Source organism: Sesamum indicum, linkage group LG9, assembly GCF_026168435.1.
Source record: "Sesamum indicum cultivar Baizhima isolate 11 linkage group LG9, ASM2616843v1, whole genome shotgun sequence".
Lineage (NCBI taxonomy): Eukaryota > Viridiplantae > Streptophyta > Magnoliopsida > Lamiales > Pedaliaceae > Sesamum > Sesamum indicum.
Genome location: NC_142665.1, coordinates 23,610,281 through 23,679,665, shown reverse-complemented (window position 1 = coordinate 23,679,665; position 69,385 = coordinate 23,610,281). Strand labels below are relative to the sequence as shown.

The window sequence follows — 69,385 nt, the reverse complement described above, 5'->3', positions numbered from 1 at the left end:
ATGGCAGCCATGTTACAAATATATTGAACCAAAAGGCTGTGGTGATAAAGATGGAAAACACTTAGTATTTTCACTTGTTGGCGTAATTCAAAAGGCTAAGGTACTCACGAACATGAGAATGTTGCCATCACAAGGAAATACCTATTCAGTAAGACAGCCATAAATCTCAGTCATATACACTATGTTGTATGATTGTCATATACCTTAACCCCGGAATCGCGATTGCTGAAATTACCAGGAGGGCTAAGTTCCATAGCCGGAATTTTTGGTTCCACAATATCGTTGTAGCATAGTTGACTGTTGTATGATGCAGTTGCCTCCTCTGGCATCTTAATCATCAATGAACTTGATGCAAATAATGTTTTTAACTTGTTAGATATATCTCTAATTCTTTCACTCAGTGGCAGGGATGCATTGCTTTTCTTGTGTACATGATTGTTTGCTTCACATATTGCATCTGAATTAGCACCAAGAGTAGATCCTAGGTGGTAGATCCCACTTTGAGAAAAATCCTCCTGAGGGGGAAAAAAAAGTGCTCTTGGTCACAGAAGCTAATTGATATCCAGACATACAAAATTACAATTCTCTATTAAAAGTAATATTTAAGCATCTCGTTTTCAGGCCAGATATGTACATATAGAAAACAGAAATATGGAGGATAAAATAGAATAATATGCATTTGATAAATTGGATGATTTTAGAAAGGATAATAATAATAATAATAATAATGATGATGATGATGATGATGATGATGATGATGGTGGTGGTGGTGGTGGTTGAACAATTCTAATTATTATTTTATTATATATATAATGAGATTAAAAGGTTTAATCAACAATTACGATATCTTAAAATTCGGGCACCTGATGCATACGAAATTTAAATATATTCAAGATTATGTCCATTAGATCATATCCTACGGTATGATTTAAAATCACATGGCCTGATTCAACAATACACCGTCTTTAATGATTACTCTTATGTTTCGAGTACTATATCCCAATATCCATATATCCAATAAATCTAAAACTTACCGAACGTATTTTTTTTGTAAGTTTTATCATACCTAACGGTCAGATCTGAATTTTGATGGCCGATTAACCCATGTTGTTCAACAATATAAGATGATAGTTACATCAATGTTATACTAACATTTATAAATATATAAATTTTATAAATTGTGAACATATATTAATTTCAACTATATCTATGTAAAAATTTGATGTTTCGATTTCATTATTTAAAAATAATAATAATAATAATAATGATGATGATGATGTGGATGATGATATCATGAACTTATACATGGTATTGGAGAGAAGAGAGTATGTCAATCTGTATAAGTGCATGATATGAGATGACATTGTGTTGAAGAAATGCCAGCACTATGTGACATGAAAAGATTGATATACCTTCAGCCTTTTCAACTCTTCTCTCAAAAAATAAAAACAAAAAAAATATTTAATAACTTGTACTATATCAAAGAAACATCCTAGATATACAATGACAAAAAATTGAGCTCATATTCCGAAGAAACTAGTAGTCAAATTTTCATAAGTTAAAGTATAGGCTGTGTATATTTTCAATTGCAGACTATTCTTCTTATTCGTAGTTTTCCCAAACTAATGCTAAAAGTAAATGGCAGCCATGTTACAAATATATTGAACCAAAAAGCTGTGGTGATAAAGATGGAAAACACTTAGTATTTTCACTTGTTGGCGTAATTCAAAAGGCTAAGGTACTCACGAACATGAGAATGTTGCCATCACAAGGACATACTTATTCAGTAAGACAGCCATAAATCTCAGTTATATACACTATGTTGTAGGATTGTCATATACCTTAACCCCGGAATCGCGATTGCTGAAATTACCAGGAGGGCTAAGTTCCATAGCCGGAATTTTTGGTTCCACAATATCGTTGTAGCATAGTTGACTGTTGTATGATGCAGTTGCCTCCTCTGGCATCTTAATCATCAATGAACTTGATGCAAATAATGTTTTTAACTTGTTAGATATTTGTCTAATTCTTTCACTCAGTGGCAGGGATGCATTGCTTTTCTTGTGTACATGATTGTTTGCTTCACATATTGCATCTGAATTAGCACCAAGAGTAGATCCTAGGTGGTAGATCCCACTTTGAGAAAAATCCTCCTGAGGGGGAAAAAAAAGTGCTCTTGGTCACAGAAGCTAATTGATATCCAGACATACAAAATTACAATTCTCTATTAAAAGTAATATTTAAGCATCTCGTTTTCAGGCCAGATATGTACATATAGAAAACAGAAATATGGAGGATAAAATAGAATAATATGCATTTGATAAATTGGATGATTTTAGAAAGGATAATAATAATAATAATAATGATGATGATGATGATGATGATGATGATGATGGTGGTGGTGGTGGTGGTTGAACAATTCTAATTATTATTTTATTATATATATAATGAGATTAAAAGGTTTAATCAACAATTACGATATCTTAAAATTCGGGCACCTGATGCATACGAAATTTAAATATATTCAAGATTATGTCCATTAGATCATATCCTACGGTATGATTTAAAATCACATGGCCTGATTCAACGATACACCGTCTTTAATGATTACTCTTATGTTTCGAGTACTATATCCCAATATCCATATATCCAATAAATCTAAAACTTACCGAACGTATTTTTTTTGTAAGTTTTATCATACCTAACGGTCAGATCTGAATTTTGATGGCCCGATTAACCCATGTTGTTCAACAATATAAGATGATAGTTACATCAATGTTATACTAACATTTATAAATATATAAATTTTGCAAATTATGAACATATATTAATTTCAACTATATCTATGTAAAAATTTGATGATTCGATTTTATTAATTAACATAATAACAATAATAATAATAATAATAATAATGATGATGATGATGAGGATGATGATATCATGAACTTATACATGGTATTTGAGAGAAGAGAGTATGTCAATCTGTATAAGTGCATGATATGAGATGACATTGTGTTGAAGAAATGCCAGCACTATGTGACATGAAAAGATTGATATACCTTCAGCCTTTTCAACTCTTCTCTCAAAAAATAAAAACAAAAAAAATATTTAATAACTTGTACTATATCAAAGAAACATCCTAGATATACAGTGACAAAAAATTGAGCTCATATTCCAAAGAAACTAGTAGTCAAATTTTCATAAGTTAAAGTTATAGGCTGTGTATATTTTCAATTGCAGACTATTCTTCTTATTCGTAGTTTTCCCAAACTAATGCTAAAAGTAAATGGCAGCCATGTTACAAATATATTGAACCAAAAGGCTGTGGTGATAAAGATGGAAAACACTTAGTATTTTCACTTGTTGGCGTAATTCAAAAGGCTAAGGTACTCACGAACATGAGAATGTTGCCATCACAAGGAAATACCTATTCAGTAAGACAGCCATAAATCTCAGTCATATACACTATGTTGTAGGATTGTCATATACCTTAACCCCGGAATCGCGATTGCTGAAATTACCAGGAGGGCTAAGTTCCATAGCCGGAATTTTTGGTTCCACAATATCGTTGTAGCATAGTTGACTGTTGTATGATGCAGTTGCCTCCTCTGGCATCTTAATCATCAATGAACTTGATGCAAATAATGTTTTTAACTTGTTAGATATATCTCTAATTCTTTCACTCAGTGGCAGGGATGCATTGCTTTTCTTGTGTACATGATTGTTTGCTTCACATATTGCATCTGAATTAGCACCAAGAGTAGATCCTAGGTGGTAGATCCCACTTTGAGAAAAATCCTCCTGAGGGGGAAAAAAAAGTGCTCTTGGTCACAGAAGCTAATTGATATCCAGACATACAAAATTACAATTCTCTATTAAAAGTAATATTTAAGCATCTCGTTTTCAGGCCAGATATGTACATATAGAAAACAGAAATATGGAGGATAAAATGGAATAATATGCATTTGATAAATTGGATGATTTTAGAAAGGATAATAATAATAATAATAATGATGATGATGATGATGATGATGGTGGTGGTGGTGGTTGAACAATTCTAATTATTATTTTATTATATATATATAATGAGATTAAAAGGTTTAATCAGCAATTACGATATCTTAAAATTCGGGCACCTGATGCATACGAAATTTAAATATATTCAAGATTATGTCCATTAGATCATATCCTACGGTATGATGTAAAATCACATGGCCTGATTTAACGATACACCGTCTTTAATGATTACTCTTATGTTTCGAGTACTATATCCCAATATCCATATATCCAATAAATCTAAAACTTACCGAACGTATTTTTTTTGTAAGTTTTATCATACCTAACGGTCAGATCTGAATTTTGATGGCCCGATTAACCCATGTTGTTCAACAATATAAGATGATAGTTACATCAATGTTATACTAACATTTATAAATATATAAATTTTGCAAATTATGAACATATATTAATTTCAACTATATCTATGTAAAAATTTGATGATTCGATTTCATTATTTAACATAATAACAATAATAATAATAATAATAATAATAATAATAATAATAATAATGATGATGATGATGATGATGATGATGATATCATGAACTTATACAGGGTATTGGAGAGAAGAGAGTATGTCAATCTGTATAAGTGCATGATATGAGATGACATTGTGTTGAAGAAATGCCAGTACTATGTGACATGAAAAGATTGATATACCTTCAGCCTTTTCAACTCTTCTCTCAAAAAATAAAAACAAAAAAAATATTTAATAACTTGTACTATATCAAAGAAACATCCTAGATATACAATGACAAAAAATTGAGCTCATATTCCGAAGAAACTAGTAGTCAAATTTTCATAAGTTAAAGTTATAGGCTGTGTATATTTTCAATTGCAGACTATTCTTCTTATTCGTAGTTTTCCTAAACTAATGCTAAAAGTAAATGGCAGCCATGTTACAAATATATTGAACCAAAAGGCCGTGGTGATAAAGATGGAAAACACTTAGTATTTTCACTTGTTGGCGTAATTCAAAAGGCTAAGGTACTCACGAACATGAGAATGTTGCCATCACAAGGAAATACTTATTCAGTAAGACAGCCATAAATCTCAGTCATATACACTATGTTGTAGGATTGTCATATACCTTAACCCCGGAATCGCGATTGCTGAAATTACCAGGAGGGCTAAGTTCCATAGCCGGAATTTTTGGTTCCACAATATCGTTGTAGCATAGTTGACTGTTGTATGATGCAGTTGCCTCCTCTGGCATCTTAATCATCAATGAACTTGATGCAAATAATGTTTTTAACTTGTTAGATATTTCTCTAATTCTTTCACTCAGTGGCAGGGATGCATTGCTTTTCTTGTGTACATGATTGTTTGCTTCACATATTGCATCTGAATTAGCACCAAGAGTAGATCCTAGGTGGTAGATCCCACTTTGAGAAAAATCCTCCTGAGGGGGAAAAAAAAGTGCTCTTGGTCACAGAAGCTAATTGATATCCAGACATACAAAATTACAATTCTCTATTAAAAGTAATATTTAAGCATCTCGTTTTCAGGCCAGATATGTACATATAGAAAACAGAAATATGGAGGATAAAATAGAATAATATGCATTTGATAAATTGGATGATTTTAGAAAGGATAATAATAATAATAATAATGATGATGATGATGATGATGATGATGATGATGGTGGTGGTGGTGGTGGTTGAACAATTCTAATTATTATTTTATTATATATATAATGAGATTAAAAGGTTTAATCAACAATTACGATATCTTAAAATTCGGGCACCTGATGCATACGAAATTTAAATATATTCAAGATTATGTCCATTAGATCATATCCTACGGTATGATTTAAAATCACATGGCCTGATTCAACGATACACCGTCTTTAATGATTACTCTTATGTTTCGAGTACTATATCCCAATATCCATATATCCAATAAATCTAAAACTTACCGAACGTATTTTTTTTGTAAGTTTTATCATACCTAACGGTCAGATCTGAATTTTGATGGCCCGATTAACCCATGTTGTTCAACAATATAAGATGATAGTTACATCAATGTTATACTAACATTTATAAATATATAAATTTTGCAAATTATGAACATATATTAATTTCAACTATATCTATGTAAAAATTTGATGATTCGATTTTATTAATTAACATAATAACAATAATAATAATAATAATAATAATGATGATGATGATGAGGATGATGATATCATGAACTTATACATGGTATTTGAGAGAAGAGAGTATGTCAATCTGTATAAGTGCATGATATGAGATGACATTGTGTTGAAGAAATGCCAGCACTATGTGACATGAAAAGATTGATATACCTTCAGCCTTTTCAACTCTTCTCTCAAAAAATAAAAACAAAAAAAATATTTAATAACTTGTACTATATCAAAGAAACATCCTAGATATACAATGACAAAAAATTGAGCTCATATTCCGAAGAAACTAGTAGTCAAATTTTCATAAGTTAAAGTTATAGGCTGTGTATATTTTCAATTGCAGACTATTCTTCTTATTCGTAGTTTTCCCAAACTAATGCTAAAAGTAAATGGCAGCCATGTTACAAATATATTGATCCAAAAGGCCGTGGTGATAAAGATGGAAAACACTTAGTATTTTCACTTGTTGGCGTAATTCAAAAGGCTAAGGTACTCACGAACATGAGAATGTTGCCATCACAAGGAAATACTTATTCAGTAAGACAGCCATAAATCTCAGTCATATACACTATGTTGTAGGATTGTCATATACCTTAACCCCGGAATCGCGATTGCTGAAATTACCAGGAGGGCTAAGTTCCATAGCCGGAATTTTTGGTTCCACAATATCGTTGTAGCATAGTTGACTGTTGTATGATGCAGTTGCCTCCTCTGGCATCTTAATCATCAATGAACTTGATGCAAATAATGTTTTTAACTTGTTAGATATTTCTCTAATTCTTTCACTCAGTGGCAGGGATGCATTGCTTTTCTTGTGTACATGATTGTTTGCTTCACATATTGCATCTGAATTAGCACCAAGAGTAGATCCTAGGTGGTAGATCCCACTTTGAGAAAAATCCTCCTGAGGGGGAAAAAAAAGTGCTCTTGGTCACAGAAGCTAATTGATATCCAGACATACAAAATTACAATTCTCTATTAAAAGTAATATTTAAGCATCTCGTTTTCAGGCCAGATATGTACATATAGAAAACAGAAATATGGAGGATAAAATGGAATAATATGCATTTGATAAATTGGATGATTTTAGAAAGGATAATAATAATAATAATAATGATGATGATGATGATGATGATGATGATGATGGTGGTGGTGGTGGTGGTTGAACAATTCTAATTATTATTTTATTATATATATAATGAGATTAAAAGGTTTAATCAACAATTACGATATCTTAAAATTCGGGCACCTGATGCATACGAAATTTAAATATATTCAAGATTATGTCCATTAGATCATATCCTACGGTATGATTTAAAATCACATGGCCTGATTTAACGATACACCATCTTTAATGATTACTCTTATGTTTCGAGTACTATATCCCAATATCCATATATCCAATAAATCTAAAACTTACCGAACGTATTTTTTTGTAAGTTTTATCATACCTAACAGTCAGATCTGAATTTTGATGGCCCGATTAACCCATGTTATTCAACAATATAAGATGATAGTTACATCAATGTTATACTAACATTTATAAATATATAAATTTTGCAAATTATGAACATATATTAATTTCAACTATATCTATGTAAAAATTTGATGATTCGATTTCATTATTTAACATAATAACAATAATAATAATAATAATAATAATAATAATGATGATGATGATGATGATGATGATGATATCATGAACTTATACAGGGTATTGGAGAGAAGAGAGTATGTCAATTTGTATAAGTGCATGATATTAGATGACATTGTGTTGAAGAAATGCCAGCACTATGTGACATGAAAAGATTGATATACCTTCAGCCTTTTCAACTATTCTCTCAAAAAATAAAATCAAAAAAAATATTTAATGACTTGTACTATATCAAAGAAACATCCTAGATATACAATGACAAAAAATTGAGCTCATATTCCAAAGAAACTAGTAGTCAAATTTTCATAAGTTAAAGTTATAGGCTGTGTATATTTTCAATTGCAGACTATTCGTCTTATTCGCAGTTTTTCCCAAACTAATGCTAAAAGTAAATGGCAGCCATGTTACAAATACATTGAACCAAAAGGCTGTGGTGATGAAGATGGAAAACACTTAGTATTTTCACTTGTTGGCGGAATTCAAAAGGCTAAGGTACTCACGAAAATGAGAATGTTGCCATCAGAAGGAAATACTTATTCAGTAATACAACCATAAATCTCAGTTATATACACTATGTTGTAGGATTGTCATATACCTTAACCCCGGAATCGCGATTGCTGAAATTACCAGGAGGGCTAAGTTCCATAGCCGGAATTTTTGGTTCCACAATATCGTTGTAGCATAGTTGACTGTTGTATGATGCAGTTGCCTCCTCTGGCATCTTAATCATCAATGAACTTGATGCAAATAATGTTTTTAACTTGTTAGATATTTTTTTAATTCTTTCACTTAGTGGCAGGGATGCATTGCTTTTCTTGTGTACAGGATTGTTTGCTTCACATATTGCATCTGAATTAGCACCAAGAGTAGATCCTAGGTGGTAGATCCCACTTTGAGAAGAAGCCTCCTGAGGGGAAAAAAAAAGTGCTCTTGGTCCCAAAAACTAATTGATATCCAAACATACAAAATTACAATTCTCTATTAAAAGTAATATTTAAGCATCTCATTTTCAGGCCAGATATGTACATATAGAAAACAGAAATAAGGAGGATAAAATGGAATAATATGAATTTGATAAATTGGATGATTTTAGAAAGGATAATAATCATAATAATAATAATAATGATGATGATGATGATGATGATGACGGTGGTGGTGGTGGTGGTTGAACAATTCTAATTATTATTTAGATCCACTTTTTGAATAACAATAATGATTCAAATTGAACATTTCAAAAGAATAGAATAGCTTTTATGGTTACATGTAGAGAAGCTAGTTGTTATGATTGTATTTCTTTTCTTGCCTTTTAATCATCAAAGGGATTTTCTCGACGCTTTATTAACTTGTAAAACGTGAAATTTTAAGTATTTCAAACCTTATTGTTTGTGTAATAATATGACACACGGATATGACTAACAAAAACACGGATTACATAGGTTTAGTGTAGTTTGCGTTGCGTTGCAATGACATATTAGTTTGAGGAACCATGTTGTACATGTCTAGGTCTAAGATGTTCTGCTTTCAACGTCAAATAAAAATATGAAGTAGAAGACTTGTGTTGTGTTGACATACATTCCAGAGATATTATTCATTTATGCATTAAATTTTTATGACATGAATTCAAATTATTCCCTGAAATATTGAAAAAGGGCAAAAAAAATCCTTAAAGAAAGGGACAATGAGTCTTCCCAACCTTTTAATAAAGAAACATATTACCCCCTCCACTGTTCAGTATAGTTCATTCACCCATTTTGCCACTGAATTAACTATTTTCATTTGAAACTGGTCGTTTTTATTCCTAATCTTGATTAAGTAAAGCTGTTTAATTCAAAAGAACGTGCAAGGAGCACAGTAGCCAAGGGAATGGATTTAGATAATTTGGAATCTGGGACGGAGCAGATTTTGAATCAATTAAATGGATCTTAAAATGGGTTTGTAATATAATTTTATAAACGGAATGAGTCGCAATTTTACATTGTGAATTTGTTTGAACCCGAATTGTATTATTGACAATGAAAATAAATATTATTAAATGGAGAAAGAAATATTGTGTTGAGAATGAAACGATGATGGGAGGGGGCTGATTCACAGCACACTATGGGCTTTGTGGTCGTAAAATGGTGTCATTCTCCACTAAAGTCCGAAGAGTCCATATATTACCATTAATCCTCCAATCCAATGCACACAAATTTGTGTGGAGAATAGTATTTCAGTAGAGACTCATCCTTCAATTCATTATATTTTGAGTTTATGAGAGTTGGTGATTTGATGTTTCCAGTGCTTCACATTCCCATCACGATGCGGTAATATGTGGCTTGCAATTTATTGAAGTCTATTTATGTGAGTATTGTCCGTTTTGATCTCATAGGAGTCCCACAATTTTATTGTAAAAAGACATACGGCTAGAAAGATGAGTCGTTTAAACTTCTCATTTACACCAATATGGACCACTTGCCTAAATCATTATCACCCACGTATATATACATAATAAGATAAGCAAGCCATGTATGTTCATGGATTAGGCCGAGCGAGAAATGTGGGCTTTAATTATCAAAATTGGAGACTTGTTCTACCCAATGAAGTGGGTTTGCTTCTTACATTCTCTTTTTTAGAGTCCAATATATAGCCCATCTGAATGGCCTCATAAAAAACTTCAACAACCTCTCATTTGGGGTTGGTGTCTTCTTTTGCCTATACAAGTTCCAGTGGAAGTTGGGAATCAGCTTTCATTCTCTATCAATAAAAAATGATACTAAAGTCTTTTGGTTGTACAAATGAGAGAGAGAGAGAGAGAGAGAGTTACATATGAATGTACATAGAATTTAGCAAGTAAGGTTTTATTGTAATGAAAGCAATATCTGATAATAGAAAGGATAAAAGTGAAGAAATTACAAGGATTTGAGATGTGTTTTGGTTTGGGGGAGAGAATGATGATGAGTCAAGCCAATTATATTGATGGATTAAGTGGTTTGATGTATATGTGGTGAAGGGTAGGGGGCATGCATTTGATTTGAGATTAGTCATCATTTACCTTACCCACCTATGTACCTGCTAACTCTAAAGTGAAAAAGGACGCTGCTACTGCCTAAAGTTGGTGGCAAAAGAATTTCCTGCTGATGCTGTTGTTGTTGTACATAACAACAGCAATAGCAATAGCAATAGGGTAGCAGCAGCTGTAAATTGTAAAATACCCAATTCTCTTTGACCCTTCAAGTTCAAGCTGGTGCGCCTTTGCTTTTTTGGGCAAAAAGAGGATAGTAGTGGTAGTGGTAGTACTAAATAGTGATCTTCTCATCCTTCACTACCACCATCACTCTATAACTCACACATCTCCAATTCATCCATCAAAATACCCAACTCCATATTTGTCTTTTTAATTAAGATTAAATTGTATCCGCATATTCTTGAAAATTTGTAAATCCTTTCGCCTGTTGTATAAGTGCAAAAACACCCTCAAGTTTTTTTAACATAGAAAAATAACGAAAAGGTATACTTTTGAAAAGACAAAAAAGTGCATATTGAATTATCAACAACTGACGCTCTCAAATATAGACCATCATACTGTTACTCTCTTAAACAAGCCAGCATTCTCATTTCTCTCCTCTCTTTTCATCAGTTCCTCACTCAACTCATCACTATCGGCTACTTACATTGAGGTCATTTTGACCCCATCACGTTACTCTTCTCTATCAATTCAGTGTTATTTTTCTTTTTCAGTTCGCTCTTGTCTCTTTATTTCTCTATAAGTTTAGTCTCATTCATTTTTTCTTTTTAATGGATGATCATACCCTAAGATCAGAACCCTGTCAGATGGGATTACATAGAAAACAGACAATCTCATGTGAAGTAATTATAATTTTCAATTTAATAAAGATATATTTGTAATTAGAACAAATATAAAGAGATGCAAATGCAACTTATCCTTTGATTAATAAAATCAATAATATGTAGTAGTACAAGACCACCATAATTTCAACATTATAAATCATATGATAAGATAATAATATATGTAATTTCGTTCTTCGATCAATTTTCTATTCCTTCGTGGACGATTTTATGATTTGATCGTTACACAAAGGTTCCAATCAAGAACATTCTAAGTCTGACAACATCGTCATTTGTAGTCGATTCAGTTTATTACACTAAAATATATACGAAAGAAAAAATTAATTTCTCCGATAAATTTCAATTATAAGAATGACCAATACGATTGACTGAATTACTAAATAGACCGTCAATAAGGTTTAGCTCAGTCGGCGAAACTGAGGCTCCATGATTTTAGAGGTTGTAGATTCGAATCTAGCCATGTGCATGGGATGTTGTCTATTGTAATAAATATGGATGTCGGCAGGAATGATTGTAATTCTAATCGAATTATTTTAATTAATAAAAAAATAATTAATGGAGGAAAAGTTTAGAAAAAGTGACTAGTATATCACATTTGTACTGCAATTTATTTGGTTGGATAGAATCTAATTTGAGTAAAAACTTTCTGTTAACGTAGATTGCAGTGAGTGTTTGTGGGTGTGTAATGTACAAACTACAAACAGACCCTGCGGTGGGCTGCATGCAAACATGAGGAATTGACCAAGAAAAGATGAGAGGAGTGTGTGGTGTTTTCTCTTTTACGCTGGGGGCCGGGCCGGGGCTGGGGCTGCAGCAGCAACTCAGTAGTCTTTCTCTCTTTATCGTGGTGCACAACGCAATAAAGACCAATACCACTGCGCACCTTGTCTTACCTACACTCTGAAAATGATAGATGAGGATGCCTTTTTATTTCATGTCAGATTTTATGGACTCATTTCCTCCCTCGCGCCCTACTATTTATTATTTTTTTGGCTTCCATTTGTAACTGGGCAATCTTAAGGCAGCCAGCTAAGCTACGCAGTAAAGCCCTGAAAAGGAGACACTGATGGCTCACTTAAAATACCAACATTTCTACTCCCGACGTTGAGAAAATGTCGTAATACAATATGTATAAGAAAGTGTGTGTTTTTACCCAGGTTGGGATCGAATTTGAATCATATATACACAATCCCGTTATACTACAAGTTATATTAATTTAAGAGTACTATAAGTAAATGACTACTATATAACGTGTTTTATTAGGCATATGTTTGATTCTTGTTCTACAATTTCTGCTCGAAACGATTATAATAACTTGATTGTTGGAGTACTGTTCAATATATTTGGATAAATTCTTCCGGGGTCATGCATACGTGTCTTATTCTCATCCAACAATTTTCCGATATACGGTAAAACAAACAAGTTAAAACTTTGGTTTCAACCAAAGTAAGGTAGGAAAAAGTGTAGTACTATGATAATTAGTTCAACATGGTAATCAAGAAATACGAATATGATGAGTGCATGATGATGGGATTTCAGATGAAGCAACGGACTCATCATTGTTTGTTCTCTTCCCACTACTGTCCATGCATGGACATTATTAACATCTTTATGTAGCCATAAATGGACAGATGATCATCATTATGTTGTACTCTGGACATTATTATTTGTGCCGACGACGTAAATTAAGTTCTCCAGGCTTTTGCCCAATTCTTCCTGCAAATTTTTTCACAATTTTTTTTTTATAATACTCGTCTCTCTTTGTACTTTGACAACCTCTTTTCTGCATTATTCAAGAACTTTTGTTGTGAGTTTCGTGTTGGGGTGTGGCGAAATTCTTAATTACAACAATAATAAAAAAGGTACAACCGTCTAAAGCGTGTGTCTCTATGCAGCTCGGAGAAATATACATACTGGCTGTCGCGATATTGATTGAAAGGGGCTAGAATAGGCACAATAATTAACATTAACTTTTGGTAATAATTATAGCTTGATCATATAAATCACATTGATTCAAGTCCATAATCTCCAGTTGGATAATAGTATGTATTTGCCTTACTTTATGTGCATCTATTATAATCGAATTAGTTATTTTTAGTCATATTGATGTATCGATTGAATAGATATTATATTTCTGAATCTAGTAAGATGTCAATGTACTCATTTAATTCAGAAAAGAAAAGGAAACAAAAGAAAGGGAGATAAGAAAAAGAGAAGGGAAAGGAGAAAATGAGCTCCATTAACAGTAGAAAATTAGGGTTTGGTTCTTTGTACGCTCTTCCCTTTTTCTTTCTTTCCTCCATTCCTTTTGCTTTTTTCTTTCTTTGGTAATTGAATTGCACGCTTGTTTAGCTCATGATCTACAATACAATCATAATCCGAAACATCTAGGGCATGCGTATATCCATATTAGAACGAACAGACACATCAAATACGTGCCCGACATACTTCAATATATATATACATATCCGATACATTTTGATAGTGTGTTCGGACATATTTTTCAAACACGATGAAATTATTTATTAATAAATTGTAAAAAGAAGTATAGATAATAATTATGTATATATAAATATATAGTTACGTCCCGTTATATTGTATCTTAAAGGTCTATCATATTTTATGCACGTTCATGCCGAAAAAAAAATTATATATATATATATATATATATATGTATTCTAGCATTATAGGTGGCGACATATTTTGTTAGCTAGAATTGCTCAATAATTTACATGCACGGTCGACCTTTTAATGACAAGGTCTATGTCCTTGTTTCTGCTGTAGCTCCTATACATACACAAGCAATTGCCAAGACCTATGTCCCGATTATAATTAATGCCAATTAAATTACATTGTTATTATTGGTATATATGAATGAAATGCTTCTTAATTGATTATACATAATTACATATATCAATATGTAAAATAAATTATTATCTACGCTAAACCAATAAGCTATTATCTTTTAATTAAATTATAATTGAAAAATAGCAATTTCACACTACATGCACAAACAAACATAATTTTTAAAATTAATAAAATACCATAAATCACGGCGATAATTAATTAAATCCTCAAATGTAAAAAAAATAAAAATAAAAAATAAAGCACATATATATATGTATGTTACCCCCCACCCCACCCAAGGGAATAGGTAGGCTGCCCCTACTCAGCTATTAATATAGGATGAATGAATGGGAAAGACAAGAAACATATTAGTAGAAGAATTGTACGTGGGAAGGTGTAGTGAGGCAGACAATGGAATGGACCACAATTATATTATCCCATAGACAAACTCACAGCTCCGATATCGCTGCTCTGCTCATTACCCCAATTAGTTTTAATTAATTTCATTTTTATTGAGGCTGAGTTCCTACTAAAAATATAAATAAAAATTACAAGTTATGAATTCGAGTCATATCAAATGTGTAAATATTTGTCTCATTTTATGTGAATTGTAATTTATTTTATAATGTTGAGTTATATTATGTATTATTTAATTACTCAATTTATTAAAATATTGATATAACCATATAATTATCGATTCTTTAAAAGAAATAAAAATTTATGGATATTAAAATTTGCCTTTTCATCCAAAATATGTGACTCAATTTTTTAATTTCTTCTAATTTGTTTGATAATTCTGATATAACAAACTCTTAATATTATATATAAAAAAATAAGATTAGCAAAAAAAAAATAATTTTAGTATTATCATTGATTATATATATAGCGACAATAATTTTTATTTTGTCATATTTTAATAGTGCTTATAATTTAATCTGTAAAAGATTTTATTAACAAAAAATTAGTGACACAAAATTATTGCTAAAGACAATTAATGAACCTAATAGTGATAAATAATTAGTATCATTATAAACGTATCATTAATTATAACAATTTTTTGTCACTTATATAATATATAATTTCAATTTAATGCAATACCCAAAATTGAATGATCAACTATGTAAAACAGTGAAGTTTTCAAGCGTGGGTTGGAAGAGTTAGGTATAAACTTGAAGAAAAATAAATTAAAATTGCAATGCCTATAATATTATAAGTAGGTAGGGTATATATATTGAAATTAGTGTAATTATTATGATATAATTTATGTATATAAGTTGTTGGAGACAATATCAATATTCATATTAATTGATAATAATAATAATAATAGAATTAATTCCATAGAGTAGTGCATGCATGCTATTGCTATTCCTCCTCAAAAACTTGCACCATTCATTCTTATGAGTTGTCACCTTTTAAAGCTCTGCTATAATCGAGAGCATAAATGATAAATCCCCCCGTGGAACATACGTTACCAGTTTTCTGTCCCAATGTACACATTATTTTTCTAATTCTTTTTTTTCTTTTCCCAAGTGTGTTGGTGGATTCTTGTTTACTCCCATTACAGTCGCTATAAATTACTTGCAATAGTGATTCATGATATGATTATAATAAATTATTTTAGTTTCTTTTTGTATTTTTTGGTGGGATCGCGCTGTTAAATTCGTTCCTTTAGTAGTAGTTATGGCTCAAATTGTACGTTACATACCAAAAATTTTGAGGGTTAATTATTATTGTAATGACTAATATTATATTAGAAGTAAAAATTAAGGTTAATAATACTTACGATTGCTACATTATGATAATTGATTATTTTCAAGACACGAGAACAAAACATTAATCATAAATAAGAAGCAGGGTCCAGATTGAACGCTTTAGTCATAACTAAAATTAGGTCAAATATTAATGAACTGTGTTGAAAACTCAAGTTTTATTTTGTTCGTTTGGTTATAGTAGGGAATAAACAGTTTTCTACTTTTGAACTATTTAAATTTAAGTTGATTTAAATCGAAAGTTATAAGTAGGGCTCCTTGCCAACATCTACAACTTATTAGTTTAATTGTAAATATTAAGTTCATTTTTCTTTTCAAAAATTTCAACTTCAATTCTTTTTCTTTTTTAATTTTTATTTTCAAACAGTACTCCCGATCTTATTATTGTTTAATTTACAATTTATTTTCACAAGAAAAAGTAGAAACTTCGTGTCATTGATCTACTATAATTTTTAAATTATACTCGTTTATCTAAAATATTTGTAATACTGTCCTCCTCCTCCTATTTGTTTAATCATTGAAAATAAAATTGAATAATAAAACTATAAAAATAAATAAAAAAAAAATGTTGAAACTACTGAATCCTCACGGCATTGACCAGTAGCACCAGCACCAGCCAGAGCTCGGAAACTGGGAATTGGGAGATGGCGGGGGATTGGTTAAACTATTTGAAATTGTTTGGTAAAAAGAAATGAGAATTGACAATTGACAAGAAACTGATAGAATCAATAAGTCAATTCAAATTCAATCATCTCTTCTTTCTATGTCTCACATTTTTGTATTCTTTTTGTTTTTGCTACCGATCGATGTATCGTGTTTTTCGTCTCCATATATATTTTTGATTGCCATATCTTATTTTAGTGTCTCACTTTGTCTACACAAAAATTAAACATTATTTGTTTTAATAATTCATTTCGCAGTTCATAATATAATAATTAAATTGATTATTAATACTCTGAATTTATTGACTAATCATATGGTAAATATGAAGTATATAAAATTGAAAGTAATAACTCCTTAAGTAGAGGAGTATTTAAATTGAAGGGGGCAGCAAAATTAACCGCAATTACAGGAGTAAACATGTGCTAACAAGTGCATGAATGCGAGACAAGTGGTGTTTTTTTTCTTCTTCTTTTTTTTTTTATAAAAAACAAAAAAGAAATACTTTCATTCTGCAGAAAAATAAATTGAATGGTATATCATAGAATAAAAGATTTAAATTGTCATAAAATAATAGATGAAAAAGTCACTGAAGGACCAAGATGTCTTTTCAGCAAAAAAATGATTAAAGAAGTGCTATATATTTTATATAACATCGCCAAATTATCGAATTATCCATTAATGGAGCGCCCTACTACCCTATACATATGTATCCAATTAATCAAGGGGCAACATGGATTCAACACATGTTTATGTGTGATTGGTAATAATTTTTGTTACATTTTGAACCGTTTTATTTACACTACATTGAATCAAATGATAATCATCCTTAAGACTAGCAATGAACATAGTTTAATAATTGTTGAACCAATAGAAGGGAGTGGTAAAATAGGTAGTAGTACAAAAGAATTAGGGATTTAATTGATGGAAATTAAGATAATGTTGAGGTGAATGGTATTTAGGATTATAAGGAGTAGTACCCTCTTTCTCTTCAGATGTATGTATATGTACTGCACAAATAGCAGGGACATGGCCATGGGCGCCAAAATATATACTTTTCACCAAAATTAAATTAAAATCGCATCATGAGAAAAAAAAAATAAAGGAAAAGAAAGGGAAAAATAGCAGGGAAAAGAGGACAGGCGTGAAAGGTCTCTGAGGTAAAACCCCTCTCCTTCTTAACTCCTTTGGTTAGAGCCCCCCCCACAACCCCCAACCCCAACTCCTTTCCTTCCTCACTCTTCACTCTCTCTTCCCACCTCTCTTTCTCTCTCTTCTCTCTCTTTAGTACCACAGAGAGGGGGAAAACAAAAAAGGGCAAAGAAAGGGTAAAAACAAACACAAGAAGATATGATACTGAGCGCAAGATTCAATCTTTTGAGCTTTTGGTTCTTGTCTTAAAGATAATGAGCAGAGGCCCTGGTGTCTTCTTCTCCGAAGAAGAAGATGGTTTCGCATTTCTATGAACAGGAATCACTTCACCACAATCCAATCTTTGATGCCCTTTACTGTGAGGAAGAGCGTTTTGATGAATGTGCCGGGGGTGGGTTTGGCTTGAAAGAGCCGGAAATCGAGGATTTTAATGAGATTCAACAAAAGCCCTTTGCTTTTTTGTTTGAGCATGACCTTTTCTGGGAGGATGACGAGCTTGCTACGCTCTTGTCTAAGGAGAAGAAGCAAGCCCGTTTGACGGATGATGTAATAATCTCAGATGGGTCTTTGAAGATGGTGAGAAATGAGGCCATTAAGTGGATGCTGAAGGTGATTGGCTGCTATGGGTTCAATGCCATGACTGCTCTTTTGGCTGTTAACTATTATGATAGATTCGTCACAAGCCGTTGCTTTCAGAAAGATAAGCCATGGATGAGTCAATTGGCTGCTGTAGCCTGTCTATCTATAGCTGCCAAGGTGGAGGAGACGCAAGTGCCTCTTTTATTAGACCTACAAGTATGTTATTCTGTCACCATTGATTCTTGTTTCTTTCCCGCATTTGCAATGTAGGTGTTTGTTCTAATGCCTGTGGACCGATTGGTGTGGGGAATTTCTGGGGATGTTCTTGTGTCATTGATTTGGGTTTTACTTGGATGTTGTTTTAGGTAGAAGAATCTAAGTACTTGTTTGAAGCAAAGACCATCCAGAGAATGGAGCTTTTGGTGCTTTCTACCCTCCAATGGAAAATGAATCCTGTGACGCCCGTCTCATTCTTTGACCATATTGCAAGGAGATTTGAGTTGATATCCAACCTACACTGGGAGTTTTTGAGGAGATGTGAGAGAGTAATTCTCTCAATTATCACTGGTATGTACATCAGTTAAATTTGACATGACCATATCTTTGTTTGAGTTGGATGGACTAAGTTGTCAATGATTTAACATGAACTGATTCCTATTGCTGTCAATTATATATTGTTTTTTCAGTAATTTGGTTCTGTAGATTTCTAATATCAAGGCAAATTTATACAAAAATGCAGATTGTAGGCTTGTGCATTATCTTCCTTCTGTTATTGCTGCTGCCACAATGATGTATGTGATCAGAGAGATAGAAAATTGTGATGCTGTGGAATATCAGAATCAACTCATGAGTGTGCTCAGAACTAGCAAGGTTAGATTAATTGGTTGCTTGTGTATCTATATTTCGATCCAATCTACTTACCTTTTGTCCTCAGCTCCTGAAAATTGAATACAAAGTTTTCTATATTGACATCAACTAAGACAGATTGTTGATCCCAAATTATTACAGGAAAAGGTTGATGGTTGCCACAAACTTATTGTGGAGGCAATGGACGATCTTAACCGTAATTCTTTCTGCAAGCGCAAACATGAATCCATACCGAGCAGCCCAAGTGGTGTAATTGATGCCTATTTCAGCTCTGATAACTCTGTTGATTCATGGGCTGTTGCATCATCAGTTTCTTCATCACCCGAGCCTCTGTTTAAGAGAAGCAGAGCTCAGGATCAGCACATGAGATTGGCTCCACTAAGCAGTGTCTCTGTTGGTCTGGCTAATCGTCCTCATTGAACTCGCATTTTCTTATTTATATGATATTGGCAATGCTACTTCATAATCACTCTTTCTCGCTATGTTTTCTATCATAATTTAGTACGATCCACAATGTTTCTACTATTATCTCACTGTATTTTCTGGCCAATCCCATGTGATGGATCAGACATGTTTAGACTCTATCACCTCTTTGATTGGGGATGGAGGGTGAGATTGGAGAGAGAGGTTATTGGAGTTATTTTTCATCGGTGGACCATTATCGTTGACAATGAGTATGAATTCAAGACATCATTTTTATCTTTAAACTACACTGCTTCCTTGCATATATAATGCATAAATAATACCTGTACCTAGGTTTGATCAAGAATCAGAGACAGGAATGGGCGTCCCAAGTCTTTGGTTGTTTGCTTAAAGGAGGAATTCATGAATTAAGAAAGCTTTTCAATGTAGGACAGCTTGCTAATGGACTATGTTCCTCTTAACATATTCACCCTCTTGCTTAATTTATATCCCCAAGAGACGTCTCGATGGCAGCAATATATTGTCCTCCTATGGGGGACTGAAGTTGCGGTTTGATCGACACTTCTTGCTCTGTTTTGACCTAAATAACCCCAAATTCTGTGATAGTATTTGGGAATATAGGAGAAGTAGATGGTGTTGTTGGTGATAGTGTGGGGAGGGGGGGGGGGGGGGGTTGAGACTTGAGATTGATTGAATGAGTAGTGGTTGAGTTATCCTGCTGCAGCTGATACCACATGGTTAATATGTTTGTTGAAGGGGTTGGGACAAATAGGACCATTGGAAGTACGTACTTCTTATGCACTTGGGACCAATCATAAAAGCAGTGTTCACAAGTTCAATTCTGAAAGGTGAGAAATAGTTATTGACATTAATTAGGGTAAAAAATAAAATTTTACCTTAATTTCAATCTAGTAAAGATTTGAAATTTGGAATGAGGGGGTTATAAGTTCATAATTACTCTCATGTCCCCACATTTATTTTCCTCATTTCTTGTGGATATCCTAAAATAATCTTTTTGAGTTGTTTGAATAAATTAATGTTTTTTTCAACTTCATATCGAATTAAAATAGTATTACAATAAATAAAAGGCGTGTCTGGTGTATGTAGCTAACGAACACTATTAAATATATTAATCCCATGCGTTGGTGGGACTCGAGTCTACGCCATTCAGTTCATGGCAACTCAACTTTGTTAATTAATTTTATTAGTGTCGGTTAATTTTCTGGAAGTGTATTAGCGAATCCAATTTTAATTTGTCGTAGTGAATTAAAGTATATTTTTAAATTTTCAAAAAATAATATAAATTATTTATAAATACAATTCTCATAGAGGAAGGACAAATATTTAGTGATGTTGGGGTTGGAGTGAGGGTTAAAAAGCATTGATAGTGTGGGGATGGATTTTGGGTTGAGATTTGGTGAGAAAAGAGGTACAATGATTCGTGAGGGAGGGGTTCACTTCTCAACGGCAGGGCTGTAATCCAGTGGACCCCGCCCAATAATTCTGGAATCATATGATGACTGCATGTTGACCAAATCACATCCCTTCCCACTCACTGAATCTTGCTGTACTGTTCAACCCAAGTAAAAACACCTACTAATTTGGTCTCAATTATTTACCAATAAAACTAATTCATTCTTTTCTTTTTTCCTTTTGGTAAAAAATCGAATATATCTGAAAATAAACAAAAAAACTCCTAAGATTATTGCTGTCTTGTAATAATAATTTGTGTAAATTCAAGAATTATGACCGAGTTTAATAATTTATAACAATTATTATTTTACTTTAATAATAATTATTAGTTAATTATATGTATTTGATATTTATAATTAGTATATTGATTATTGATGAATGAAATTAATAATATAATTAAAATTAATTTACGCAAAAAAAAAAATCATAACAATCAGAAACAACACAAGCATGACAATAACTGAAGTCACCGTAATTTATTCTGTAATATAATACTTGAAAGAAATTATTATTGCGACAAAATAAAAACTTTATCAATTTTGATAGAATTACTTGGGACTTTATTTTTATCAACCTTCTTACTTGAAACAAATTCTGGATTAAATATAACTTTACAATATTGTACATTCCTTTAATTCGACTAGTACAAATCAACTTAAATTATATACTTATATATATATTATAATTACTTTAAAATTAAATAGTTATAAATTAGAGTATACAATAATTTGTGTGCTATACATGAAATGATTTGAGCACACAACCACAAATTCCTCTTACTTATTGCAGCAGTGAATTGGAGGCATGGGGAGGTTTCTTTCCTCATAGTATTTTCTAATTATGAGGACAGCTAATGTTGTTCAAGACATAGAAATTCAGACACAACGTTAATATAATTAAAGAAGTTTAGGTAGATTTTGAAACTTCCAACTGTTTTCAACTTAATTAATGTTTAGGAAAAGAAAAGTTTAATGTTCTAGATATGAATCAAACGATCAACGACACTGTGTGTTTCAAGTTTTCCAACTCTCCATTAATGTAAGAACTGTGGATTTTTCGAACTCAACTCAATCTTATCGGACCAAGAGTTGCTAGTATTGGAGTGTGGAATCTGACCCAACATTTACTACATTCAGGTCCATCGACTGTATAAGATTTTTGCTAGGTGTAAAAATTGTAACTTCATAATATTTTGCACAAAAATATATATGCTAACAAAAAGTCGATCTTGAACAGTCATGGACATAATAAAAAAATTTGTGTTGCGTTTATTTTATTTTATTTTTTTGCACATTTACGATCTGTAAAAAATGATCTCCTAACAATCAGAACATTTAGAGACATGTAGTAGCTAGGTTATTACATTAGTGTAACTTAGCTATGAAAAAATTGACTTTTTGGTGCAATGATGAAAATGAAAATGGGTACAAAGAAATGTTTGTGTGTCATGAATTTTACTTACATTGATATAACTTTTTGAAGAATGGTTTTTAACTGGAAAAGTGATGGTTCATGGAAATGGAAACGGTACAATGATGAAAAACAAAAACAGCATCGTACTCATGTGAAGACAGCAGAGGTAAAATGGTTGGCAACAGCTACACCATTTTGTTGCCTATCTCATTTTTGTTACAGCATTTATTTTTTTGGGATAATTTACATTTTCATTCATAATTTATGGTATGTTTATATGAATTATTAATATTTTTTGGATAATTACATGGGTAAATTATAACGACATTTCCTAAAGTTTGACATAATTACAAATACTTCTCATATTTGATGAAATTATGTAATTTTGGATGGAGTGATATATGTAATTATGCAAAAGGCACGGAGAGTTTGTACAATTTTGGATGGTATATATATATGAAAAAAGGGCATAATTTTTTTTATATAAAAAATGGATTGTTTTCGATTCTGATCATCATCATAGACCAAATCAAGCCACAAAGACCAAATGTCGCTCACATGAGTATTACAATTCACTCAGTAATAAAGCAACCTTTACATCTATCTTTTAAAAATAAGTGGCTCGTTCTTATGAATTAAACCAACATGCATTAGCTCAGTAACATATACTTATATTCTTTATTTCGAATATTTGTCGAACCATATTTTATCCAAAAAAAGCGAGGATTAATAATGAGGCTATCTACCAATGAATTTATGTTACATGGGACCTTATATATCTACCTTTCTGCATCATAAAATATGTTTGAAGTGTCTCATCAGATGTCTGTAGAGGCCCTTTTCTTTATTAAATACACAACTTCAACTGGTCTCCGTTGCTGGAATGTTTTAATCACACACATACATGAAAAGGTACCAATCAAAGTCAAAGACGAACAACCACCAACTCTAAAATTTTTTCATGCATATGTCAGCAGAAAAACTTCATAAAAATCCACAATTATGAGGACTTATTACATAAACTGAATCCTTTTAATGTGCTACCAAATTTCCCAAATGCAACTGACATATTTATTTAATTTGGCAGACCAGTGTGGTGGTATGTAGGACAATGTGAGTTCCTACAACATAAATGCAAGCTAGTTTCAGGAACGTCATCCATGCTTTAACTAGTTGGGATAGTTCTTGATAACGTATAGAATTTTTTTCAAAATTATACTTTGACGAGTATTTTAACTTAAAAAATATCGACATCTGATTGCCTATCAATCCAAGAATGATGATTTCTTGCTTATGCATGCGGGAAGTAGTCCAATTTAAGTATGAAATCGGTTGAGCATATGTGACGGTCTCACCAGCAACCAACTTAAGGGGTGTGAATTGTTACGTGATGGCATCACCATGTGTGATCCTATGGTCTCGAAACGATGACAACATTTGATTTCCCAAAATTCAGAGTTTATGAGTTGAATAATTAGAAATTAAGGATGGCCAAGAATCCAAGAACCTCTTGGTAATATTTTCGTGTGGTTAGAATGCAGCCTTCGTTTCTCATAAATTGCAATAGCTGTAATGTAAGATGCGACATTAATTTAGCATTTGCTGGTTTTGGTTTCTGCAGGAATAATGTGTGTGTCTGTCTGTCCAAATGTAAGGAACTGTGACTACATATGGGCTTTGAAACTCACAGCCTTTTTATGGTACATATATAATTCTGATTCTGATTCTGCCCCCAGTAATTAACTCATTATGCGCCTTTACCATTTGGAGTTGGCTCCAAAACACGATTGTCAAACCTCTGCAGGTTTTACAGCTGGTTTTGCTGAAATCAATAATGTCAATAATGAGTTTTTACAGCGTTTGAGGTTGTTATTAAATTCAACATCTGTCTCCATTTTATCTTTTCTCATTTTCACACTCACATATGTTACCATAAGATTCTCATGTCAAATGTAAGAAACCCCAAATTTCATACCAGAATTTGGTATCAACATCTAAATGAAAACATAGTACAAGAACTGCACCTTTTGGAGAGGACTTGGGACTTTAATCTGCACTGCAGGCTTAAACCTGCAAGAACATATAGATGTAATAATATTAATGATGTTTGTGGTTGGGACTATAATAATGATACCTCCTGATATTTAAATATATTATAAAAATAACCTCTTGATTTTAAAAAAATTACATTTTCAACCCCTGCAAAACATGTTTATGTACCTTAGTGGAAATATTGCTTGATAGCCAATCAAGGCCTTCGTAGAGTCCCTGGCCAGAGGTAGCACAAGTGCTCTGTATATACCTGCATCAAATTCATTTTTCTCCGGTTCATCATATCAGTTAGATAAAAACATTTATGTTTAGACGAATGATATAAGTGATGATGATAAAGATATAATATGTTAGAAAATTTATGTATTTACATACCAACGACGCAGGCGTAAAGAGTGGAGACCGAGCTTATCAGTGACCTCAGGAACAGTCATTGCATTAGGAAGATCTTGTTTATTTGCGAAAACAAGAACTGTTGCGTCCCGTAGATCCTCCTGTAATAAAAGAAGGCAAAGGCAAAATCAGACCATCTCACTCAGGCCATAATAAGACACCTATTAAAGGAAAAGTTGGTGCAACTTCTACTGAAAATAGATGTAACGAAATTTAATAACCTCGTTAAGCATTCGATGGAGCTCGTCCCTGGCTTCTGTAATCCTCTCCCTGTCATTGCTATCAACCACGAAAATGAGGCCTTGTGTGTTCTGGAAGTAGTGCCTCCACAACGGCCGTATCTGTAAATTGATCAATACTAATGTTTTCAATTAGATCGATTGCCTATAAATTTTATTCTTTTGTGCTGGTCAGATTCCATACCTTATCTTGCCCTCCAACATCCCACACTGTGAAGCTCACGTTTTTGTACTCAACGGTCTCCACGTTGAAACCTGATAATATATGTCAAATACACATCAAAGATTTATCTTAACTTGAGCAGAATTGTTACTTGTAAATATGTGTGCTAGAGTTTCTTGTGCCCATATCTTATGTTTCCTTATGTAGTATTTGGTTCTGATATCGAACGTGCAAATATAACGTTGTAGACTAAGTAGTAAAAACTGGAAAGAGAGTGCAAAATGGAGGTACCGATGGTGGGAATGGTAGTGATGATCTCCCCAAGTTTCAATTTGTAAAGTATAGTTGTTTTGCCAGCAGCGTCAAGGCCCACCATTAGAATCCTCATTTCACGTTTAGCAAAGAGCGCTTTTAGCATCCGGGAGAATGCCAAACCCATTGCTGCAACGAATCGATCAAAAAAGAACTAAAACACTCGTTGCTGATAAATGAGATCGGTCTTGTGAACTCACTAGGAAATTGGAAGTTAAAGAGTGAAGCGAGGCTTTTAAAATGTAAAGATAGCTTAATTTCCACTCAAACCAAAGCTAGTTATATACTATATTATCTAAAGAAATAGAGGACAAAGGAATAGGATTCTTGTAACACTTCTATGGGAATAAAGTGCAGTAATTTGGTTCTAATACTTCCGTCGTTCAATTGTGCAACACGTTCTTATTCTTGATACGATCCTTCAACCAAACCCATAGTCGCACAACAATTGGAAATTGTTCGTTTTCAGTTCAGTGGTTGAAAAAATGTACAGAATTCATATGCAACTTGCAAAGGTATAAGCATCATTGCTTATTTATAACTATTCTGATTAACTGGCTTGCTAAGCACCGGTATTCTGATTACTGTTGTTCTTTGGTGAAAGCTTTGTAGTGTATACATCCATCAGGATTCAGGGAAGCGTTTTCACAATTTCATTGCAGCAAAAGAATTGATAACGTTAATTATCTTGGAGAGCTTAGGTTAATGATTTTGTCTCCACAAATGGAATGATCTCACAAAAATTAAAAGAAAATGTTGTTTGGATCTTCTGACATACTCTGATGATGCATCCTACGTCATACTAATATATTTATGTTGCACGTATCCAAAAGGCTGGAGTCTCTCGATCCAGACATATAGCATGAAACAAACATATGACACATATTGTTAAATGTTTTTCTTTCTTCATAGGATCACGGATTATCATTTGCATTAAAATGGATAAGTGTCTGAAGAATGTGATGAATAACACTTTCAGAATCAGGAAAGTTTGATATAATACAACGAATACGAGAACTACATTATAAAAATGTGGACAATTGCTCAAATCATAATGAAGCTACTTTTCTGAGATGGCATCCTTGGCGGACTGAAGGGTGGATGCGACAGAAGCGGCAGCATTTGACAAGATGCCACCGCTGGTGTTTGAGGCTGTAGCGGGTTGGGAATGTGGTTGATGAACGATCTGCACCGGCTGGATCTGTTCTTGACCTTGCCCTGGTGACGAATACATTTGTACCGTCTCCACCTTCTTTGCACATTGCATTTGATCACCAGAGGTGGTCACATCAGTGCTCTGAAATAATTTTTTGAAATGCTTACGTCGAGATAGAGATCACGTAATCGTAATCACGGATGAAATCTTGATTTATTTTCTTGCATCAAAACATCACATAAATGAGTTTTACCTTATTTGCTGATGCATTCATATTTGTGATTCTGGCAGTTGGATTTTGGCAGATGACTGAGTCCTTGATATGCTTGTCCGATCATATGATTCTTCATGGTAAACATGTTTGCCTACTTATTCATATTGGACAATTTTTGTCCGAGATTTTGGCAGGAGAATTGGTCATCAGCTGACACAAAGCGCTGAGTTCCGATTTCATCGTGGACAGGGTTTATAGCCATGTTTAAATTCCCGTGATCATGTTTTCAACAGAACATGTTGAGCTATAATTTCGTGACAAAGAATCATACCGAGTTGTCCTGTAATTGCAACTCGGTCACTTATTATTTATTGGATTAAGTCAATAAAAATTGTCTTCTTCTTATTTCACGAGAACCACCAAAAAGTTGGATAAAAAGAGCAAGAAAATGTTCTGATTTGTATAAAAAATCACATTTTTAGGTGTTAATAACAAAAAATATATTCAGAGTGCAAGTGACGATTGGAAAGAAACAAATACAGCATTTTTAAGTCGTATATAATATTATCGTCCACTCGTCAGCATGTATTATAGGAGAGGGCAGCAGAGCAAGTGAAGAACACAAACCCCGTTAAAACAACTCAATCATTTGGCGAATAATGCAAATTACCATATATAAATGATAATAATATAAGTGAAATTGAGTTTTCAACTTAATTTAACAATACGAAAACATGGAGGAATTTTTTCCTGAAGAAATCAAGAAAACAAGGACAAAGGACAATTATTTATCTCTTGCAGTTTTGACAGCATGGTTCCATTTTATGATGCATTGACCCATTCAAAGACTAGATGATGAATCTCTATGGAAAGCAATTCAAATCTGCAGCAAGTACCAAAAAAAAGTAGTTCTGGACCTCAATCCTTTAAACTTGCTTTGCTCGTACATGGATTATATTTTCATCATGGTGGAACATTGCGCAAGCCACAAAACACTATATATGATCAAAAGGTGTTCGGACGTGATTCGTCACACACCTAACCAAGATGTCAATTGTACATATAGTGCCATAATACGTAGTCATTCTCTGAAACAATTACACATATCCTTATATCTTTGTTCCGCGAGAACAACAACTCTTACCCTTATGAAATTTGATTCTTATACGTTCTAAGCAACAAGGAGAGGGACAACAATATATTGAACCCAAAACCTGCAGATAGAAAGGACTGTCTCAAATTCTCAATGCTTCCAACTAGTACTAGGAATATGAGATAAGAGATGAAGCAGATGGAATCTGGTTTTCATACTTGAACGTAAAGACATGATCAGTAAGTGACTAGAGGTGATCCACTGCAATGGACATCAGAGGAGTCAGAAAATCGTTGCCTTGGAGATGATATATTGCTGGCAACTGCATCAACATCAACATTAATAATGCTTTTCCTCTTTTGAGAATCGGCCTTCAGCTTCTCCTCTGTCTCCTCTGATAAGACACCCAATTGTCCCACTTGCTGCTGGTGGTCCGATATCATAGCCTGAGCTTCTGCAACCACTGATGCATCATCATCTGCAGCATATAAAATCCTTTTTATTGCTTCAACTACCTGCAGCAGAATTCATAACAATAAGCATCCACATGTCAGAATGCATTCAACATACATTTTCGAAAAGACATTGAAATTCCTTTAAACTAGATTAGCTAGAAATACATTACAGGCAATTTTTCAATTTCAGGGGTCTGGCACAAGATCTCAATATCTCTCAACTTGGCAAAGTAGAAGTCCCTTTCCTTCTCTAGACTATCTACTGACAGCTTCAACTCGGTAATCTGCCAGACAAAGAAAAGCAATAAGCTACTAGATGTTCTTAATCTATGTATACAATCCTCAATAGGTGGAATTTTTAACCTGTTGCTCAAACATTTTTCGTTCTGCCTCAGGATAGACAGAAGGAGGCCCACCACTTGAAGAAGGTCGAGCAGCTTTAACAGGTTGATTTGCTGTGTTGGAATGATGTGCATCAGTCTTTCGACTATTATGAGTGGTGTGTTTGGGGGCAGATGCCGGATTTTTAGATGAAGTTTGTGATGGTGCAGATTTCTTGCCCAGCTCTTTTCCGCCCTTGCAAGCCTCTCTTCTTTCCAAAGGATTGTAACTAAAATAGACAGTAATATAAGTAAACAACAAGGTTCCTTTGGAACATTTCCACATTAGACATACAGTTATTGACATAGCAAGAAAGTTATCTAGATGCTAATAGACATCAAAGTATTGTTCCATAAAATGTGATATGCAAAACCTCGCAATAACTTTATCTAGCATATATGTATAATGTATCCAAATTTCAAATGCAAAAGAGGACCTCCGATTTTGGGTCAGTCCACATGCACCAAGGGAGAAATAAAAGGATATGGTACTACAATAATTGATATGGTGAGATGAGGGGAAAGAAAAAGAAAATTACGCAAGATGATAATCAGGTCAAATTGTTCTATATTTGAAGCTTTTGTGACCTCTCAATTTCACAGCAAATCAATATTAAGCAACAAATTCCACATATTTATACAATTCACACCATTCTATTGCTGAGCGTATAACATCTAGTTTTCGCAATTCAATGTAAGAAGGAGCTACAAAAGTTGTATGAACACTCTACATACACCATGAGAATTAGCTATCTCGAAGTTGCATACGACATAATAAATGAATAATGCAGTCTCAGAATCTGTCTATAAAGCTTTAACATACGCTTTATTAGAAGGCACTTCAACATCAAATACAGACAGGGAGAACATGTAATAATTTTCGAGCTCCAGAACTCACTTGTTTATAAGTCCTCCATTAACACAGTCACAGTAACGCTTCATCCATTGCATAAATTCCAAATTGTCCAGGGCCCTTCCTTTGATCAACTTGTTCACCTCTATGTGCTGTGCTCACATCAAAACGCAAATCCACATATACAGCAGATATAATCATTTCTCCTCAAAGAGAAGGGCAAAAATAAATTATAGGGAAAGTGAAACCAATCAAACACGAAATCACTAATCTATAAATAATATAGCATAGGTAAATCTATTCCAGGTTAAAATACAGTCTTTTAGTGAAATTAAAATGTAATAATACCTTAGTGATCTTGAGTTTGTTGAAAACATCTTGAAGGACCTTGTAATTTTGGATCATCTCGTACTCATTCTTCGCGTCAAAATTGACTTTGTGCATCGGGACCATCCCCGGGTGAACGGCATCCATCAGCTGGCATTGAACAGCACCTGTGCAAGCCTGCAAAAATCCAGAACGCAGTCGCATGATTACACAATTCCCTGAAAATAAAAACAAAAAGAAAAAGGAAGGAAGTTATTAGGAATTGCGAGTGGTACCTCTTCGACTTTGGAGAGGTTGAGATGGAGAGTAGAATTAATCCAGGCAAGAATTTCCGATCGGCCAACAAAGTATGCCGAGTCCATCATTCCGATGTTGGTCGCCATTTCTTCAAATTCGCTCCTGAATCTACGATTTAGCGAGGAAATGGAGGAGCCTGTGTGTGTGAGTGTGTTTGAAATGAGGGTTGAGCGGGGAGTTTCTCTTTTTTGTAATTCAAATTTAGTGAGGGTTTACTGCTCTTGGGCTGGGCTAAACTGTATGAAGCGCCTTACCCAAATAAAGGCCCAAAATAATAGATAACATATATTTTCCTAAAAATATTCAAATTTATGAAATTATCGAAACAAATTGGTGGGTTACAAATTTCCGATTAAGTATATGGTACATTTTCATATACTGAATTTTCGATTTATTAAAATTTTAGTTCTATCTGAATCATCTGATATCGTAATATCGAATGAACAGTCCTACGAGCTATTTTGATATACTAGATATCAATATCATTACTGGTGGCCGAAGGACTCAACCAGGAGAGCAATTTTTCTTTTGGTCATAAAACCTCTAAATTTCCAATTAATTAACCCAAAAAAGAAAAAAAATACAAGGACCCAGTTCACACCAGCTGCAGTTAGGACACAGACAAATCTTAGTACTATTGAAATCAAACCCTATTGGTCATCATTACAATCAATAATCTCTAAGACAAATAAAAAAACATGTCAGTCAACAACACATACGTACATGTCTACAGTTGGGTCCATTCATCATCACCCGCTAGTGCCCATAATAGTATGATGAAGAAAATGAAGAAGATGGAAACCTTTCAAGTGCTTGAAGGACCTCTTTTATAGATGGTCTCTTTTGTGGCACTGCAGAAATGCAACCATACCCTAATCTCAATAGTGCCAATAAGGCTTCCTCTTTTCCCTCAACGTCAGCCCGGATCGCCATGTCAGCCATCCTCAAGATTTTGCCCTTGTCTTCGTCTGCTGACATGGATGCTCCGATGGCCAATGCGGGGCCCGTCTCGTCCGATACGATAACTTTCCCAGTCAACAACTCAAGCAACACGACACCGAACGAGAACACATCCCACTTTGGGTTGGGTTTGAGGCTTCGGAGAGACTCTGGTGCGTGATAAGGCGACACGCCAATTATACTTGGGCTTGGGCTTGGAGTAGGGCCGATAGAGTAATCTTGGAAGCTGTCGCGGGAGGCCGTTGATCTCTTACTTCCAAAATTACGGGCCGATCCACCAGCTTTGGAACTGTTATCGCCGGCCACGAGCCTCTCAAGTCCAAAGTCCCCTATCTTGGGTTCCATGTCTGGGCCTAACAGAATGTTACTGGGCTTCAAGTTACCATGCACGTGCCTCTTTTCGTGGATGTAACACAGCCCACGGGCCACACCTTTTGCTATCTTGAGCCGCATTTCCCAAGGTAAATGACAAGGTGAAGAGCCAGCTTTCCCTGAAAAGTAGGAGTAGGTTAGCATCAACAAAGATCCTAATCAATCATTAAGCGCAAGTCCCTTTTCATTTCTACAGGGCAGAGTGACATTTAGCTCATGATGATAGCCGTGGCACACACATCGCTATCCTACGCTCGGTGGGCCAAGGATAAGAATTGCTAAGAGCCATGCGCTACAGGACACTATTGACTTGAAAATGGTTGCCGATGAAGAACGGAGCATTAAAGAGAAGGGGTCAGTTACAACAACTCCACCGTTCCAACTCCAGTCCACTTCTTTCCGCACACGTTAGCGTAAGCGGCTTAGGAAAGTGAACGTGGAACCGTTTCCAGTTTGTCATATAATAATGTAATGGGCAGACTGACTAGAAATAAATGTTTCATGGGACCATCAGATATCCCTATGTCTCTACGCTAGCAATTATCGGGACTGCGACATTTCTGTACACTTTTGATTAATACTTAGATAGCACCATAATGCCTAAACATATCACATAAGTCGAATTGTAATAATAGCAGGAAAATTTAATCAAAGCTAACTAGGAATGTTAGATAACAATAATTCAAATCTGTCGGTGCACACTTGTTGCAACTAAAATAAGCTTAAGTCACTGTAATAACAATTCATATGTATGTATGATGATGATTTTCGAAATGAAATTTTAACTCAAGGGGATTCGACTTACTGTAACGAGCGTTGGCGAGGCTGCCATTGGGAACGAAATCATAGATGATCAGCTTCTCGTCAGTGCCCCAGTAGAAGCCTCGGATCCGGACTAGATTCGGGTGCACCAATTTGGCTATGACTCGAACCTGATTCTCGAAATCTCTGAACCTCTCCACCCCGTTCTCCCCGATCCGCCGGACAGCCAGTGTGGTTCCATCGTCGAGCACGGCCTTGTACATTATGCTGGACCCGGACGCACCCAGGATGTAGGCTGAGGCCTTGAGCAACGTCTCCAATTCAAGTTGTTTTTCCCCGTCAACCGTTACGAGGGCCCCGTTTTTCTGCCGCATTTCCTGATTCTTGTGCGAAATTTCAGTGTCTTCGCTCTCGGAGCTCGTGGAGTCCGAGGTGCTTTCTCCGCCGTCGTCGTCGGCGGCGTGTCTTTGTTTCTTTAAACAGGTCCAGCTTCTCAGCCAGTTGTATTCTTCCGAGGATGCTGCGGACGAGGCCCAGTCGAAGTCTTTCGCGCTTTCTGCTTGCTTTCTGACAGCGTTGTTTAAGGTTTTCCTTTTCTTCAGGTGGTAAACGTACACGAAAAGCAGTACCAGGACTGCGACTCCTGCGACGTCCCCGATGACGATTCCCAGAATTGTTCCAGTCCTCAGCCCGGTTCTTTTTACTTGAGGCGGGTTTCCTGCGGTCGCGGGGTTGGAATCTATGGTTTTTGGTATGGCGGCGATTGCTGGTGGAGATTCTTGTACTGAAGCGTTGGGTAGAGTTGCGATTGAAGATGGAATTGGACACAGGTTTTTCAGTGGTTTGCCGCATAACTCGGTGTTGCCGGAGTAGGATTTGGTTGCCTGGTTGAAGAAGAGATTAGAGTCGGGAATTGGACCTGTCAGGTTGTTGAATGCAAGATCTACGGTTGCATTTGCCGGGATTTTCGCAGCAAATTCCGGTGGGATTTCTCCAGAGAGTCTGTTGAAGGAGACGTTCAAGTAGGCTAGATTACCGCCGCCGAAATCTGGCGGCAATGACCCGTTCATCAAATTGGAAGACAGATCTAAAACTCGAACTGAATTGAACCCACCAGGAAGTGAACCGAAGAAGTAATTACTCTTCAAAGAAACGGCTGTTAAATTCTGAAGGGTGGTCAAATTTCCAGGCAGGTTCCCCGCCAGGGCATTGTCTGAAAGATTAAGAACCTGAAGATTTTTCAAGTTCCCTACAAGCTCCGGCAGGCCTCCGGAGATCAAGTTGTTTGAAAAATCAAGAACTTGAAGCTTCGAAGCATTAAATAGCGAGGGAGGAATGGAACCATTAATGGAATTGTTGGAAAGGTTAAGGCTCCTGAGATGCTCAATCATGCCAAGAGTTGCAGGGACTGAACCCAGAAGCCCGGAATCAGGAAGAGACAGCCCCGTGACGCGAAAATAAGCGTCGTCGGAGCCCGGAGTCCCGCAGGTGACTCCGTTCCACGAACACGGCGTCTCATCATTGTAATTCCAGCCCTGCAGAACTCCAAACGGATCGCTCAGAACACTGTACTTGAAAGACATCAAGAGCAGCCCGTCATTGTTGAGCCCGAGAACCCGAGCCCCAAGCAGAAGAAGAATACCAAGAATTCTCCACCGCCATAAGTGGAGGAGATCAAAACCCTGGAAGCTCATCATGTCTTACAATGAACCCACATCTCTGTTTCACTAATACAAGAAAAAGGAGAGAGTGAAAAGGAGAACTTAAGAGAGAGAAAGCAAGAGAGAGAAAAGGAATAAGAGTTCACTAATAGATTTTATGGCATACGAGCGCCCATGTGAGCTTATTGTAAAAAAACAAATACGCCAAGAAAACCAAACTTCCTCACCAAAATACTCCGTTCAGACCAAGATGATACCGTAATTTATTGTTCTGGGGATATCACTTCAATAAAATTGCTATTAATGCGATGCGACACTCATTTGGATAAACAAAAAAATAAAACTAAACTTCATAAATTAATAATTAAGAGAAGCGAGGAATAGCATCTTTGCTAGGTGACAGAAAGATGGAGTCAAGAATTTTGCAGTATCTGTTCTTCCCAAACACATATATCTTATACTATTGACTTCACAAAAGGGCTCTTAGATTATTGTCTTATTTTCCCTTTATTAACATGGGATGCCACATTCTACACTGCCTAAGATCTGCTCCATCATCCTACCAAATATAGATCTCACCACTCAATGTTTTTGGACAACATTAAATACTCCTACTGTTCACGGGATAAAACTTTGCTATTATATAAGATAATTGAGTACCACCAACTTTAGTCCAAGAAATTAGTTTTCCATTACTTAACACGGATCTTTCTCTTATTATATGCATGTTGCATGTACAATTTCTTTTTTGAAATATATAAATATACAATGTATATATATTACGTACGTGACATATATATACATTAAATGAGTAAATAACAATTTATCCCTCTATAATATTGTAAATGAGCAAATTATCCACTATAAAAAAAATATAACAATTTACCTCCTATATTTTTTTAAAATGAAGCAATTTACCTTTTTTGATAGAAAAGTAAACTTTATTTTAAAAAGTATAGAAAAGTAAATTGTTGTACTTTAAAACAAAAATAAGAAAATGAATTGCTATAATTTATTTTTTTCATAAGGAGTAATTAATTTATTCATTTGCAATATCTCCCATATTAAATTGTCAAATTTTACAAGGTTTCATTGGCTTGATAGGGGACAAGATCACATTAGGAGCGCCGAAAGATCGTTTGGAACTTGGGTGAAGTCCATTCTCAGAATGGTTGCTTGCAGTTGGCTGCAATAGAAACATGCCACACTTTGAGTTTCTTATCAGCAAAGTCGTGTTTTCAGTTGCACTTCCAAATCTTGGAACTACTCGTATCTACCACCCTGCCGCATTACCAAATGAGCTTTGTACAAATTTTACCCATAAATGGCTCCTGCAAGAGCCTGGAATTTAGTCACCAACTCCTCCTCTACTTTCTCCCTTTCTAGATGCCTTTTATGGCAGCTTTCTCTATTTTCACGACTGTAAGATTAAAATAAGAAAAAACAATATGCAGCTTGCAAAGTTTTGTGAGGGGAAATGTTGGTCCAGATCGGAGCAAAGGTATATTACACATGTTATATGATCAACATATAATTCAAAATTTAAAAAAGTGACGATGATTCAGGCAATATTTGTCTGTGTATGCATTTCACATCGATAAAAGATGAGAGGGACTCGCACGATTTATAAGTTTAAGAGTTCCTTTCTAATACGTATGGGTGACTTTTTTTATGATAAAGCTGTAATTATCAATTCAAGAAGACAATACCTTGCACAGGAATATAATCACTGGCCATGTGCGGATACACATCACATCAATGTAATAAGTGTAAAAATTTCTCATCCCAAATTTAATAATTGGGGGGTTCCATTATGGGAGAAAAGGAAAAGAGGAGGTGGGATTTCCTTTATAGTTGTAAATTTTCACCATCTTTCACTTTCTTCCTTACCGCCATTTTAAAAGAAAGAGGGTGGTAATGATGTTTGAGGATTGAGTTTCTGTGGGAGCCAAAACAAATTGTAGTAGAAAGTAATGACTACTTTCCTATGTCTAAAAGAGACGGTCGTGCGACTCCTTTTGGAAAAAGAAGGGGGGGTGGTAGGTTAGTCCATTTTTGGATCCTCTATATTTTGTTTTACTTTTCATGAATATATAAATTAAGATACATAATATATATAGAAAAATAAAAATTCATTTGTTCGAAATAATAATCTTAGTGATATTTTCAACTAGAGAGCTCTCCTTATGAAAATCCTCAAAAAGTCTTCACGTATTTTATTACAATGTAGATGGAATGAGGGCATCTGAGTTTGAACTCAATACATTTTCGTTAGTGAAAAAAAGTGATATTAACTCAATCATATTGATGATTTTCAAAGGATTATCGTAAATTAAATAAATCAGAATCTCTTATAATAATACAATAATATACCATTTCGTATTATATTTCATAACGTTGACCCACAATTAGAGGGATCTTATTTGAAGTTGTTGTCACTACGTCGTATGTCTTTATCTTAATTTCCTAAGCACCTTAAAATAAGCTAAAAGGTACCAAGTTTTATAATCAAAATATAAAATTTCATAAAAATTGGTCTCCCGACTGCGACATATGTTACCATCTGAACTGTAAGTATGAAGCTGGAGTTTGGGTTAAAGTATTAAACTTTGATGGATGATGAACAAGTACTCCTCAACTGTAAGATTTAAATGCAACCAACCAAAAATGTAGATACATAATTGGAACATTAAAATTAAATAGCTCCTTTTGTTGTAATCATAATAATTAAGGATATTTATATGATTGCTGATTAATGGCAATGGTGGCGTGCTCATTAAATTACCGATTTTTAATGTAGTCAAGTTTAGGTGGGTCGAAAAAAATTGTTGCACTTCTCAGTAAGTGCTTTGTTGAGAAGTTGGGCCTTTCTTTTTTTCTATTTTTTTGGGTCATCGATAAAATAAGTCTGATGCTAAAAATACATATGAGTAAATTACTTCTTTATGACAAATACAGAGAGTTAAGTTTGCTATTATTTTTTCATATGCAGGTAATTTACTTATTTACAATATCACAGAACGGTAAATCACATTAAACTCAATAAAAATGTTCTAATTTCCACTTCTTAGAAGTGATATAAGTATATGTTGAATAAGCCACCACCAGAAGATTACTTTAAAAATTGTGATATATATTGACGACCTAAATATTATAAATAAAAGAGGGTTTGATAGAAAAAATTGAAAAGGAAATTCCACAAAAGGACCAAATAAATAGAGGAATAAAAGAATCAAAACCTTTTAAATAAAAGTTAAAAAGGCAGCAAAGGATATATAAGAGATGGTGGAACATATTTGGTATCCAATCCCTTTGTCATGGGCGCAACAAAAAGCGAAACGGCACTCCTATGCCCATCCTTTTGGACTCAAATATAAAGGAAAAAAATGCAACAAATCATCTCTTCTGATACGGTAAATAAACAGATTATTTTTTTATTAAAAAAATAATAATTTACCTTCATATATTTTTGAAAATATAGCGATTTACCCCCTATATTTACTTTCATTTTAAAAAACACATGGGGTAAATTGCTCTTATTTTTTTTATATGAGGTAATTTGCTTATTTTCAATATCACATGGAGTTATATTGCAATTTTTTAAAATTCATTGTGGTAAATTGCTATTGTTTTCTTATATGAGATAATTTACTCATTTGTAATATCACATTGAGTTAAAATTGCATTAAAACTCATATATTGTATAAATGTTTTATTCAATTTCCTATGACATTACTAGGGATAATTGCATTTACACCTATATATAATCTATGGTCTATTTACACAAATTATCATTGTCTTTGCATACAGAAACCACTTCTAATATTCAAAAAATGAAGATAGTTTGTGTAATGATGTTGATATTTTTTAAGGTGTATGTGCAACTTTTCAAAAAGTATGGATGATTTGTGTAAATAATATTGACGTTTTCAATAAATATATGATTGAATAATTTATGTAAATAAGTTATATATCAGGGAGTGTAAATATATCTATCCTTTATCATCATTACTTTAATTATTGATGAAAGGGGAATTTTGCATACAACTTTTAGGCATCATATCAATTCTTTCTTATTAATTTATTTAATAATAAGATTAAGTTATACTAATAATATTATAATTTTAATCCTATAAGTATGGGATATTGACAATTTTAGTCCAGCAACAAATTTATTTTAATAATTTTGTCCTATAAATTTTAACAATCTTCTTACCATAAAGATAAAAATGATCAGAATTTGATAAAATGGCCAGAAAAGTGCACATGACCAACTTAATTCTTCCCAACTAGTTTAATAATTTTTTATTATTTTTTTTCAATGTACAAAAATTTTAAAATTATAAGTTAAAATTATCAAAATGGATTTGTAACTATAATTTTTGCAAATATAATATAAGCATATAATTATATCTCAACACCATAACAAAAACATAGTATTTTGAGTTTCCCATGATATATCATACTTGTAAAAAGACATACTCTAGTCTTAACATCAACATTACATAAAATCCCTTTCCTTTAGTTTCATGGTAGCATTGCGATGCAAAAAGCCACTATGACTGCAAAAAAACACTGGACTTGTCATCATAATAATAATCAACACATACAACTTTCAACATTGAAGTGATGATGGTGGTGGGTGCATGTGAATTTTAATTTACTTTAAACCCATTATATATATATATATAATATTTTCATTCCCACTCATTACTTGTCAGATACTTTAGGTAGTGTAGCTTTAACACATATGGAATGTATCATATCATGTATGTATGTGCTTAAAAAACTAAGAGGGGTAGGGTTAAGATTAAAATTGAATCGACAAGTTTAAAATTATGAATTTAAGTTTTATCAAATATGAAATATTCGTTTAATTTTATGTGAATGATTGTAATTTACTTTCAGTTATATTAATATATTGGTCGAATTGAAAATTAATTATATGTTTTATTTTTAATATATTAATGTATTAGTTGAATTAATATAATATTAGAAAAATAATAATAATAAAAGGGGCAGGCAGTCGTAGTCCAACATTAACTGAGAATTAGTCAAAAACTGAGCTGTGATTGCACGTGCTTTGCCTCCTAATTAATCTTAATTATTAAGGAACAAGCAAGAGAATGTGATGGATCATGGGCCTTAATTGTTTATATACATACGTACATACATACTACATAGGGTGATTAACTTGGATAGTTGTAGCAGTGGTGGTCGACCCCGACCCCGACCCCGTGAACAGGCCACTCAATAATTCATCTTTCTAGTCTTAAAAATTAAGGTTAATGAAACAAATTATGGACGCTTTCGGTGTGGGCTAATTGTCCGGAGCCCCGCCTTTTACCTTTTCATCTGTCTCAAGTTTTGTCCATGTATTGTACCAGTATTTTAATTGCATGGATTTGCGCGAGATATTGCTAATTTTAGCGTACGGACCAAAGTTTCATAAAGCTGGAAATACAGTTGTTTGCATTAAGCACATACATATACTATTACAAATCCATAGATTCATCTCCAAACTCAATACCCTATTTGATTTTGGTCATTTTTCGTCATTTATATTGAATAGAGTTACACGTAAGATGAATTAAATTTCAAAAAATGTGAGTATAATTTATGGTATTGATGGGATGTTGCAAGGATAGCAGAAACAAACGCTCTTCCACACCCCACACAGTCCAATTGGTACAAACGTATATTGAGCATATAGGGCAATTAATTGAGCATGGAATATAATTAATATAGAGTGTACAGAACACAGAACAAATGTTTGTTAAATCACCTATACCACGACTCCCTAGGTTCCAACCTGAACGTAACTTTATGAAATTTACATCATATTTATACCTAAATAATTAGAACAAATTTGTTGCTCTTACACGTAAATGTATAGATATATATAGTAAATTAATGGTGCATTCATGAAGTTGTGATGGGGGGGTGGGGTGGAATAGGGAAATGTGTGCATGACGTTCCGACCACGCCATGTTTGTGTAGCGCATGCAAGGGAATTATTACATAGTCAAAGGACCAAACTTAGTGCAGTTGCAACCCCCTTAGTTTTCTTTGGTCAGCTAACTTGTCTGTCCCCCCCGTTCAACATAGGTGAAATCAATGGCTGGCTGCATCCTCAATGCATGGTTTACTACTTTCCAAGAAATTTTCATTACTTTGGATGCTTATCCAGTTTTGCACTGCCACAAATTCATTCTCTTCTTGGAGTTGGGACCCTGAAATTTCTCCAAAATATCACTTCTCATTTACATAATATATATTAGCATTTTTGTATCAATAAAGTTTAGTCTAATTAACAAAATTGAGCTCTTATGACTTTAAAATTATGGGTTCACATTTTACAAATATGTGAGATATTACCCTACTGTAATAATAAGTATTATTCTATTTTATTAGTAATTGATTAAATTTGGTTATATAATATTGATAATTAGTATGTAATTGTTATCATTGAAGGTTGTTGTTAGATATAAATATTTAATAGTACTGGTTATTATAATTAATTTATTAGCAATATAATATTTGACTGCGTTCACTCAAAAAACAAAAAAATCATTATTATATCTTTTGAGAATAAAACTGTAAATTCTCAATGTCTTGTTAAATCTTGCAGATAACGTACAAAACAAAGTATGTAGAGTGAGAAAAAAGAACACCAAAAGAATATTATCTTGACTCACTCCTTAAAAAAAAATCCAAATAAAAAAAAATCTAAATTCCAATATATTTCGAGGAGATATGATCTATCGTGAGTTCGTATTGAAGGGGGGTGTGATCGTACAGAGTGATTTAGTGACTAAAGAAATGTATAAATGACGTTGAGTTAGCTTTCAGCATAAGTACTTCGATGTTCAAATTACTTATGAAGTTCATAGATTGAAATATCGAAGCTAAAAGACAATAAATACTGTATATAAATACTTATTGTACTGAGAAATTTTTTTAGTGTTTGACCTATGCACGGATGACATGTGGGGTCAGGGGATTAGGACATATGTCCTTCATCCGAGGGTGGGTAGTGGTTGGATCCTAATGGGCTTAGCTATGTTTGTGCCTACTTAATGGCTAGATCTGCTCGGCCTTTCCCAGTGTTGGGCCTCTTCTGGGCTGGGCGCCCCAATGTATTGGATCCAAATCACAAGGAAATTTAAAAAAAAAGGTCACACTGTGAGCGCATGCATTAAATCTGTTCAATAATTAAAGTACAATTTAAGATGTATAAATTTGGTGTTAATACCATGCTAAATGACCATATTATTTAAAAGTTTAAACTGCTAAATATATGAAGTATTCAGTATTTAATATCGTAGTAGGATTTACAATGCAATTAATCAGACTTGATTCAAGTAAAAATTTTCGGACACACAACAACAATAACAACTATCATGACGTCTTGCCATATGGCCCTTGCAGCATATTATGGCATTACAGGGCTTCGTAAGTTTTGCTTCTGATGGTGGTTAGGCCATGTTTTGAGTGGGCCTTGTTTTTTCCTTCAAATGCATGCTGTGTGGTGAAACACATCAACAAAGGTACTGGTAAAAGATAAATTCATCTTACGTGAACTCACACAACTGCTGAAATGTTGGCCACTCATCTAATTTCAACCCAAGTTTGCATTCATAAATTTGATGAAATATATAGAGATCAAATCTGAAAATTCACAATCTGCAACTATGATTCACATCTGCTCTATAAGCACTATATCTGAACGCTTCCCCCAACGATTAGAATAAGAATTGGTAGTGATGTTTTTCAGATCAATGGCGGCCAATGTTGATTTATACATCGTCAACGTGCAGTTCAATCCCGCTACATACTACTTTTCCACTCTTTCAGACACCACTTCACTTCTTTCTTACTCGTCAATCATACATTAATCCACAAACAACATTGTTCTTGTCCCAATAGAGGATTAACAACTTAGTGGGAAAAACTCACATCAATTTGCATTCTTGATGAAAGATCTCAAGTATCAAAACTTGCAGCATGTCCATCTACTATTTTCTGCCACGAAGAAACCTGGCAGGACTAAATCGGCTAACATCCGTGATGCTAGCAGTGCCATCCATTACAAGCTCAGCCACGGCTGCACCTGTGGCTGGACCATTGAGAATCCCCCAACAACTATGCCCTGTGGCCACATAACACCCCTTCACTCCAGGAACTTCTCCAATGACCGGCAGACTGTCGTCCATGCAAGGCAAGAAGCACGCTTGCTCCGCCTTCACTCTGGCTTCGCCTTCCATCAACTGGCTCGACACGTTCCTTGCTACTGTCTTAAGCACCCGTATGGATTCAGGCACGGGGATTACCTGCTCCGGGTCGTCTGGTACCTCGGCCTCGGCTGACATTCCACATATGTACACTTCCCCTGTTAATTCAACCAACAAATGATGTTACATTCACAAAGCTAGGTTATACTCCCACATACGTATGAAGAAACAGGAAAGAGTTTAAACTACGTACATAATACATATCGTAGTTAAGTTTTAAGACATTCAATTAAATATATGCTAATGATTCCTATAAAGTTTTCTCTGACATTAACCAAAACTAAAAACTGAACTTCAGTGTGAATAAATACCTGTTGGACGGGGAAACACCTCAGGGTCCATGGGCTGCCCACCATGGGCCGGATAGTAACTCAAAAACAATGCGTGAGGGGTAATCGAATCCGGATCTTTCGGCTCCACAACAATGCTATGAGCCTTAAGCCCATAAACTCTAAACAACGAGCTTAAAAGTGACAAATTGCCAGTCCAAGGCCCAAGTGCCAAAACCACCGTGTCGGCATCAATGGCTCCGCCGCCCTCCAAAACCACCGCCTTAGCCTCCCCTTCCGCCACCTCCACCCTCTCCAATTTTCCTATAACCACCTTTAATCCATACTCTTCCACCGCCTTCGACAGCAATGTCTTGGTAAACAGCTGCGGCTGCACTTGCGCCGTCGTCTCGGTCGTCCCAATAGTCCTTGGGCCTTTCGCCGGCCCATCAATCCAAGATGGAAGATTTGGGCCAGATTTTCTGTTCAATTGAGCCGATGACGCCGTTTCTGTTATTGAGAGGCTGAGAGTGGTAACGGGGCGATAACCGTACAATTCCGCGCCGTTGAGTTCTTGGGCCAGTGAACGGTGGAGATTGAAGCTGGCGCGTGCGAGTGAAGAGACTGGCCCGCCGTCGCACCAGTCTAGGGCAAGGAACCCACCAGCCTTGCCGGATGCTGCGCAAGCAATTGACGATTGTTCGACAAGTGTGACGGCGGCGCCCCTCTTGGATAAAAAATAGGCGGTGCACACACCGATGACTCCTCCGCCGCAAACAACCACTCTTTTCGGTGGGTTTTGAGTGTCCATAGGCGGTGATTTTGACGAAGAGCAGAGAATCGAGAACTGAATCGGGTTTAATTTTGGTTGTCGGACTCCGATCCGCAGTTGCCTGGGGATTATTGAGTTCGGAATTGGAACTGATACCGTCACTGTTGGCATTTTTACAAGTCGCCGGTTTACGAGCCGACACGTGTCGCCAGTAAAAACGTCTAGAGATGGCCTTGACGCTGCAGAGAAAAATTCTCATATAATTTTACAAATTTCTCTAAAATATTTTTCATTATCAATTAGAAATTGATGGGACTATTTCTTTTTTTAATTTGCTTTTGTCTTGTACAAGCTATTAGACAAAGGAAATAACAAATGTATGCTTAATTATGACAAATTAAAAAAAAATATAAATATATCATTAAGATATTTTTATTAATAAATTATACGAAATGTTAAATGAAGGTAAAAATAAAAATTTGTATACATTTTTTTTTTACTAATTTCCGTATTTTTTCATTTAAAGGTATAATATAATTTTAAAGTCTTTTGAAGAAAAATATAATATCACATTTTATAGGTACATATTAACACCAAAAGAAAAATAAAAGTTTCATCAAAATATTATAAATGTAAGGAGGAGATTTTCTCATTCTATAAACACTATCAAGTATGTACAAAATATCAAACAAGAATCACAGACAAGCAACAAATGTACACTTATGATCACTTCTTTTACAATAAATACTACTCCAACTGATTTCATTACAACTGCCTCCCAACACAAATAGCAATCCCATACATAGAAACCTCACTCCCATCTGCACTCAATCCTGTCTGTGTTTCTGAAGCTGAAATTAATCAACAAACTCCCATCCATTCTCCTCACCACAAAACTCTCCACCAAAACATAGCAACAAAACTTTCTCCACCCGTTACTACTGCTTCCAATCTCCTTACTACCACAAACTCTCACATCCCTCTCCCCATCAAACCACCCTCTTGTCCCCTGCACCCACCTCATTTTCTCATACACCGCACAACTCAAACCCACACTCACTCTCCTCTTACAATCTCCCTTTACCTTAAACCAAACGAACCCATCCCCATCCTCTCTGCCGTCTTTCTCAGCTTCCATCCCAAGAACCAGACATAGCAACCTCTTCACTCTCGCATCGACAACCACGACGTTATTCTCTTGATTCTCGTTTTCGGCTGAGTATATCCGCTCCCACCACTGCTTAAGGCTCAGTTCATAGAACAAGGTTTTCCTCATTTGATCATCTATTCTCAAGTTTTCCTCTTTCACGAATACAAAAGGGCAGTACCAGCTCCCAATCACGGTAGGAGTCGAACGTCTTGCGTATAGTGGGAAACTACCCTCAGGAAAGTCCAGTGAACCTGAATCATGGATGCCTGGAGCGTCGTGTAGATGGAGTTTAAACGAAGGAGTGGCGTAGACTTGCCATCCGCCTTGTCTGAGGAAACTTGGAGGATAACCATCCCATTCTACTGATTTGGCAAAGAATCCACCGCCATGATATGGACGAATCTCAAACTGTTGGTATCTGTCTCTGTAGTCGAAAGGCCTGATTTTTGGATCCACACGAGTACTTTTGAAGCAACACATTCCCGAGTCTCCCTCCCTGGAACATGTGTATGCTTGTCTGTAGAAGTGATCAAAATGTTGAAAGTAATGTCTGAACTGAACAGCAAACAGTTGAAATAGTGACAGAATCAGCATGCAAAAGAATTATTCATCAGTTTAAACTTTGATTGGATGAAACGAGTGCTAGGATTTGTAAGGCATAAGTAAAACTGTGTAAAAACATGAGCAGAATCTAAATTAAGTTAAATGGTGCAAAAATGATGAAACAGAAGCCGATATACCCTTTTCGTCTTCCCTTAGCTTTGATAATATAGTAGCGATTGGACGAAAGAGGCTGGTCAAGAACAGGCACGAACCACACCTTTGTAACAGTAGCCGCCTCCTCGTGCAATGATGGGTGCACCACCTGCAAGATCTTGTCCGAAGGGAATGGCAGCCTTTTGATTCTGTCATTCTTCCACATCCCACAGCAAAAGGAATCCATCACCTCCGATTCTTCATCTGAAATTACCAGATGCCCTGAATACTGAGAATCCGGCTGTGGCCGCGCAGAGACTGCACCAGGAAACTTGCGGTAGAGCGAACGCGGTCTTGTTGCATACATCTCTAACTCTCTCTAGTATTCTACACTTCTCTCACATTGAAAAACGGACATCAAATGAATAAACATTCTAGATGAGCATGTCAACAATTATCAGGTTTCTACATTTTTCTTTGTATTAATCTGATCAAGAAAGCCTTTTTTCTATGAGAAAGTTGATCGGCAGGTCGACTTTTATGATATGTTTTCCACTTTTCTTCATGTCTGCACTCAGAAAAGCATGTCCTTTAAAGTCACCTGCTTTTACTCCACTTTTGCTTTGATTTCTTACATCTTTGCAGCTAATCAATGTGTTCATTAGCACTTAACACCCACTTTTCTTTTATTACAAAAAGAAAAACCACCATCTCTTCCTAATCACAATTGAAAGATCAACGACTCTGTGGGTTTTCAAGCGGTAATCAAATGTACCATAATTGTTGGAATCATTCATTAATCATATAAAAAATGACTAAATTGTCTATTATTACACGTAGAAGCGTATTAGCCCGCCCTGAGACAGACAACTATGATCATGAAAGAAACAAGAAATTCTAATTGTTGCTGCACTAGATTCACTTGTTCATTCCAGTGGAATCCTTGATAGCATCAGCAGCTCCCTGTGCCTTAGCAGCCATCTGCTGACCACCCTGCAACAATTTCCACGTACCATGTTCATAAACACATCAGAATACTTAAATTTTAACGCGAAAACTCCTAAAAACGTGCAATTCGATTTTATTTTTTTGTAGTATTTTCTTGTAATAAGCGTAGCAGCTGATATGTTTTCAATTTTTCATTTATACTATTTATTGTTTTTAGGATGGCTGAGATTAATTTGGAACCTGCTGGATGGACTGACTGGCGGATTGAGCAGTGTCCTTGATGCTATCCATTGTCTGGCTAGCCTTCTCCTGAAAAATAGAGGGAAAGAAAAAGGAAAAAGATAATTAACAGAAGATTAGTCTGTTAATCAGAGAATGGATTTAGCAATTAATCATGGAAGTAAATGATTAATGAATTTCACCTGAATTTGGCCCTTGGCCTCACCAGCATTGTAATTGGCTTTGGCCTGATCCATTCTTGGTTTATCTTTGGTAGGGGAAGTGTTTTAGACACTAAGTGTGATTATTGGAAAGTTTAAGGTTCTTAATTGGCTGATGGTTTGAAGATTTTGTGAGCAAGAAAGGATATATATACTACCTCTTTGGGACTATTTCTCTGCTTGAATTTCGATTAAATGTGGTCACAAACACACACAAGCCCTATTATCAAGAATCAAGAACGTTGGACATGAAATTTCGGTCATATACTATGTAGCTTCATCTTCATTTAAAATTTCTATTTATCATGTTATTGATTTGGGTCGAGTTAAACTCAATTTATATAGAAGCAAAATATGACAAATATATCAATTAATGCCTCCTCAATTATTTTGTTTGCTCTTATGCTAATTGCTAAATTTCTTTATTAGAACAGCAGTAATTTGTTTCACATTTTATGTGTGTGCAATTTTTATAAATATTATTTAAAATAAAATATAAAATAATAAGTTAAATTAAATTTACAAAAAAATAATGATGAAAAAATGAATGAAAATAACAATTAAAAAAAAAAAGAATAACTATTGAAAGTTATTGAGGGAGTGAGAAGTTAGATAAGTGGGTGGGAAGTTAATAGATAAATTAATAAATTAAATTAAGTATTAAAATTGACATACCAAAATAATTGAGACACCACTTGTCCCTCTTCAATTATATCTACGAGCATATGTGAGTCACATGTGCGTGCATAATCAATTTAAGATTTAAAAAAATATAATTATTTTAAAAATATATTAATTAGATTAACAAAATATTTAAAAATTGTAAAATTTAGAAAACAATAAAAAAAATGAGAGGAGAAAAGAGAAATGAGAAGTTAAGAAGAGAAAGAAAAATAAAAAGTTGGGAAAAGAAAAAAAAAGGTTAAATATTAAAAAAAATAAAAAATTGACATAACAAAATTAAGTGAGACATCAGAAGGGTGCTTTCACTTTATATAAAGTATAGATAACTAACTTATTTAACTTTAAAAATTTTATATTATAAATTATTTTTTTCTCTTTATTTCTTCTTTTTTTATTTTTAATGTAATGTATTAATTTATATATTTTATTTATATTTATAATATATTTTAAAATATATAAAAAAATTATTCATTATATGCACGCAATAACAACTACTAATATAATATAAATTATAGCTTTATCGGAGCAACATAAGTGCACTAGTTTGGGAACTGGAGAAGGCTTTTTGTTGAAATAGTACGAAGCAATCGATGCCCCATTATAATAGATGGATTAGGTTAAATTGACTTTCATATATTTGAAATTTCAATAGAATATGATTTTAATTATAATTAAATTAAGTCCGTATATAGCACCGATTAAATACTAATATACATATAATAGATAGATTAGATGAGAAATTTTTGGTGTAATTAAAAAACATCAAAATTTGAAGAATTCACTAATTAGTCAAAATTGAATCAACGTAAACTTTCTTAATTTATCACTCAATTTAAAGTCAACCAAAATGCTGATAGCTTACGCAGCGTTGACGGGGCAATATTATCTGAATAGGTAAGTCTTGTCTTGTATAAAGCAATTTACGTGGATACTGAGCTGCTATATGAGGGTGTTCAGGCAGAGGATAATTGTTTAAGTCGTGCTTGATTCGTATTTAATGTATTAATACCAATTTGTGGATGTTATGATAGTCAATTATTTCAACACCCGTCTCCTACAACATTGCATCTTAGATATGTGAAACCTCTCCTCGTTCTCTGTCCATGTAAATTTTACTCTTTTTTCAGACAATAACTCTATGTCGTCAACTATAATCCGGGGGCCTTGTTTGTTGAAATTAGAACTTGGACGCTTTTTTTGTTAGTATTTGATTTTCTAAAACGTGTTGATCCAAACGGGTCTCTGTCTTTTCGGCAGTGAGGGTGTGTGTTGTAAGGATTGTGGTGTGGTATATATAGCCCTGAGAGCGGAGTCCTGGATCGTAACTCTCCCATAAGCATCCCCACCCCTAGCGATCATTCATCATGGCCAGCCGTAGTGTCCACCCAAAGGTAATTCGCAACCTCCGCCGCCTTAACTCCTCCGCTCCCTCCATCACTGTCGTCCCGCCGCTCATCAATCCGGGAAGACCTGAGAAGGTAGCCAAGAGACCGCTTCAACCAACACCAACACCTTCACCGCCCACCACCACCGCCGACTCCGCCTCCACCAGCACCAACAGCAGCGACTTCCAGCTCGAACTTGATGATACCAAGCGGTTGTTTTCATCAGTTTCGACACCGAAGCTGATTAAATCAGCAAGCATGCTTAAGATCTCGTCGTACGATCGAGCGGCTGATTTTGGCTTGTGGATCATGACTTCGGGACTGATGAACAACCCTATGGTCAGGAAGTTGGTTTTGGCGGCCACTGAGCATACCTTCTATTCTCACTTTTGCGCGGGTAAAGATCTGGAGAAGGCGAGCAGGACCGTGGAGAAACTTTGGGATTCTGGACTCGGTGCTATGTTGGATTATGGCTTGGAACACGCTACCGATAACGAGTCGTGCGATCGCAATTTGCAAGAATTTCTTCGAACCATCAATTCGACCAAGTCCGTCGACTCTTGCCAGGTAACGTCTTTCAAACAATCCTCATGCATTAGGATTAGGTAATTTATGTATTCTGTACCATGATCAAAAGGTTGTAATAAGATTTGATGATCATATTTGCAATACAGGTTAGCTTTGTTGTGGTGAAAATTACTGCGATTTGTCCTCCTAGTTTGCTAAGAAGAGTTAGTGATCTACTGCGATGGGAGCAGAAGGACAAATCCTTGCATCTTCCATGGAAGCTCAAGAATTTGCCCGTTTTCTCCGAGTCTAGCCCTCTGTACCACACGATGACAAGGCCTCCTCCCTTAAGTAGAGAGGAAGAGCACGATCTCGAGTTGGCGTACGAGAGGCTGGACAAGATTTGTAAGAATAGCATAGAAGCCAACAAGCCTCTGTTAATTGATGCAGAGGACACAGCAATTCAACCTGCAATCGACTACTTCAGTTACTCTGCTGCGATAAAATACACTGGCAAAGAGGACGATCCGCTAATATTCAACACGATTCAGGCTTATTTGAAAGATGCAAAAGAGAGGCTGGTGATAGCAAAGAAAGCTGCAGACAAAATGGGAGTGCCTGTAGGGTTTAAATTGGTGCGGGGTGCATACATGTCCAGTGAGAAACAATTTGCTGCTTCGTTGGGGGTTAAGTCCCCCATCCACGATGACATCCAGAAGACTCATAATTGTTTCGATGACTGTGCTGAATTTTTGCTTGAGGAGGTCGCTAGGGGGTCGGGTTCAGTCGTTCTAGCAACCCACAATATTGAATCAGGTACACACAGTTTAATCAGTTTACTTACAGGCTGTTGATGGATACTAAAAGTTTTTATCTTTCTGACTATACGAACAGGTAGAAAGGCAGCTTCTAAAGCAATTAGTCTTGGGCTCGAACGCAATAACCCATATTTCCAATTTGCTCAGCTCTATGGAATGGCAGAAGTTCTTTCTTTTAGCCTGCGAAACGAAGGTTTTCGGGTGAGCAAGTATTTGCCATTCGGGCCTGTTGAGCAAATTATGCCGTATCTTCTGAGGAGGGCTGAGGAAAACAGAGGCCTCTTGGCTGCTTCATCAATTGATCGAGCCCTCATGAAGTAATTACGACGATTACTAATACTCTCTTGATTTATTTATTTGAGTAGTTCATATAGGTTCAGAGATCACAAGTATCTGTTTCATTTTCAACTTGCAGGAAGGAACTGCTAAGGAGACTAACATCACCAGGCTCTTGACATGTTATTTTGAGATGAACCTACTTGTCGAGACTATCCAACTTCCTGCTCCAGACAAACTGTAAATACTATAGAAGTTGGGAGTGCAAGAATTTAGCTAAGTTTATGGTTTATTCTTATTGTACATAGGTTTGAGAGAGAACAACGCACAAGTTTTGAATCATTGGACAGTTGAAAGATTCAGGAAACTTGTTGTCCCTCTCAGGCATGTTGATAAATCTCCACATGGGACGTTATCCGAGTTCTTCTCCCTGTGAGAAGAACCCTTTCCCAGTTGTGTTTGAGGCATTATTGTTGAATCTTGGTAAATTTTATTTTGTTCCCTGTTTTCAATTTCTGTGGAAACTTCATTTTGATCCTAATTTCACTTTTTATCTTTCGTTTACCTAAAGCAAATCTCCCAAACTTAAAACATTTCTATGAAATTCGTCTATTCCGGCAAATCCATGAAACATCATTTCAGTAAAATTTCATCCAGGCAAAATAAATAAATATATATATATATATATATATATAGACATAGAATGCACGAAACAGGTAACATGGATTCGAACAAATTCGTGTTCTTGTCATGACTCGGACCCTCTCTTTCAACCTTATCTTCTTCCACATAGAAATCCAATAATCCAGGAAAAGGCAAAGAAATGGATGGTGGAGGCGTAGATGAAGTGGGTGTTAACATCAGAAGTAGGAATCAGCTAAAAAGTAAAGAGCAAAATGCTCCACGGAACAAGGACCGCTAAGATTCCAACCATATGATTCGATGAATCCTAAATAGATTAGAAACTTGTCAACATCAAGCAACGAGTAGTTTAGTCAGCAGGGAGAATATCAGTTCCCTGTATTTCATATTCCCTGTTCGGGAAATGCAATTATGTCAGTGGTAGCAGTCATTCATTGTTAGAAACGTAGGATCCAATTCAATGAATATGATTGATCCTGAAAACATTAATTCTAATTGCTGTTTACAGAAGAATCATCGTGGACGAAGGCTTTGTTTGGCACGAGTTTGTGTAATTTAGTTCCGTTTTTTAATTGCTTCCAATTGAAATTCTTGTTTTCTGAATCCAACTCATATTGGTAGTGGGCTTGTGTTTATCCTTTGTTTTCTATAATAAAGGGATTGTTGAAAGAACAGACGACACCCCTAATAAACAATGCAGAGATGATAAGGAGATGAATGGGATGGGTATGGGCAATCATACCCTGAAAACCTTCATCAGAGAATAAAAGCCTTTCATGTGAGTTGGAGTTTATATATAAAGATGAAGACTTTTTACTTTCAGTCTCCTCAACTGTTTACCAATACAAACAAAAAGAAGAACACTAGGAAACCATCGAACTGAAGATGCTGACCTTCAGAAGTTGTGACAAGGAACAATCCGCTGTGCCTTGGATTAAATTTCTAGACAGAACGTGTTCGTTTCAATAACTATGCACTCAATATCATTTCAGCCGATTCGTGAACACAAAAGACGAGAAACATACTTATATCAGCTTAGAGTTTGATAGCCCAGAGGTCCTCACTCCCATCTCTTCTAGTGTCGTTTCTACTCATAAGCGAAGGCATCCAAGGAAACAGCTTTGTTAGTTCCTTGCTTATTGTACTACCACTTGTTTGCCTCTCGTTTATTCCAAACTTTGCTCTTTCAGTAGCCTCCATGATGTCTTCCCTCGATACCAATTCAGCCCCTGTGAAGTCAGCAAAACATGAAATTATTGATTACATGTGGTATGGGGAAAAGAATCCAATAATTTGCGAGTCAATGAAATTTATCTAACCTCTGCAAGCAGCAAATAGGGCAGCCTCATTGCCAATGTTTGCAAGATCTGCTCCAACAAAGCCTTGTGTAAGAAATGCAACACTGCAACTAGGTTGCAAATAAGGCCAACATCTTCTTCAAGGGGGACACCTTGTAAGGGTTAACCTTCATATTCTTTTTTTTTGGGTGAAATATAAGTTTTCATTCATCCAGTAATATTTACAGAGTACTTCGAGCATACCCGGACAGATACAAAGGACCCACATTAAAGTTTAAAGAGCAATTAAACCGTGTGGGAAATATGTCAAGAGGAGCCTATAGACTGTGATCTTCACTGAAATAATAAGACCCTCGGGACTGGGTTTCGTGCCCTCAAAGATGACTTCATTACGATGTCTCCAAAGGATGTAAACCGTGGATGCCAAAGCTAGGTGTCGCGTTTCATATTCTGAGTTTACTAAACTTGGAGAAAGAAGTTAAAAGGAAAAAAATTAGAGCAAGTATCTTGATAAGAATTGTCCATATTATTTGCCAGTTAATGAACAACTTATGTGGTCAATACGACTTCTGAAACTTTAAAGTTCCTGGGATATTTTTTTGTAGAAAGATAATTCATCTCCATCAGCTCCACCTTTGCAGAATCAACACCCTCAACATCTTCAAAGCAAACCAATTGGTTGCTACATCCTCTTTTCTTGGTAGGACTATTGGCAGCAGACAGTTGACGATAAAGAAGCCACATTAAAGGAGTCAAAGGAATCCATAAGGTGAGCACTGTGATCAACATATCCCTCATGGAGATTACAACTGATTGAGGTGCTGAACTATACCAAGTCCCCCTATCTCTCATCAGACTAAGATGGTAGCTCTCACCATGATCAATCTTGCTAGCAGAGACCTCACAAGCGCGCAGCGGATGAATCTCGAGATTGTCAGTTTCACAAACATACTTTTCCCCCTAGATTATCTGGTGCAACATCCATGTTGGCATTATTATCCAACACGCTCTCACCGTAGGATGACGGTTTATCTATCTCAGTTCCACTATCTTTCTGACTCCACAATTTTGTATTGTAGTATATAAGACGAGTACCCTCCTCAAACAAAACCTTGGCCACACTCCCATTCTGAAGGCTCATTACCAGGTCCGAGTAAAGAACAACTATCGGAGTCGGCATTGTAGAAAGGCAGCTTCTAAAGCAATTAGTCTCGGACTCGAACGCTAACCCATATTTCCAGTTTGCCCAGCTCTATGGAATGGCAGAAGTTCTTTCTTTTAGCCTGAGAAATTAAGGTTTTCGGGTGAGCAAGTATTTGCCGTTTGGGCCTGTTGAGCAAATTATGCCGTATCTTCAGAGGAGGGTTGAGGAGAACAGAGGCCTCTTGGCTGCTTCATCAATTGATAGAGTCCTCATGAAGTAACTACCAAAACTCTCTTGACTTGTTTATTTGAGTAGTTCATATAGATTCAGAGATCACAAGTTTGGGTTCCATTTTCAACTTGCAGGGAGGAACTGCTAAGGAGACCATCACCAGGCTCTTGACATGTTATTTTGAGATGAACCTACTTGTCGAGACTATCCAACTTCCTGCTCCAGACAAACTGTAAATACTATACAAGTGGGGAGTGCAAGAATTTAGCTAAGTTTATGGTCTATTGTTATTGTACATAGGTTTGAGAGAGAACAACGCACAAGTTGTGAATCATTAGACAGTTGAAAGATTCAAGAAACTTGTTGTCCCTCTCAGGCATGTTTGATAAATCTCCACATGGGATGTTATCCGAGTTCTTCTCCCTGTGAGATGAGAAGAACCCGTTTCCCAGTTGTGTTTGAGGCATTTATTGTTGAATCTTGATAAATTTTATTTGTTCCCTGTTTTCATGTTGCAGCGGAAACGTCATTTTGAGCCTAATTTCAGTTCTTTCTTTCAATCACCTAAAGCAAATCTACCAAACTTGAAACATGCCATGTCTCTATGAAGTTAGTCTGTTTCGGCAAATCCCAGAAAAACCATTACAGCAAAATTTTATGCAGTGAAATAAGGAACATGGATTCGAAGAGATTCTTGTTCATTGAATCTTACTCTGCCGTGGCCATCAATTGGATTAAGAACAAGTCGGAAGAAATTGATTGAGCAGCCCAAGCCAAAGTCCAAGCCATCAGGACGATTTGGGAATGCAGACTAAAATGAAATTTTAGAAAAATTCCCAGAATTTGTAATGGACTTGCCCATGGGATCTCAAAATGGGCCTATGGGGCCAACTGGGATGGACCTATCCCAACCCCCTTGTTTTCTCTTGAGACTGTATGCGATCAGGGACCAACTTTCCTGGAACTTTACCGCTGTTAGTGGAAATTTTACAAGATAAAAAAAAGAAGAAGTGGGTGTTGACATCTGATGGAGCATGTCGACAGTAAGCAAAGAGTAGTTCAATCAGCAGGGAGAACATGAGGTATATGTATTTGATATTCATTGGTAGGAGTCCTTCATCGTTAGAAATGTGGGGTCCGATTCATGAAAACGAACAAACCAAACCACCGTTTCACATATTAATTCAGAAAATCAATTTAAACTGGTTATATGCAAAAGTGATATAAAACTTAAAAACATTAATTTATCATTAATCAAAAAAATGTATTTTGCTTTTTACAGAAAAATATTCGTGGGTGAACATTCTGCTTAGTTTGGCCCAAGATTTTGTAGTTTTGCTCACCTTTCCTTGCTTCCAATTGCAATTCTTGTTTTCTGAATCCTGACTCATATTGGTAGTGCTCTTTTGTTTTCTTTAATTAATAGGGTTAGTTGGAAGAACAGACAACACCCGAATAAACAATGTGGAGATGACAAGGAGATGAAATTGATGGGGGTATGAGCAATCATACCCTTGAGAACCTTTCATCTGAGTTGGATGTTATAACTTATGTATAAAGATGAAGACATTTTCTCAAGTCTCTTCAACTGTTACGACTAAAAAAAAATATGAAATTATCATCAAAAAATTTATTACAAAATTATGAGCATAGAAGAACACTAGGAAACCATTGAACTGAAGATGCTGACCTTCAGAAGTTGTAACAAGAAACACAATCCACCGTTCCTTGAAGTAAAATTCTCGACTACGATGATCAATTGTTCCTTTCAATAACTATGCGCTCAATATCATTTCAGCCCATTTGCAAACATAAAAAGATGAGAAACATACTTATATCAGCTTAAAGTTTGATAGCCCAGAGGTCCCTCAGTCCCATCTCTTCTAGTATCGTTTCTACTCATAAGCGAAGGCATCCAAGGAAACAGCTTCGTTAGTTCCTTGCTTATTGTACTGCCACTTGTTTGCCTCTCGTTTATGCCAAACTTTGCTCTTTCAATAGCTTCCATGATATCTTCCCTCGATACCATTTCAGCCCCTGTGAAGTGGGGAAAACATGAAATTACAGATTACGAGTGGAAAGGGGAAAAAGAATTGGAAAGTTTGCGAGTCAATAAAATTTATCTAACCTCTACGGGCAGCAAGCAGGGCAGCCTCATTGACAATGTTTGCAAGATCAGCTCCAACAAAGCCTTGTGTAAGAGATGCAACTAGGTTGCAAATAAGGCCAACATCTTCCTCAAGGGGGACTCCTCTCAAATGTATGGCTAGAATCTTTTTCCTTCCCACTTCATCTGGTTCGCCCACATACACCTTTCTTGAGAACCGGCCAGGCCGACACAGAGCTGGATCCAAGGCTTCTGGTCTATTTGTTGCAGCAATAACAACCACATTTATATCCGACTCGAAGCCATCCATTTCTGTCAGCAACTAGAAAGTGACAACTATCTTAAGGGTCGGGCCATGTGAAAGAGAAAAGATTTAATTAAACCATGGGACAGAAAATTCTGACGTGTGGAGGTTCAATATCAATGTGAAAAGAAATTTAAAATGAGAAACAGTCCTCGTTAACAATTCTCACCGCACATTTTAAGTTTAACTTCCAATACTGTCTCGTCGTGCATTTTAAGTTTAACTTCTAACACTGTCTCGCCTAACTTTAGCTTCTAATACTGTCATCATTGTTATATTAGTCCTAGCTTTCAAATAAACCATTAGAAAATTGGCAATGTTATTTCCTACCACATTGTACAAGTCCAAGAATGGCTTCATGAGGGCAGGGCGTGGGGCTTACATCCCATACATTCCTCCTATTATTTCTGCTGTTGAAATCCCTGGAGATTTTTTAGCTTACTTTTACTTTCAACATCATTATTTACTTTCACTGGACATTTGTCTTCACATGTTTGTATCTATAACTTCAACCATGCACAAGATTGTCAGTCTTAATTCCCATAGCGGTTTCTGTAACAATTTTAGCATCACGTGCATGTTGGCCTACACATTAATAGTACCGTACATATATGTATGTATGTCCAGGTGTAGAATTATTTGTAATGTACATTAAAAGAAGACAACGAACATTAAGAGAGCAAAAGGAAATGCTGCAAGGTACAGTACTAAATTAAAAAAATTGAGAATACCTGGTTCAGTGTTTGATCTCGTTCGTCATTGAAACTTCTCCCACGCTTTCCACCAACAGCATCAAGTTCATCAATGAAAATGATTGATGGTGCATTCTTCCTCGCCACGCTGAAAAGGTCTCTAATGCGAGCAGCCCCTCTTCCAACGAATAATTCCACAAATTCACTAGCAGAAACCGAAAAAAATGGAACTCCGGCTTCTCCAGCAACAGCACGGGCTAGTAATGTCTTTCCTGTTCCCGGAGGACCTACGAGCAGCACACCTCTGGGTAACTTGGCCCCTAGCTTACTGTAGTTAATAGATCCACGGAGGCAGCACACTATCTATTAAAAATGAATAGCATGAGTGCCATTTCAAATAATCTCATTCTTTAAGCAGTAGGAAAAATAAACAAGGTAAGAGAAATGAACGGATATCCAATATGCTTTTTAGAACATTGTGAAAGTTTTCATATGACAGGACACAGTACATGGACATACCTATGCATCTAAATTAGCAACTTTTCATTTCTCCCTGGGAATAAAAATATGGAAACTTGACAGAGACAGTTTCCATTGTGTACCCCAACTATAGCAATGAAGAGAAGGAATTAAGTGTGTCATCTCTTCCTAAGCCTCGAAGACATGCACCCATTTCCCTCTTTTGTCTTATACTACTCATGCCCTATGACAAGCAGGCAACTGACTGACATTAGAGTTGGTTAGCACTAACTAATCAGTGGCAATGGAGTTACTTCCCATTTTTTCTCTTAAATTAACTCCTTCTATTCAAAAGTACATTTTGTCCTAAGGCTTACTGTCCCAACACTATCATTTATATTACCTATGATTAATCAACAGAGACAGAATATGAATATATCTCCTCATGCATATGTCACAATGATAAAGCCCTCTGCTGCACTCTGCCCTCTGCCCGGAAGTAAGACTCTTTTTTATAGTAAGGGTTAACCTTCATATTCTGAGTTTACTAAACTTGGAGAAAGAAGTTAAAAGGAAAAAATTTGCAGCAAGTATCTTGATAGAAACTGTCCATATTATTTGCCATTTAATGAACAACTTATATGGTCAACAGAACTTCTGAAACTTTAGGGTTTCTGGGAGATATTTTTGTGAAAAGACAACTCACCTCCATCAGCTCCACCTTTGCAGAATCAACACCCTCCACATCTTCAAAGCAAACCAATTGGTTGCTAGGTCTTCTTTTCTTGGCAGGACTATTGGCAGCAGAAAGTTGACGATAAAGAAGCCACATTAAAGGAGTCAAAGGAATCCATAAGGTGAGCACCGTGATCAACATACCCCTCATGGACATTAGAACTGATTGAGGTGCCGAGCTATATGAAGTCCCCCTATCTCTCATCAGACTAAGAAGGTAGCTCTCATCATGATCAATCTTTCTCGTAGAGAATTCCCATGCAGAGGATGAATCTCGAGATTTTGTCAGTTTCACTAACATATTTTTCCCCCCTAGATTATCTCGTGCAACATCCTTGTCGGCATTATTATCCAACACACTCTCACCGTATGATGATGATTTATCTACCTCAGTTTCACTACCTTTATCATTCCACAATTTTGTATTATAGTATATGCGACGAGTACCCTCCTCAAACAAAACCTTCGCCACACTCCCATTCTGAAGGCTCATTATCAGGTCCGAATATGGAACAACTTTCGGAGTCGGCATTGCAGTTATCTTGAGAAACAAAAAGCAAAGACCTAACACAACGGATACAGAAGTAGAAAGCGTCACTCTCTTAACATTCTTGCGCAGAAATGTCCCAAGCCCATCTAGCAGCGAACTGACCTGAACCCTTTTCAATCTTCTTGACAATAATCTTATCCTAGGGCGCAATCTCAACGAAAACTTCCTTCGAAGTTCATCCTTTCCTCTTTTAACCAGCTGAGTGTCAATATTTATCTTCTCATTGACCACCAACTTAATCCTGTTGCTATATAACAACCTATTTTGACGTTTATGCGAACTACAACTCAACAAAAGAGGACAAGAAACAGAGCTAAAGCAATTCTGGGACAGTGAAAAGGAGAGATTCCTGTGTCCCCCCAAAAGTTTGGAATTTCCTACACAAAGATTCAAATTTTCTTGGGCAATCAAGAACCCATCATTCCAAGCAAGGGGAAAAGACGCCATCTTTCTATGAATAGTAAGAGGAAGTTTCCATGAACCCACTACAAGATTGCCTCAATTTACTCGGAGCATACGAGAAACGACTACTCAATGGCATCAAAACAGTAAAATTACCTTTCACACACCCAGAAAAGACGGAACACCTAGCTTTATGAGCTTGATTTGGAGCTTGCAAAGATGGCTCTTTTTAGCGACTCTTTTGAAGGGGAAGATAAGAGCAAATACGGGTTTCAAGTAGATCTTTTTATCTTTATGGGCAGAGTCAACAGATTTTTGAGAATGAACGAATGAAACTATCAGGGGTGAGAATGAAGTTTCTCAATTTATCTGGGGAAAATTTAGTATTATTCATAGATTTTGGGCAAAAATTGACAACGGGCCTGATAGGAACAAGTTTTTCTCCTCCTCCTTAACCAAACTCCATATATGGCTCTGTGGTAATGACCCATTAAGCACCCCAAGATATCGACCAATTGACGTAGATTGGTATTGAGCTTTTATTGGACCCAAGGAAAAAGGTTAAGGCCCAATTCTTGTAAAATTTGTATATTCTCCAATCTAACCCAATAGCTCTATATTTTTCAATCAATTTTTTTATCAAAAAAATATCACAATGTAGTGCATATGTGATACTTAAAGGTCATATGATGTGATGTGATATTTTTTCACATATACAGAGCATGTGATATTTTTTCGATAAAAAGACGGTCATACATGGTAAAGTGCAAATTTTGCAAAGTTGAGATGATAAATTACTACAAAAAAAAAAAGTGTCGATGATAAAGTGTAAAAACGACTATAATTCGAATAAAAAAATATAATTACCCAAAAAATTATATAATAAGTATAATATATATATCATGTAATCCACCCAATTAAAATTTTAATCGAGACTCGTATGATCAAGTCAGAACAATATAAAATATTTATTAGACTCATTAAAAATACAATTAATTAAAAATCAGCTGAAATGTTAATTGGACCGCATAGTTAAATCTCCAACGTAATGACAAACTTTTAGGAAAGTGGAGATCTTTTAAGCGTGGCGATGAAGATCTTGGGCCCCAATCATCACAAACCAATCTGCAATATTATTAGCTTTTGTTAAATAATTCAGCGCCAATCACGTCTCTATCTCAAATCTCAATAATATGATTGATGTTCTAAAATTCTTTGGCTCCGTTCTGTCTTGTGATTGAGCAGATTAAATTTATGTAGTCTAATTTTCCTTTCTGTAAAATTAATTATCTTATAATCACTTATGCAATTATCGAGTCAAACAAAGTGTACGTGGATGGATGTACGATGATTTTTGCAGTATGTAATTTGTTGTATCAGTAAATAAATTAGTTTTTTTTTTAAATATATATATAAACTTTATAAAAGGCAATGATGGGTTTGTGGTTGCAGTAACCAATTACAGAGATGATGTCTGATGCTAATTATTTGTTAATGGATGATGTGCCCATTTAATAACTAATTAGTGGTAATTGGTAAAAGATGAATGATTAGAGTTGTCCACACGTTTGGGATTAGATTAAGACAATAGTACTATAATCAGACAAGTTTTATGTGTGTGATAAATGATTATATATGTCCTCATTAAGCTAAAATGGTCATGGATACCAGCTCATACTCTTTCTTTCCTTCATATGCCATTCTTATCCTCCCAATAATTCACTACTAAAGTCAACATTCCTTGTTTTACAAGTGCTATAGATGAGAGCAAAGACGTCTGACAAAGATATACCTAATAATATTAATAGAAATTAATTGCATTTTCATGAATTCATTAGTGGAAAATTTAAAATACTGTGACGTTTTAAATTTATTAAAAAAATTATTATATTATTTTGTTTTTAAATGTGAACCCGTTAATCCAAATAATGGATTTGGATTTGGCTACATATGAAATGAAGAATTTGTGTACGAATTTTAAATTTATCTGAGCGACAGTTCCAGAACAGTTCAAATTTCAAAATGGTGTAAAATTGTGGGTGAATTTCAAAATCTTAAACTAAGTTGGTGCAAAAAACATGAAAGAGTGTAGGCACAAGTTTGATGTGAAAGTGGAGTGAAGAAGTCAGTTAAAGGCAAGAAGATGTGCATGCTAATCAATTCACTCAGTTAATTTCAACCAACACTTTTTATATTTTGATACATAGATTCCATCTAGTTGGACACAACTTTAGGACATGCCAAAAGTGTTAGTGATCACTGTCATTCTGTAAGTAGCTGCTGCACAACAAACATGGAAAAATCGTGAACTGCATCGTAAGAAACGTGAAGTGGTGTGTGTTCAATGAACTTGCGGAGAGACACCAATTCCCTTGATGTTTGTGCATGTATATATATTCTTCCCATTATCTTGCTTTAATCATCAAAGTAAAAAAGGTCACATATTGACAAAATGATGGAAGTGGTAACTGGGGAGCAAGAAGAATCATTCTTTCCTTGTATTCATATATAGATGGTGCAGTTCACTAGACATGGATTGCTAATAGAAAAGTTGAGCATCATATTCCCCATGGATGTTGTTAATCAGTTTGTAATATTTAAATGTGTTATGTAATATAATTAATTGCTGAGCGATAAATTATTATTAATTGAAATAAATTGATTTTAAATATTTTTGTCGGATATCATATCTAATAAATCATTACAACAATCATATTATGATGAATAATATCAGTAAATTAAACCAACGTCTATTATTACAGTAGAAGCACAACCTAGTATTCAATAAAAACAATATATTTCATGTATAAAATGGGGTTTAAACTCATAACCTATAACGTAGGGATGTATTTTTAAAAAAAATATCTTGGTGGAGAAGGTTAGTTTAGGGAAAAGCAAATAAAAGAGGAAGGCAGTAGGGGGCAAATGGGGTGGTGGTGGGTCAGAAAGTAGGAAGGGGAAGGCATGCAAGATGATGCGTGGAAAGTTACGAAGAGACAAACAAAATCCAGCTATTTTTGACTTGGTTTCTTTGTTAGTCACCGCGCAGCCTCAGCCTCAGCCTGAATGAGTGAGTGGTGGCCCTGTAATCAAACCATTGCACCACATAAATTCTAAAGGATGCCACCCCACTCACGTCGACGTATGATTTGGCCAATATATTTTCAACTCTAAATCATACCAAGTTCAAGAGAATAAAAACCTAGAATAAGAATCAAATCTTTAAAGCAAACAAATAACAAATAGAATTTTTCCCAAAGGTGGTCTATGATTACGGTAAGGGTGAGATTATTTAATTTAACTGATAAATATATATATATATATATATATATATAAAGAGGAGCTGTCCGTACACTTCATTTATGTTTATAATTTAATGAATGTAGAAAATCGCAGAATGATTATTTTTAAAAAATAATTTCAAAATATAGGTGAATAGAATATCATGAATTTAAAAGAAAATGATCAATTTATGTGAAAATAAAATTGAGAATGGGGTTAAGAAAGGAATCGTATTCCAAGTAATTCGTGTTGCGCACTCCGCGGAGCGGCGCCACGAAGAATGGAGGGGTAATTTAGGCACACGAAAAATGTTAGCGGTAGAATTAAGCGGAGGGCAGTTATGTAATTGTATCAGAATCCACGTGGAGTTCGCATCTTCTACCCGCTTCCTTCGCTCCCTCTATTTAAGGGACTCCTGGACGTTCTAGTCTCCCATCAATTCGCTCCTCCACACATCCAATTCGAGAATTCTCTATATAGCTTCGTCGCCCTTCATCTGCAAATAATTGATCGAGAGAGCCTCATTTTTTTTCCGATCCTCTACAGGACTCGTTGTTTGGATCTGTAAGTTTCAGTCCATCTCTCAACCTTTAGGTTCTGTATTTGTTTGATTTTTATTTTTTGTTTGCGTGTTTCGTGTGCTGATGATTTTATGGTATTTGGATTGGTTTCTTAGGATTTGATTGTTGAAGCTTGCAGCAAGAATATATATCTTCACCGGTGGTTGTAATTCTTCATATATCCATCGTTGGTTTTTTGTAAGTAATAGCAATTTCTTTATTCTTCTTCTTCTTCTCGCTTTTTCTTTTTCCTGCTTTGTTTCTGTGCTTGATATAGTCAAGGCGATTTATTATTGCATGCACTAATATACGTTTATGATACTGCATTTTTCTTTTCTCGCTATCGCGGTTAAATTATATAGTAGGTTATTGATTATAATTGAAACTCTTTATTTACATTCGCAATGCACGATTATATACTATAATTTTCTCCGCTTGAATTTTAATTCACTCCAGCGAGCGAATGCGGTGTTGATTTGCGTTCCAATTGTATGCACCTTTCACCTAAAAGCGACTTGGGTTTTCAAGATAGGTTGTTGTGCTTAAATATGGTACTCTTAATGGAATTTGGCATATTAACAATTATTAAATATTAAATTGAGGTAAAAGTGTTGGTAGCAGTTTCGTTCATGTTTGAACGATATGTATATTTTATGTAATACATCGTAAGGGATGCAACTGAAACTTTATATCAGAACTTGGCCATGTGATCAAAACCTTCTTGAACAAGTGACCCAAGAAGACACCGGGACTCTTTGAGTTGTTTTAGTTACAGTCTTTAGATATGTTTCCTTCTCATTTATGCTACAGGCGGTTGTTTTAAATTGCTAACTGTTAAAGCAATTGTTCTATGAATATTTGTGGAGTCTGAGTTGTTTTTGGGCGCCTTTTCCCTGCATGTTATCCCAGCCTTTTCTCTTGACTAGTGAATTCTGTTTGATTGTTTAGCCAGGGAAAATTGAATGATCTAATGGAATCAAAGGGTGGGAAAAAGAAGTCTAGTAGTAGTAAATCCCTATTCTACGAAGCTCCCCTTGGATACAGCATTGAAGACGTTCGACCACACGGAGGTATCAAGAAATTCAGATCTGCTGCATACTCCAACGTGAGTTATACTTCTGTTGGCTTTCTATTTTAAATCAGTTCATAGAGGTCTGATGTGCTTTGATTTATAGATTTTTAACCACTGTTGTCTTTACAAAATGCAGTGCGTCCGAAAGCCATCCTGAGATCCCCCAAGCCTCGCGATAACCACATCCTGTTGTTCAAAAGAATTGTGTTTCAACCTCTAAGCTCTACTTCCTCTTTTCTTTTCTTCTTTCCTCATCCTTGTTATTTTCGCTTCAAAACAGCACTTCTATCTAGTTAGTCGAAATGGCATTGCCAATCTCTGCAATTGGATTTGAAGGGTACGAGAAGAGGCTCGAGATTTCTTTTTCTGAGCCTGGTGTATTTGCTGATCCTGGCGGGTGCGGCCTTAGATCTCTTTCCAAAGGCCAATTGGATGAAATATTAGAACCTGCACAGTGCACCATTGTCTCCTCTTTAAAGAATGACGAAGTTGATTCCTATGTCCTATCAGAGTCTAGCCTCTTTGTTTACTCATACAAGATAATACTGAAAACTTGTGGGACTACGAAACTGCTGCTTTCTATCCCACCCATCCTTAAGATGGCTGATTCACTTGGACTGACGGTGTGTTCTGTTAGATACACCCGTGGAAGTTTCATCTTTCCAGGCGCTCAGCCCTTTCCCCATAGGAGCTTTTCAGAAGAAGTGGCTGTTCTGGATAGCCATTTTACTGTACTTGGTCTGAGCAGCAAAGCATATGTGATGGGTGGTGATGATGAACATGAGAAATGGCACGTCTACTCTGCCTGTGCCAAAACAAGCGAGCTGGCTCCTGTTTATACCCTGGAGATGTGCATGACCAATCTGGACCAGAAGAAAGCCTCCGTTTTCTTTAAGAGCCAATCTGACTCTGCGGCTGTAATGACTGAAGTTTCTGGCATCAGGAAAATCCTTCCAGACTCTGAGATATGTGATTTTGATTTTGATCCCTGTGGTTATTCCATGAATGCAATTGAGGGGGCAGCAATCTCTACAATTCACATCACCCCTGAAGATGGCTTCAGCTATGCTAGTTTCGAAGCGGTTGGCTATGATTTCAAGCAATTGGATTTGACTCTACTACTGGAGAGGGTGTTGGCCTGCTTCAAGCCAGCGACGTTTTCTGTGGCTTTGCATGCCTCTGTTGCTGAGAAGGAACTGGACTCTGAGTTCACACTGGACGTGAAGGGATATACCTGTGGAGGAAGGAGCTACAAAGTGCTTGGAGATGGAGGAGCAATGATGTACAACAGTTTCACTAGCCAAGGGAGCTGCGGATCCCCCAAATCAATTCTGCATTGCTGTTGGAGTGAGAACGAGGATGAGGAAGTTGAGAAGAAATGATCTCATATTAGCCCATGTTTGATTTACTACTAATTGCCGTATATTACTCTATGGTTGAAATGTTTTTCTTAGGAGCCTCTGGGTGTTGGAGAATGAATAAATTGCTCATGTCTCTCTCGGTCTGTATTTGAGCAAACCTACTAGTTATTATGTTACTTTGTATTTTGTAATAAAACTTTGAGATTGTGTGGTTTTAATGTCCTACTTTCATTGCATCGATCTTGGTACAAGGCTCCTCAGCTCATGCATTTTTATTTTGAGTGCACATAAATTCTTGTATGGTTCTGGTGCTTGTGTTGACCACCTTATCAAAGGCAATGCCCCTTACGCTTTTCTTGATTTTCAAATATGAGTCTCCCAAACCCAATCAATATGATGTACAGACAGTTTCCCATCTGTTGATGGGAGTAATGGTGTGTGAAATCTTGAGTGAAAGCCAGCCTGAAGATATTAAAAAGAAGAGGAAGCAAAACCCCTCTTGTGTAGAGAAAGACGCGTTTCAATGCATTTTCTCCTTTTCCCACTCAACTAATCTTGGAAATGTGAATGAGTGAGTTGTAGGCTTCTTTTACCACACAGAGTTTGAGTATTCATTACATATGCTTGAACAGAATGTCCCGAACCCTGGTGGTATTGATTCTCTCTCTAGCTTTTCTCAGGGACTAAACCAAGAAAAGGCTTGAATTTGAACGAATCATTCTGTATGTATTTCCTACTACGAGTCAAAGAATAATACAAAAGAAACTTAACAAATACTTACTACTCAAATGCGTATGTTTAAATTAAAAATTAATTATTATTTTAATATTATATATGAACTGTCTAAGAAGAAAACTATTGGGAAAAGAATGTGAAAATAGTAAAAAGAGAAGAGAAAGAACAATAAAATGATTAATAAAACTGGAGAGCTTTTCATTCTGTATGTATTTCCTACTACGAGTCAAAGAATAATACAAAAGAAACTTAACAAATACTTACTACTCAAATGCGTATGTTTAAATTAAAAATTAATTATTATTTTAATATTATATATGAACTGTCTAAGAAGAAAACTATTGGGAAAAGAATGTGAAAATAGTAAAAAGAGAAGAGAAAGAACAATAAAATGATTAATAAAATTGGAGAGCTTTTCCTTTTTTTAAAAGAAGCAAACTTCATTATTCACAAAATATGGGCTTCAATTCATCATACAATTTTGTCCAGCAAAGAGATAGGAAACGCATCTCTTGCAGCAACATAGCTTCAGCATATCTAGCCAAAGCCCAAATGCAATTATTTGCTGCTGCTGCTCCAATACACCTAAACTGGACATTAGGAAAAGATTGCAGTAAGCAGCAGGACATCCACGCCAGCGCCACCAGTTGCTGGGGAGAAGCACACCCCCATAGTTAACAGCCACGCCCCCACCAAATCTGCCAGGTGAGAGATGCCACATCCCAAACCAAGACCGGAAACGAATTGCTTTTTGGGAATGATGGGCAAGTTTCAATAAAAAATTAAAAATACTTTGTTGATTCAATTTTATTTTTTACTATACTTATTGCACAGGAAGAGCTTTCTCATCGATTTCCTCTATGCTCTTTCAGTTCTTTCATCGAACACGCTGAAGAGGTTCCCGAAACACATGTTTCATTGCTAGTTGGTACGTAGGAATCTCAAGTAAATTTGACGCTTATGTGAAACATAACTACTCAGGCAAGTCCCAATTTGTATTTATTCTTGATGGGCAGCTTAAATTTTGCAAGCAGTGAACGCCAGCTAGTTAGAACCGTATGTGCGATTGTAGTAAAGGGTTATTGGGTCAAACTTTTGAAACCAAAGATTGGTTCTCTCGTGACATCATCTGTTATGAACCAAGCGTTGTTGAATCTTTCTCCGTATGAGTTTTCAATTTCATTGTCCTTCTTCAAATGGGTGGAGACGATTCCACACTACAAGCATTCCTTGCAATCTTCTTGGACAATGATTTGCATTCTCACTAAGCAAAGACACTACAGGGCTGCTCAAGATTTGCTCCAGAAGATTGCTAGGAAAGACTTCTTATCGTCTCCCACTGTTTTGAATGCTCTTGTGAATAGTTATAGCGACTTGGATGTGAATTCGCATGTTTTGAGTTGGTTGGTGATATTTTATGCTAATTCAAAGATGAATCCAGATGCAATCCAAGTGTTTGAGCATATGAGACTATGTGGATGTAAGCCCCATTTGCATGCTTGCACTGTGCTTCTGAATTCATTAGTGAAAGAAAGGCTGACGGATACTGTGTGGAAAATTTATAAGAAAATGATCAAAGTTGGGGTTCTTCCTAATTTACACGTTTATAATGTCTTGATTCATGCTTGTTGTAAGTCGGGAGATGTGAAGAAGGCAGAGGAGTTATTGAGTGAAATGGAGTTGAAAAACATATTTCCTGATCTTTTTACTTATAATACATTGATTTCGTTGTATTGCAAGAAGGGTATGCATTATGAGGCTTTATCTGTTCTAGATAAGATGGAAAGAGGAGGAGTATGTCCTGATATTATAACTCATAATTCGCTTATATATAGTTATTGTAGAGAAGGCAGAATGAGAGAGGCTTTGAGGCTTTTTAAGGAAATTAGAGGTGCTTCTCCCAACCATGTGACATATACTACCCTGATTGATGGGTATTGCAGAGTTGGTGATATTGATGAAGCCTTACAGTTGCGTGATATAATGGTGGCCAAGGAGTTGTATCCCGGAGTAGTTACCTATAACGTAATTCTAAGGAAATTATGTGAAGAGGGCCGGATACAGGATGCAAATAAACTATTAAATGAAATGAGTGAGAGAAAAATAGAGCCTGATATTGTTACATGTAACACATTAATCAATGCTTATTGCAAGATTGGAGATATGAGGTCTGCTCTGAAAGTTAAAAGTAAGATGTTGGAGGCTGGACTAAGGCCTGATCAGTTTACTTACAAGGCATTGATTCATGGATTCTGCAAGGCACAGGAGGTAAAAAGTGCTAAAGAGATGTTATTTGATATGCTTCGTGCTGGATTTTCTCCAAGTTACTGCACATATACTTGGTTTGTGGATTTCTACTGCAGCCGAAATGATGATGAAGCTATCATGACTTTTCCTGATGAGATAATGCAACAGGATCTCTGTGCTGACATCACTGTATATCGGGCAATAATACGAAGGTTGTGCAAGAAAGAGAGAATCGATTGTGCACAAAGAGTATTCAAAATTATGCAAACAAGGGGGATATTAGGAGATACTATCATCTATGCTAGTTTGGCTTACGCATACTCAAGAGCTGGTGATGTTGTTGCTGCTTTAGCATTGTTCGATGAGATGTATAAGAGGAGACTGATGATAACTCTCAAAATCTTCAGAAGTATCAATGCTTCATATGCAAATGACGGCAGCTACTTAGATATATTTTGGAACATTTTGGTCGAGAGAGGCCTGATGTCCAAAACTATGTACAATCAAATCCAGCAGATGAAGTTATAATTCTAACAAAAAGTTGATGCTATCAACAAGTAGAGGTCCAAGTTCCTCAAGCTTCTAAATGATGATTGCCTCTTGATCTAGCACCTTGGTTTCATCCTCCTGTTTTGCATCCATGGACTGAGTATGGGATGCTTGTTCAGGGAACCATTACACACATAATTTCCAGTTACTAGAGGTGAAGCTCAAAGTCAATTATTGAGGGATTCTCATGGTGTTCTTGA

At 35.5% G+C, this 69,385-nt stretch overlaps 10 protein-coding genes and 3 long non-coding RNA genes across 18 annotated transcripts in view; 5 read left to right on the top strand and 8 right to left on the bottom strand.

Annotated features, from left to right (window-relative positions):
- Window positions 1-18,153: 18,153 nt before the first annotated feature.
- On the top strand, window positions 18,154-20,285 carry LOC105177586 (cyclin-D3-3). The gene is made up of 4 exons (XM_011100794.3): window positions 18,154-18,927; window positions 19,077-19,278; window positions 19,451-19,581; window positions 19,720-20,285. Exons 1-4 carry the CDS (start codon window positions 18,427-18,429, stop codon window positions 19,996-19,998), a joined length of 1,113 nt encoding a protein of 370 aa, XP_011099096.1. The 5' UTR covers window positions 18,154-18,426; the 3' UTR covers window positions 19,999-20,285.
- Window positions 20,286-24,474: 4,189 nt separating this feature from the next.
- On the bottom strand, window positions 24,475-26,304 carry LOC105177585 (ADP-ribosylation factor 1). The gene is made up of 7 exons (XM_011100793.3): window positions 26,026-26,304; window positions 25,756-25,826; window positions 25,554-25,673; window positions 25,315-25,433; window positions 25,108-25,189; window positions 24,912-24,957; window positions 24,475-24,709 (listed from the first exon to the last, which is right to left on the bottom strand). The coding sequence occupies exons 1-6, from the start codon at window positions 26,171-26,173 to the stop codon at window positions 24,952-24,954; spliced, it is 546 nt and encodes a 181-aa protein (XP_011099095.1). The 5' UTR covers window positions 26,174-26,304; the 3' UTR covers window positions 24,475-24,709; window positions 24,912-24,951.
- A 2,064-nt stretch (window positions 26,305-28,368) lies between these two features.
- EB1C (end binding protein 1C) lies at window positions 28,369-31,000 on the bottom strand. 2 transcript variants are annotated; one of them, XM_011100792.3, is made up of 7 exons: window positions 30,800-31,000; window positions 30,546-30,701; window positions 30,243-30,349; window positions 29,328-29,574; window positions 29,135-29,248; window positions 28,728-29,024; window positions 28,369-28,630 (listed from the first exon to the last, which is right to left on the bottom strand). In XM_011100792.3, exons 1-6 carry the CDS (start codon window positions 30,905-30,907, stop codon window positions 28,746-28,748), a joined length of 1,011 nt encoding a protein of 336 aa, XP_011099094.1. In that variant the 5' UTR covers window positions 30,908-31,000; the 3' UTR covers window positions 28,369-28,630; window positions 28,728-28,745. The 2 variants fall into 2 exon arrangements, with proteins under 2 accessions (XP_011099094.1, XP_011099093.1); XM_011100791.3 differs by having other exon boundaries at window positions 28,369-29,024.
- A 431-nt stretch (window positions 31,001-31,431) lies between these two features.
- On the bottom strand, window positions 31,432-34,991 carry LOC105177583 (putative LRR receptor-like serine/threonine-protein kinase At4g37250). The gene is made up of 2 exons (XM_011100790.3): window positions 32,959-34,991; window positions 31,432-32,272 (listed from the first exon to the last, which is right to left on the bottom strand). The coding sequence occupies exons 1-2, from the start codon at window positions 34,610-34,612 to the stop codon at window positions 31,578-31,580; spliced, it is 2,349 nt and encodes a 782-aa protein (XP_011099092.1). The 5' UTR covers window positions 34,613-34,991; the 3' UTR covers window positions 31,432-31,577.
- Window positions 34,992-42,321: 7,330 nt separating this feature from the next.
- LOC105177582 (FAD-dependent oxidoreductase family protein) lies at window positions 42,322-44,168 on the bottom strand. The gene is made up of 2 exons (XM_011100788.3): window positions 43,182-44,168; window positions 42,322-42,968 (listed from the first exon to the last, which is right to left on the bottom strand). Exons 1-2 carry the CDS (start codon window positions 44,080-44,082, stop codon window positions 42,595-42,597), a joined length of 1,275 nt encoding a protein of 424 aa, XP_011099090.1. The 5' UTR covers window positions 44,083-44,168; the 3' UTR covers window positions 42,322-42,594.
- Window positions 44,169-44,533: 365 nt separating this feature from the next.
- Window positions 44,534-46,263, bottom strand: LOC110013177 (uncharacterized). The gene is made up of 2 exons (XM_088884530.1): window positions 45,802-46,263; window positions 44,534-45,578 (listed from the first exon to the last, which is right to left on the bottom strand). Exons 1-2 carry the CDS (start codon window positions 46,122-46,124, stop codon window positions 44,723-44,725), a joined length of 1,179 nt encoding a protein of 392 aa, XP_088740656.1. The 5' UTR covers window positions 46,125-46,263; the 3' UTR covers window positions 44,534-44,722.
- Window positions 46,264-46,524: 261 nt separating this feature from the next.
- On the bottom strand, window positions 46,525-47,291 carry LOC105177581 (stress-induced protein KIN2). The gene is made up of 3 exons (XR_849063.3): window positions 47,128-47,291; window positions 46,946-47,014; window positions 46,525-46,750 (listed from the first exon to the last, which is right to left on the bottom strand). It is a non-coding gene; the product is annotated as a stress-induced protein KIN2 (long non-coding RNA).
- A 1,486-nt stretch (window positions 47,292-48,777) lies between these two features.
- LOC105177580 (proline dehydrogenase 2, mitochondrial) lies at window positions 48,778-51,327 on the top strand. 2 transcript variants are annotated; one of them, XM_011100787.3, is made up of 4 exons: window positions 48,780-49,781; window positions 49,889-50,537; window positions 50,616-50,856; window positions 50,955-51,327. In XM_011100787.3, the coding sequence occupies exons 1-4, from the start codon at window positions 49,194-49,196 to the stop codon at window positions 50,992-50,994; spliced, it is 1,518 nt and encodes a 505-aa protein (XP_011099089.1). In that variant the 5' UTR covers window positions 48,780-49,193; the 3' UTR covers window positions 50,995-51,327. The 2 variants fall into 2 exon arrangements, with proteins under 2 accessions (XP_088741273.1, XP_011099089.1); XM_088885147.1 differs by lacking the exon at window positions 50,955-51,327 and having other exon boundaries at window positions 48,778-49,781; window positions 50,616-50,860.
- An 844-nt stretch (window positions 51,328-52,171) lies between these two features.
- Window positions 52,172-53,371, bottom strand: LOC148787012 (uncharacterized). The gene is made up of 2 exons (XR_016067421.1): window positions 52,777-53,371; window positions 52,172-52,686 (listed from the first exon to the last, which is right to left on the bottom strand). It is a non-coding gene; the product is annotated as an uncharacterized LOC148787012 (long non-coding RNA).
- A 7-nt stretch (window positions 53,372-53,378) lies between these two features.
- On the top strand, window positions 53,379-54,632 carry LOC148787011 (uncharacterized). The gene is made up of 2 exons (XR_016067420.1): window positions 53,379-54,175; window positions 54,265-54,632. It is a non-coding gene; the product is annotated as an uncharacterized LOC148787011 (long non-coding RNA).
- A 1,087-nt stretch (window positions 54,633-55,719) lies between these two features.
- LOC105177579 (putative inactive ATP-dependent zinc metalloprotease FTSHI 3, chloroplastic) lies at window positions 55,720-59,688 on the bottom strand. The gene is made up of 4 exons (XM_011100786.3): window positions 58,399-59,688; window positions 57,273-57,596; window positions 56,259-56,559; window positions 55,720-56,167 (listed from the first exon to the last, which is right to left on the bottom strand). The coding sequence occupies exons 1-4, from the start codon at window positions 59,422-59,424 to the stop codon at window positions 55,968-55,970; spliced, it is 1,851 nt and encodes a 616-aa protein (XP_011099088.1). The 5' UTR covers window positions 59,425-59,688; the 3' UTR covers window positions 55,720-55,967.
- A 4,757-nt stretch (window positions 59,689-64,445) lies between these two features.
- On the top strand, window positions 64,446-65,872 carry LOC105177577 (S-adenosylmethionine decarboxylase proenzyme). The gene has a single exon (XM_020698940.2). It carries the CDS (start codon window positions 64,596-64,598, stop codon window positions 65,673-65,675), a length of 1,080 nt encoding a protein of 359 aa, XP_020554599.1. The 5' UTR covers window positions 64,446-64,595; the 3' UTR covers window positions 65,676-65,872.
- A 901-nt stretch (window positions 65,873-66,773) lies between these two features.
- The window catches only part of LOC105177576 (Tetratricopeptide repeat (TPR)-like superfamily protein), a 2,745-nt gene continuing 133 nt past the window's right edge, over window positions 66,774-69,385 (top strand). Inside the window, exons 1-3 of one of the 4 annotated variants that reach the window (XM_088884957.1) lie at window positions 66,774-67,094; window positions 67,262-67,317; window positions 67,406-69,385. The exon at window positions 67,406-69,385 is cut by the window's right edge and continues 133 nt beyond it. In XM_088884957.1, the coding sequence (XP_088741083.1) occupies window positions 67,524-69,164 (1,641 nt within the window). In that variant the 5' untranslated portion in view covers window positions 66,774-67,094; window positions 67,262-67,317; window positions 67,406-67,523 and the 3' untranslated portion in view covers window positions 69,165-69,385. Of the gene's footprint in view, window positions 67,154-67,261 lie in introns of all 4 variants that reach the window. The other 3 variants (XM_088884958.1, XM_088884956.1, XM_011100783.3) reach the window with 3 other exon arrangements.

Excerpts from the sequence above, each read along its gene's own strand:
- LOC105177586 (XM_011100794.3), top strand. The coding sequence starts at position 18,427 with ATGGTTTCGCATTTCTATGAACAGGAATCACTTCACCACAATCCAATC. Across the intron at positions 19,279-19,450 it reads AATTCTCTCAATTATCACTG|ATTGTAGGCTTGTGCATTAT; the intron begins GTATGTACATCA and ends ACAAAAATGCAG. Across the intron at positions 19,582-19,719 it reads GTGTGCTCAGAACTAGCAAG|GAAAAGGTTGATGGTTGCCA; the intron begins GTTAGATTAATT and ends AAATTATTACAG.
- LOC105177585 (XM_011100793.3), bottom strand. The coding sequence starts at position 26,173 with ATGGGTTTGGCATTCTCCCGGATGCTAAAAGCGCTCTTTGCTAAACGT. Across the intron at positions 25,827-26,025 it reads CACTACCATTCCCACCATCG|GTTTCAACGTGGAGACCGTT; the intron begins GTACCTCCATTT and ends ATATATTATCAG. Across the intron at positions 25,434-25,553 it reads TCCATCGAATGCTTAACGAG|GAGGATCTACGGGACGCAAC; the intron begins GTTATTAAATTT and ends CTTTTATTACAG.
- EB1C (XM_011100791.3), bottom strand. The coding sequence starts at position 30,907 with ATGGCGACCAACATCGGAATGATGGACTCGGCATACTTTGTTGGCCGA. Across the intron at positions 29,575-30,242 it reads AATGGAGGACTTATAAACAA|TTACAATCCTTTGGAAAGAA; the intron begins GTGAGTTCTGGA and ends TGTCTATTTTAG. Across the intron at positions 29,249-29,327 it reads GAAAAATGTTTGAGCAACAG|ATTACCGAGTTGAAGCTGTC; the intron begins GTTAAAAATTCC and ends TTTGTCTGGCAG.
- LOC105177583 (XM_011100790.3), bottom strand. The coding sequence starts at position 34,612 with ATGATGAGCTTCCAGGGTTTTGATCTCCTCCACTTATGGCGGTGGAGA. Across the intron at positions 32,273-32,958 it reads CCTCGCCAACGCTCGTTACA|GGAAAGCTGGCTCTTCACCT; the intron begins GTAAGTCGAATC and ends CCTACTTTTCAG.
- LOC105177582 (XM_011100788.3), bottom strand. The coding sequence starts at position 44,082 with ATGCCAACAGTGACGGTATCAGTTCCAATTCCGAACTCAATAATCCCC. Across the intron at positions 42,969-43,181 it reads GGTGTTTCCCCGTCCAACAG|GGGAAGTGTACATATGTGGA; the intron begins GTATTTATTCAC and ends TTGAATTAACAG.
- LOC110013177 (XM_088884530.1), bottom strand. The coding sequence starts at position 46,124 with ATGTATGCAACAAGACCGCGTTCGCTCTACCGCAAGTTTCCTGGTGCA. Across the intron at positions 45,579-45,801 it reads GCTAAGGGAAGACGAAAAGG|ACAAGCATACACATGTTCCA; the intron begins GTATATCGGCTT and ends TCACTTCTACAG.
- LOC105177580 (XM_011100787.3), top strand. The coding sequence starts at position 49,194 with ATGGCCAGCCGTAGTGTCCACCCAAAGGTAATTCGCAACCTCCGCCGC. Across the intron at positions 49,782-49,888 it reads AGTCCGTCGACTCTTGCCAG|GTTAGCTTTGTTGTGGTGAA; the intron begins GTAACGTCTTTC and ends TTTGCAATACAG. Across the intron at positions 50,538-50,615 it reads AACCCACAATATTGAATCAG|GTAGAAAGGCAGCTTCTAAA; the intron begins GTACACACAGTT and ends CTATACGAACAG.
- LOC105177579 (XM_011100786.3), bottom strand. The coding sequence starts at position 59,424 with ATGGCGTCTTTTCCCCTTGCTTGGAATGATGGGTTCTTGATTGCCCAA. Across the intron at positions 57,597-58,398 it reads CAAAGGTGGAGCTGATGGAG|ATAGTGTGCTGCCTCCGTGG; the intron begins GTGAGTTGTCTT and ends CATTTTTAATAG. Across the intron at positions 56,560-57,272 it reads GAGATCAAACACTGAACCAG|TTGCTGACAGAAATGGATGG; the intron begins GTATTCTCAATT and ends GTCACTTTCTAG.
- LOC105177577 (XM_020698940.2), top strand. The coding sequence starts at position 64,596 with ATGGCATTGCCAATCTCTGCAATTGGATTTGAAGGGTACGAGAAGAGG.